This window comes from Eriocheir sinensis, unplaced genomic scaffold (genome assembly GCF_024679095.1).
Source record: "Eriocheir sinensis breed Jianghai 21 unplaced genomic scaffold, ASM2467909v1 Scaffold687, whole genome shotgun sequence".
In the NCBI taxonomy this organism is placed as follows: Eukaryota; Metazoa; Arthropoda; class Malacostraca; order Decapoda; family Varunidae; genus Eriocheir; species Eriocheir sinensis.
Genome location: NW_026112039.1, coordinates 176170 through 247469, shown reverse-complemented (window position 1 = coordinate 247469; position 71300 = coordinate 176170). Strand labels below are relative to the sequence as shown.

The 71300-nt window shown below is 43.7% G+C and overlaps 1 long non-coding RNA gene across 1 annotated transcript; it reads left to right on the top strand.

The window, feature by feature from the left end:
* Positions 1 to 18717: 18717 nt before the first annotated feature.
* Positions 18718 to 47270, top strand: LOC126993844 (uncharacterized). Its single transcript, XR_007748337.1, has 6 exons — positions 18718 to 18817; positions 22288 to 22442; positions 25944 to 26164; positions 28023 to 28557; positions 30789 to 30886; positions 39386 to 47270. It is a non-coding gene; the product is annotated as an uncharacterized LOC126993844 (long non-coding RNA).
* Positions 47271 to 71300: the final 24030 nt, after the last annotated feature.

Below are 71300 nucleotides of genomic sequence, written 5' to 3'. Positions count from 1 at the left end.
TTCTTTAAATGTTCTAAAAACTTTTTCAGTATCTGTACTATCTTTCACACTTTCCCATTTTTCACTTAAGGCCTCTGCCATTTCATGTTATACTCATCTTTTATTTCTTTTTTCCTGTAACTTTTCTATCTTCAGTATCTCCTTTTTTACTTCACCTTTCTTTTCAAACACCCACTTTTGCAAGATGGTCAGAGCCATCGAACATCCCGCTTACTACCTTCGCGTCACAGATATCCTTTCTCAGTCTTCCATCTACTGCCACATAATCAATCAATCCTTTCTGCTCATAATCATTCCCCCTCCTCCATGTGTATATGTGGATATAGGCAAAAGTAATAAAGCCCCACACATCAGAAGTTGTATTGCTTTGCCTAGGTTATGCAGATGATGTAGTATTAGTGGAAGGATTTTGCCTGATCCTAAATGACTTTGGTATGGAATGGAAACTTATCTTTAAACATAATAATGGAAATTCACACCAGCAGTAGGACAGCGGGTGCTGGGAAACAATATCTTAGAGGTAATAGAAACACATGGTTATTTAGTATTTGAGATAAGCAAGGAGGCCATAGGAGAAAGCACAAAGAAAACTGAATGAAGCCAAGGTAAGGAAAATGACGGGTGTTAACATCAGTGGTAGAGAAGGGATTTTAGCCAGTATGAATATGGAAGTTGCTTTTGGATGGGGAAAGTAGTAACCCCACAGCTATCTTGTATGGGTCAGCAAAACTAACACTTAAGATGTCGGGAGATTAGAAGTCATTCAAGACCAGTTGGCATGATAGTGTTCACATGCTCTCAGGAAATGGGGTGAAGCTTCTGAGAAAGGTTAACAAAGGGGAAGCTGAGTTTCAAAGAGAGGAAATGAGTGAACACCGGTGGGCCAAATTAATATAACTGGAAATTGAAGACAATCCCCTTTGGAAAAAGGAAATATACAGAGAGGGAAAGCATATGACGACACTGGAGCAGAGTGAAACAATGTGAATGGGAGACCTGTCAAAGATAGTTGAGAAAAGTGGCCTCTGTGAATGGAGAAGTACCTATGCCTATCTATAGTACAGCAGATAGGTGTAGAAGCTCGGGAAACATTAGAACATTTTATAATAGTACTAATGATTGTGTGCCTTGACCCACTGAGGCAAAGATATACCAGAGTAACCTGACTGAAAGTTGATATATATAAAAATAAATAAACAAGAAAGTCACTGAACACGAGTCTGAAATTATGGTAGCTATCTCACGTGAGGCTAATGCATTATGTGCTGTATGTTGGTCTCTGAATACAGTACAGTGACAAACAGCTTGAATATTGAAGAAACTTCAAACTACTGAGGAGTGTGAATTAACGCATCTTAGCACATTGCATTTTGGCGGTAGAGGGGTCAGGTTAGGTTGGTCATAGGCTAGGCATAGTTAGGTTTGGGCAGGTCTGGTTAGATTTAGTTTGTTTTTGACTTGTCTACTTTTATTATTTGGTAATTCCGTGTGATACGCTTCGCGCTACGCCTTTGTTGTCACCGGCGGCTGAGGAGACGACGTCAGGGCAGTAATATACACATTTTGCAAAACACATAAAAGAATAGTGGAGGTACACCGGAAACATGAAAAGATGCACCTTTATAACGATCATAGGCAATAAAGACCACAAGAGGAAGAAGAAGAAGGCTCGTTTATGTCGATCATTTACTCCACTGTTGTGTCTATTGTTTCCAAACAAGCTTTTGTGTACAGATAGATAACGTGTTGAATGCAATATAGCTATTTCATCTCTGCATAATATGCACTGTGGTAGCTATATACAATGCTTTTGCAAGTTGTCGTTTTGCTAGGCGATGCACTTCATACCGGTATTTTGCTCAAAAAATACTTAGCTTAGAGTCCGCTAAGGGGAATTCTAAGTAATACTTAAGGGCCTATGCTTAGCTAAAAGTTGTTAAGTGCAAGGCTTAGTATTATTCTTAGAATATTTGTGTATACGGCCCCAGGCACACAGAGGCACGACAGACTCGCACACCGCTCACGAACGGGGCATTCAGCTGAACCCCTGCCATCCCCGACACGCGTCTTGCTCACACTGGCCTCCCGCTCGACACCCTCAACTGTCCCTCAGCGCCTCTCGCTCGCAACTCCCCTCTGTCGCTCTCGTCCCAACACGTTGAGTTGCACCATGCTAAGCTAATATTGCATCATGCTACGATTTCATCGCATTACACATGCAATCACACACATACAGCATATTCCTAACAATATATATATATATATATATATATATATATATATATATATATATATATATATATATATATATATATATATATATATATATATATATATATATATATATATATATATATATATATATATATATATATATATATATATATATATATATTATTTCTGTTTTATTCGTTATATTTCAATTTTTATTTCTATTATTTTGTTTCGTTTATTTGTTTGATTTATTTTGTTATATGTTTTAACGTTTTTTGCTTTTTTAATCTTCATTTTAACATTTTCTAATTATTTTTTATTAATGTTTTTCTTGTTTTATTTATGTTTTATTTAATTATTAATTATTTTTTTCGTTTTATTTCTGTTTGATTTCGTTTGTGAGAGAAGAAGCGAAGGAAAAATGGAGAAAAAGTTGATTATTATTGCCATTTTCTCCTATTTCCAGACCATCGCCGGGGCTGTCACTACCCGTGGAAATACTTGAAAGCTTGAACTATCCATCGCCACCCTGGAAATGCCTGCAAATAGTCTGGAAATAGGAGAAACATGGCTTTGAAATGGGATGTTATTGTTGCCATCCCTCCTAATGCATTACCTATGGGTCAAGATGAAGGAGAAAAAAGCTTATTATTATTGGTATTTTCTCCTATTTCCAGACCATCGGCGGGGCTGTGACTACCCATGGAAATAGTTAAAGGCTTGAACTATCCATCGCCACCTAGGAAAGGGCTGTAAATAGTCTGATAATACAACTAAAATGAAAATTAAATCAAATCTAAAACCATCAGCTATGCTAAAATATATAAACAAACATTCAGCGTTGCAAGTTTGCCATTTTCCAGGTCGATGTTTTCGTACAATTTAGCGAGTATTAAAGTCGGCTAATGGGAGCGAGATTTTGTCGTGTATAAGAAATATATGCAATTTGGACTCCCACGTGCACATGTTCCTTGTTCGTTGATACGCGTGAGTAACGGGAAGCATACGCTGCTGGGCCCGGCATGGCAGTCACACTTAGCGGGTTCTTTAAAGTCTTTCCTTCTAACTCTTTCGTTCTTTCTTCGTTTCTTCCGACTTATCTATTCTTTACTTTTTCCATTCTTCATTCATTCATTCATTCATGCCCTCAGAGTAGCGGATATAAAAAATCAGGCTTGGCAACGCTGACCAACATCCAAGACCCAGGGGCCGTATGCACAAATATTCTAAGAATAATACTAAGCCTTGCACTTAACAGCTTTTAGCTAAGCATAGGCCCTTAAGTATTACTTAGAATTCCCCTTAGCGGACTCTAAGCTAAGTATTTTTTGAGCAAAATACCGGTATGAAGTGCATCGCCTAGCAAAACGACCACTTGCAAAAGCATTGTATATAGCTACCACAGTGCATATTATGCAGAGATGAAATAGCTATAATGAATTCAACACGTTATCTATCTGTACACAAAAGCTTGTTTGGAAACAATAGACACAACAGTGGAGTAAATGATCGACATAAACGAGCCTTCTTCTTCTTCCTCTTGTGGTCTTTATTGCCTATGATCGTTATAAAGGTGCATCTTTTCATGTTTCCGGTGTACCTCCACTATTCTTTTGTGTGTTTTGGTAAAATATGTATATTACTGCCCTGACGTCGTCTCCTCAGCCGCCGGTGACAACAAAGGCGTAGCGCGAAGCGTATCACACGGAATTACCAAATAATAAAAGTAAACAAGTCAAAACAAACTAAATCTAACCAGACCTGACCAAACCTAACTATGCCTAGCCTATGACCAACCTAACCTGACCCCTCTACCGCCAAAATGCAATGTGCTAAGATGCGTTAACTCACACTCTTTAATAGTTTGAAGTTTCTTCAATATTCAAGCTGTTTGTCACTGTACTGTATTCAGAGACCAACATACAACACATAATACATTAGCCTCACGTGAGATAGCTACCATAATTTCAGACTCGTGTGTTCAGTGACTTTCTTGTTTATTTATTTTGATATATATCAACTTTGTCAGGTTACTCTGGTATATCTTTATCTCAGTGGGTCAAGGCACACAATCACTAGTACTATTATAAAATGTTCTAATGTTTCCCGAGCTTCTTCACCTATCTGCTGTACTATAGATAGGCATAGGTACTTCTCCATTCACAGAGGCCACTTTTCTCAACTATCTTTGACAGGTCTCCCATTCACATTGTTTCACTCTGCTCCAGTGTCGTCATATGCTTTCCCTCTCTGTATATTTCCTTTCTCCAAAGGGGATTGTCTTGAATTTCCAGTGTTATATTAATTTAATTGGCCCACCGGTGTTCACTCATTTCCTCTCTTTGAAACTCAGCTTCCCCTTTGTTGACCTTTCTCAGAAGCTTCACCCCATTTCCTGAGAGCATGTTAACACTATCATGCCAACTGGTCTTGAATGACTTCTAATCTCCCGACATCTTCAGTGTTAGTCCTGCTGACCCATACAAGATAGCTGTGGGGTTACTACTTTCCCCATCCAAAAGCAACTTCCATATTCATACTGGCTAATTTCCCTTCTCTACCACTGATGTTAACACCCGTCATTTTCCTTACCTTGGCTTCATTCAGTTTTCTTTGTGCTTTCTCCTATGGCCTCCTTGCTTATCTCAAATGCTAAATAACCATGTGTTTCTATTACCTCTAAGATATTGTTTCCCAGCACCCGCTGTCCTACTGCTGGTGTGAATTTCCATTATTATGTTTAAAGATAAGTTTCCATTCCATACCAAAGTCATTTAGGATCAGGCAAAGTCCTTCCACTAATACTACATCATCTGCATAACCTAGGCAAAGCAATACAACTTCTGATGTGTGGGGCTTTATTACTTTTGCCTATATCCACATATACACATGGAGGAGGGGGAATGATTATGAGTAGAAAGGATTGATTGATTATGTGGCAGTAGATGGAAGACTGAGAAAGGATATCTGTGACGCGAAGGTAGTAAGCGGGATGTTCGATGGCTCTGACCATCTTGCAATAGTGGGTGTTTGAAAAGAAAGGTGAAGTAAAAAAGGAAATACCGAAGATAGAAAAGTTACAGGAAAAAGAAATAAAAGATGAGTATAACGTGAAATGGTAGATGCCTTAAGTGAAAAATGGGAAAGTGTGAAAGATAGTACAGACACTGAAAAAGTTTTTAGAACATTTAAAGAAGTAGTGTTAACTACAACAAAAAAGTGTTACGCATGAAAGTGGTGAGAGATGGAAAAAGAAAAGGAAATTCATGGTGGACAGAAGAGATAAGGAGGATAGTAAAAGAGAAAAGGGAACTTTTTTAAGAAAACTTAAGAAAGAAATGTGGTTGAGCAAGTAAAAAGGGAAAGGAAAAAGAAATATAGAGAATGCAAAATGAAATTAAAACAAGCAATAAAAGAAAGTAAGAAGAGAGTTGGTGAAGACTTTGGAAAAGACTAAGTGAAAAATATAAAGGGAACAGGAAATCATATTGGAAAGAAGTAAAAAACGAAAGAAAAGGATCACCCCAATAATATCTCCCCAAGGAAAATTAATGAAGTTATGGGTGAGAATGGAAAGATGTTCAAAGACGGGGAAGCTGTGAAAGAGACATGGAGAGAATATTTCAAAAACTTAATGAATTTTGATGATGGACGTCCAGCAGCTGTTACAGCAACAGTTTTGAGCGGAGGTAGAGGAGGAGTATATAAAGAAAGAAGTATAACATATGAAGAAGTAAATCAGGCATTAAAAAGATTAAAAAATGGAAAAGCAGCAGGAACTGATGGAATCAATCAAATATTTTCCTTCAGGATGGTAGGAGAAAAACTAATAGCAAAAGGAAAGAAACTATACACTGCCTTCATGGACTTAGAAAAAGCTTATGACAGATTCGATTGGATTGCATTGTGAGATGTTTTAAAGATTTATGGTGTGGGAGGAAAACTGTTTAGTGCAATAAAGTCTTTCTATGAGGATGCATCTGCATGTGTCAAAATTACTGGAGAAACAAGTGAACATTTTGAGATAAAGGTGGGATTAAGGCAGGGGCGTGTCATGTCACCATGGTTGTTCAATATTTATATGGATGGTGTCATGGGAGAAATAGAGGGCAAAGTTGGAGTAAAAATGTATGCTGAGGGAAGGCAGTGGGTGCTGAATTCAATCCTGTTTACTGATGACACAGTGCTCATTGCAGAAAATGAAAGTGACTTACAAAACTTGGTCAGTGATTTTCAGAGCGTCTGTAAAAGGAGAAAGCTGAAAGTAAATGTCAACAAAAGTAAAGTGATGGTTTGTGAGGGGAGTAGAAGTGAGGTTGTAGATTTTGTATGCCCATATAGAGTGGGAACTGAGTGTGAAAAAGAATGCAAAATAATTCTGAATGGTGAAGAAATAGAGGAGGTCAATGAGTTTAAGTACCTTGGATCAGTTATCAGTTGAAAATACAATAATAGTACCAACCCTCACATATGCAAGTGAAACATGGGCCAGGAATGAAAGTCAGAGGTCTAGAGTGCAGACAGTGGAAATGAGTTATTTGAGGAGTGCTTGTGGTGTGAGTAGAATGGATGGAATAAGTAATGAAAGTGTGTATGAGCGTTTTGGAATGTGTCACGGGGGTGAAGGGAATAAGTGACTTTAAAGTGGTTTGGCCACATGGAGCGAATGGAGGAGAGTAAGATGACCAGAAGGGTGTATGTTAGATTGAGGGAGGGAATGTTAGAGGACGACCTCCAGTGAAATGGAGAGATAGGGTGCAGGAGTACGTTAGGGAGAAGGATGAGAGATCCTTGAGAAACTTTGAGCAGGCAAGGAGGGAGTGTCCGGATAGAGAAAGATGGAAACTTCTGCCGTGGCCATCCCCTGGTGGGAGCTCCTAAGAGCAGGCGTCGATGAGATGATGATGATGAATGAATTGAGAGGAATCACAGCAGAAATGTTGAAGTGTGGAGATGAAGTTACTATATGAATGGTCAAGATATGTGAAGTGGCCTGGGAAGGGGGGGGGGAGGTCCCAGCAGACTTGACAAAAGCCATCATGGTCCCAGTTTACAAGGGGAAGGGCAGGAGAGGGGAGGTGGGAGTTGTAGGGGTATAAGTCTGCTGAGTGTAGGCTACCTGGAAAGGTATATGGAAAAGTCCTAATTGAGACTGCGCAAAGGCTTACAGAAGAGAAAATCAGTGAAGAACAAGGAGACTTCAGGAAGGGAAGAGGATGTGTGGATCAGATATTTTCCTTCAGGATGGTGTTTTATTAGAAAAAATATTAGCAAAAGGAAAAAATACTATGCTGCCTTCATGGATCTAGTTATTCTAAAGAAAGTTTATGACAGAGTCGATTGGCTGGCATTGTGGGACGTCTTAAAGATATATGGTGTGGGAGGAAAACTGCTTTATGCAATAAAGTCTTTCTATGAGGATGCATCTGCATGTGTCAAAATTACTGGAGAAACAAGTGAACATTTTGAGATGAAAGTGGGCTAAGGCAGGGGTGTGTCATGTCATCATGGTTGTTCAATATTTATATGGATGGTGTTATGAGAAATGAAGGGCAAAGTTGGGGAAATTGAAGTAAAAATGTATGCTGAGGGAGGGAAGGAAGTGGGTGATGAATTCAATCTTATTTGCTGATGACACAGTGCTCATTGCAGAAAATGAGAGTGACTTACAAAATTTGGTCAGTGTTTTTGATAGTGTCTGTAAAAGGAGAAAGCTGAAAGTAAATGTCAACAAAAGTAAAGTGATGGTTTGTGAGCGGAGTAGAAGGGAGGTTGTAGAGTTTGTATGCCCATATAGAGTGGGCATTGAATGTGAAAAAGAATGCCAAATAATTTTGAATGGTGAAGAAATGGAGGAGGTTAACGAGTTTAGGTACCTTGGATCAGTTATGTGTAAGCATGGTGGTACAGAAGGAGAGAAAAGAGAAAGGGCATTGCAAGGATTGATTGATTGGAGGAGAAGCTGCGGATCCATCTCTGGCATGCCATCTCATTGCTGGGGGCTGAATTTCTCCATGGCATGGACTGGACCTCTGCCGGACACTGCCATGGCACAAACCCGACTGATGGAGACAACTGATTTCTTCTTCCACATCATGTTTGGCCCTGAAATATGAGTACAAGTTCAAATAAACAACATAATATATATATATATATATATATATATATATATATATATATATATATATATATATATATATATATATATATATATATATATATATATATATATATATATATATATATATATATATATATATATTGGGATGTTTTTCTTGATTAGTGTTCTATACTAAAAGAGGTTAACCCGGAAGCTGCAGGGATCATGTTTCTTAAAGGTTCCTCCGAGCGAGAAAAATGAGAAAAAATCATCACTCACGCAAACCATTTCATAATATATATCAACACATTTGTGATCAGTTTATGCATCATCTATTTTTTGGGGTTTATATCATGACAAAAATGTGGCCCATCGCTGGTACACGGTAAAGCCACAAATTTGGCCTGTTGCTGCTACCAGGTTAAGCTGGACTATGAATGGACAGATGTTGTTTTAAGAGCATCTGAAATAAACTTATGGGACTGATATATGATAATTAAATCTGTGATATTTATTAAGATGTGTCCAGTGATTTATTTGGCAAAGAATAGCAAAACACAAGCTAAGAAAATAAAAGTACTGAACTGATTGACGTATCGACACAGGAAATGGCCGTCGGAGAAATAAGAATGGATTAGTAATTAATATACCCGAAGCAAGAACTAAAAGACATTGCATCGACATAAGTATGTGATAGAATAACAGGCATTATCTACATGAGTTATTTACTGCACAGTGCACACTATATGGGCTGGCAACATTGTCTTATTTTCTAGCAATTGAAGTTGCTTATATTGTGCATTATATTCTTGCATGGGAAAGATTGCTTGATGCTGGATGATAAAAACTAAATGATTAAACAATAATGTTATGTGGCGAATACCAGCTTGAGGTCACTCTAGGTCTAGGAAGACTTGCTGTTGTCAATGTCATCACGATCACTGCAAATAGATACATTACAATTAGAAATGCTTTGGTACCTGCCCTATATCTATATCTATACTTGTCCAGAAGTCAAAACTCTTGACTCATGGACCAATTTGCAATTTTTTTTGTTCAAAAAGATTTTATCATTGTTCATTGACTTTAATAGCTATTTGGGAGTAAGACTAAGAATAATCATAAAATTCACTTTTAGATCTTCATAAGAAAGGAAGCTGCAAATAACAAAAGCCATAATATACTGTGAACTAATTAATTTTAAATGTGAAAAAAAAGCCATGACCAAAACAAATTAAACAATACTACAATGCTAGCTAGCATGGGTATTAGTATCATTTTGCAACACCCAGGGATCCCTGGGAGGTATTTTACAGGAAGGATAGCTACCGTTCATTAAGTAGGATCAATGAGGTCAGGTGACGTTTATAATTTTTTGTTAGGTTAAAATAAGGCAACATCCTGAATAATAGTTAGTTTGGTAAAAAAATTACGTCCAAAATCAAAATGTTTGTTTAAAAAATAGTCAGTAACACAAATCGGAAATTTATCTGAGTTAGGAGAGGTGAACTTATATTAAGTTAGGTATGTCGGAGCAAGGTTTCTAAGCAAGTTGATTAAGGATTAAAGGAAAAAAGTCATAAGTGATGCAACTAATAGTGTGCAAGCTTGAGTACTAGAGCAAGTTCGGTTTAAGAGCTACCGGTACGTCAAATTGATTTGGTTTGGTTACTAAAAATAAGCAAAGGAAGGTAATTTTGTTAGGACACTTCTGACATTTGAGTTAGGTAAAAAATATCAACTTTTCTAAATAATTGTTGATTTGGTTAAAACTGGCTATCTTAAATAACAGATTAAGTTGAAATAACTATATGTCAATGATAAATTTACCCAGGTTAGGTTAATATGATTAGGTTTGGTTTATCGCCGCTGGGAGGTTAGTCAAGTAAAAATGAAATAACAGACACTAGTGACCCAAATAGGTATTGTTTAGGGTTTGGTAAGGTTGGTAGGAAACGTTTGTTGAAGTCAGTCACAAGATTAACAGGTGTGTTAGGTTAAGAGTTGAATATTGTAAAGGATAAGTCTGGCGAGGTAAAATATTGGCTCACCTGTGTTCGTTCCTTGGGCAGGAGTCTGTGGCTGCCGGTGTTGATCACAGGTAAGATACATGTGCACTAGGGTGACACTTATTTTAGTGTAAAATTTTTTTTTTAGAATTTCTACTGGGACGGGCGGCCGAATTGTGAGGTTTCGACCAAAAATGACGTGCATTAAATATTTTTTAAAAATATTGATATTTAGAGGTCGCTCAGTGAGGTGTAAAATTGTGATATTTTTTCTGATTTTTTTCCCCGTATATTTGTTAAATATGTTTCGTGTTCAGTTATCGTGTTTAAATATTAGGATATGGCGATTGTTCTATGTTCAGTACCAATTGTTCGAGCTTGAAGGTCATTCCTTTCTAGGTCCCCCTCATTCTGTGTAATGAGTATTAGCCGCTCAAAGGGCGGGGGTGTCATGGGCGTCAATCTCACACTCATTGTCGCCTAGTTTGGGTCTCGCAAGACCTGCTGACGGTAGGGAAGGACCTTCGGTGCGCCTCTACAACTTGTAACAGATACTGCTTTTGTCCTTCATCCTTGGTTAGGGCCAAGTTATATGTCTGCATCATAGCAACTCCGCGCTCCGCGAAGTCGTTGACAACTCGAAGGGCTCTGATGCGGCGTTGGGCATCCAAGTAGGCCGGATCCTTGTTCCAGGCAGCAGGGTCACTGGCGAGAAAGGTCATATCGATGCTCATGAGCTGCAACAGCTTCATTGATCCTGTTGTCACGAAGTCCGCGATAGTCTTATTGGTGAAGGTGGCTTCTCTGGTGTCAACTGTGGCTCGACGTGGAGGGTCCTCTGAACCTTCTTGCTCCTTGGAGGCCTTCACCATATCTCGTTTTGTCGCTAGGCTAACGTTGTCGTCGAAGAACGCCAGAGCTACCAACCGCTCACTTAAATACCACAGGTGGCGCCCCAATGTCGCAGATGTGGCTTTCGCCACATCCGTATCCGGGTAGGCCAGCAGGCTTTTCAGTAGGGCTAGGTCCTGAGCCGGAGCTGACGTTGGGCATGGAGCCTTGTACCAGGGGGCCACATAGGTGGAGACGCTGAACTCTACGAACCGCTTGATCCTTGAAAGCTCCGCTCGTGTTAGCTGGAATTTATCTTGGTCACGGAACAAGAACACCTTCACCGCATAAATGATTTTTGCCATCCATCGTGAACGATGTAGAGCACCAGGGCGGGTGATACGGATGCCTCGCTTCGGCTGGCCACCAAGGACGATGATTGAAAGTTCAAGTAACTCACGGTAATCGTCTCGTGGGTGCTGCCCGTCGAGGAGGCGCTGAAACTCCACCAACAGATCATCACGTCGCTCACGGAGGTTTTGTGACATTTTGTCCATCTCCATTGCCTTCGGTGTCGTCCTGTCCAAGTATTCCACTTTCCTTTGAACCTTTTGAAAGTTGAATTTCAGGACCGCTAGAGGGTCCAAAGCAAGTGAAGAACGCCTTCTCACAGATTAATTCGTAAATGTGGTGGCGACAGGCAAGGTGGAGGACATCACGCCTAGTCGTTGCTCTACAATGGAACATGCCCTGCTGACAAACCAGTGTTAGAAGCGGTGGTGTCAAGGAGAACAACCGATTCTCAACTCCCCAATCTTCGAGTGTTGTTATAATGGCGTGAGCAGCGGCCTGTCCGGTTCCATTGGGGAGACTAGGCGGCGAGGAGCTTTTCCACTCCGTCTCCGGAAACCAGTACTGGAAGACGGTCGACGGCTGGGCCTCCATCCGCTGTGGGGATGATCTTACCATCCCAATGAACAGTGAGCGGAACGGACGGCTTGAAGGATTTCTTGATCTCCGCAGCCGCTACAGCGCGGAATTTTCGCCGATCCCGTCGGAAGGACTCACGATTTATCACGAGTTGGTTGGGATCGTGTCCGAGGCTTCGAGCAGCAGCACTGATGAGGTGAACTGCGTCACGGTCGGAAGTCAAGGTCCGATCCAATGCGGCAGACAAGTGACTGTCCAGTACCTTCTTCGACGATCGCGGACGCTTAGACGGGGGCATCTGGGACGCAGATGGACCAGCGCCTTCATCAAATGGTCGTTTTGGGGAGCACGTTGAACTTGAGCTCGATGAAAGTTCGGCCGTTTCATCCACCTTCTCTTGCTCTTGAAGAGCCTTTGTCACACGGCGTTGCTCCTCTTCTTTTCGTTTCTTGCGTCGAGACTCTTGCTTTGCCAGGGACATGTCCCTTGAAATCATCGACCCTCGCCTTCCTTCCTCCCTCTGAGCCTTCAAAAACTCCCGATCTTCTTCCAGCGTGATCATCGACATCGCATTTGCGTGAGCAATGTCGAAAAGATTTTCGAGCGAGTCGACGAACTTTCGCTCATTCGCCTTTTGGGTCGCTGTTGCTCTGTTCTTGTTCTTTTTCAGTGCCACCCATTTCTCATACAAACGGATGATATTTTCTCTTGCTCGCTGCGGCTTCTGCATAGGAATTCGAGCGCGCTTCCAGAATTCTTCCACCACTGCCATAGTATCCACTGCTGCGTCGTTCTTGGTCTTTCTCTGTTGCAGATGGTGATATAGGAACACCTGCAGCACCTGCTTCTTTGACGGCAGCTTAGTTCCAGTGATGGAGTGCTCCAACGAGCCAAGTAAATAAACCTCGGTCTTAGATCTTGTAGATGCCATTGCCACGGTGAAAAGAAAACAGTAGGCTAAGGCAGTGGAGCGCACGCTGTGCAACAACCGTCCCGCAGTGACGCGTGTAGCTGACTGAACAACAGCTGCACAGCAGGGCACACTTGTCACTCAACACTGCCCCAAAACATACAAGAATTGAACGTGTACCGTACGCGACTTACTACGCGTTTTATACGAGTTATTATGTTCGTGCCAGGTTTGATGTTTGAATTAACAATTATTATAGAAGGTATATTATACAATATGCAATATTATCTGGAATACTATCATATTTGAATCTTGCATTAGATTCTCTCAACATCACACACTTTGAACGATATTTGCAAAAATAAGGATTTTGACACAATTATTCCAAATTTTGACCTCCTTGAGCGACCTCTTGATATTAATATTTTTAAAAAATATTTTACACACGTTGCTTCTGGTCGGAACCTCACAATTTGGCCGCCCGTCCCAGTAGAAAATCGAATATTCGAATTTAAGTGTCACCCTAATGTGCACCATGGTGATGACTGAACCTTCACAGACTACCTAAGGTGAGTGATAACAGACACTGGATGCCCTCCAGGCGATGGCTGGGGGCTGTATAACGCCAGCCACACACCGCGGCCCGCGGGGCTTCCAGCAAGGTTACTCCCAGGGCTCCTTGTGTGACAGCCTGTGGATGGTGGCAGGCGGTCACCAGCCATCGCTTGGAGGGTCTCCAGTGTCTGTTATCACTCAATCTCTGTCAGTCTGTGAAGGTTGCACCTGCATTTTACCTGTCAGCGAACACCACTTCAGTCGTGATGGCCATGTAGGTGTTTCCAAGGTCCGCCTCGCCGAACCACTCATCTCAGCACGGTCAGCACAGTCCACAGATATTTCAGGATGAGTTTCAAATCATTACACGCCTCCAATTCGTCTTGACGAGGCCGATATGTTCGGAGGTGATGCCTCTCCTCCCGCTGTAATCCACCATGTTGCAATACTTATGCCTTTTTAACGGTGTTATGGGAGCCCCTTCCCCGCCTTAAATTTTCCGCCCGCTAAGTGCTCCAGCTTCAGCGCTAAGCGGCCCAGCGCCATTTTAAGTAGAAAACTTAACGATTCTTTGCCGTTAAGTGCATTTAGCGATGCTAAGAACGTTTGTGTATACCGCCCCTGGCTGGGGAGAAATCCCGAGCCCCTTGTGACATCAAGATCAAGATCAGGCAGAACCAAATGTTGCACTGCCATCCATCCTGTACGGGGTAAATATAATAAATATCACAAAGACAGACATGAAAAAGTTGCAGAGGATAGAGAATGGGGTGTACAGGAAGATTTTGAGGGCACCAATGTATGCACAGGAAGCAACACTCAGGGGGGAAATATTAAGCTCCTGTGTTAAAAACAGGATAAGGGAGGGACAGTGGAAGTACCTAAAGTATGTTCTTGTGGAAGGAAACGATTTGGTGAGAAGGGTGGGAGAGGAGGTGATAGAGAAGAGACAGAGTAGGTGGGTGAAAGACTTGTTGAATGGACTGAGAGCAACAGAGGGACTGAGTGTGAGTGTGAGGAATGAGACAAATTAGAGTATTAGGCAGAGAATGAGAGAGGTGGATACAAGAGAGTGGAAGAGGCAAATGGATGAGAAAGCAAGCCTTAAGATATATAGAAAATGGAGACTGGAGTTGGGAGGACAAGAGGAGGTATACACCAACAACGAAGCCTCAGAAGTGCTATTCAGATGCGTGACAAACAACATGCAACTAAAAGACAGAAACAGACACCGGCAAGAGGAAACCAAGTGTGACATGTGTGAGGCTGAACACGAAGACCTGCAACACTTCCTGCTCTGGTGCCCGGCCTGTGCAGAGGAAAGAGTAAAGTGCGTGAGGCTGCAACAGCCTTGCGAGGAAGAATTTTAAGAGGACGACACCATTGGAAAATTTTTATTTGAAAATGAACACCGAACAAACGAAAACAACAGTACACAAGTTTTGGACAATAAGAGAAAAAAGAATGAAAGAAAAAGGAAAACTACTATTACTACTACCACCCTGCCCACGGTCTCCCATAGAGGCCCCCTCTCCTGTTCTATAGTCTCCTTGTCGCATAGTGTGTGTCCGCCTTTACACGCAGATGGTAATGTGGGAGTGTAGGAAAGAGAAAATAATTCTGGCATTTCATATACACGCAGGATATTGTCTGTGTGTTCTGATTTTTCTTTTTCTTTCTCAGCATCTGCCCCGTTACAAAGGCAAGGAACCCCAAGTCACCTGTGACGTCAATATCAGGTTCAAGGCCGCCTTTAACTATCTTGAATCCAGCATCCTCATCATTGCAGGTATTTTACGCTATATCCGAGTATTGATACAGTGCTCCAGCCTACAGCAGCTGCGTACGAGACTTCACAGACAATGGCAGCCCTTAAGTAAGCCGCTTAAGGTGTTGAGGAGGGAAAAAAGTGTTTGTTTACCTCTCGGCCGCCGGGGCGGTGTCACGTTCCGCCGCATCCTCCTATTATTACTGGTGACAGGTGAGTCATAGGCACTGTGGCAGGTGTTGGGGGCTGTGTGAGTGTTGGGGCAGGTGTTGGGGGCTGTGTGAGTGTTGGGGCAGGTGTTGGGGCAGGTGTTGGTGGCTGTGAGAGTGTTGGGGCAGGTGTTGGGTGTACAGGTGTGTGGTGAGAGTCAAGGCGGGGCGTGTGTTCTACTAGGGAGTTGTTTCTTTAATGTTTTAGGTGGCTGGTTATATAAAGCCCGGCCAGCAATACAGGTTGTTTGGCATGTGATGTGTTGTGTGTTTGGGGTAAATAATTTATAAGCTATACAATGCCAGTTCCATTTCAAGCATGCTTGGTGGCAAAACATGAGACACACATGTATGGGTTTCCCTCACACACCTGACAAAAAGTGGTCACCTTTTATGCTATCTTTGAAGCCACCTTGCTGCCTTCATTACTGATATCATTTCTGTCCTGGAGGTTGAATCAGATGAATCATCCAAACTTGCATCATCATCGGGGTCATTGTCATTCTCTGCAGATGACGCTGAGTGGCCGTAGAACATCCATCTATCCATATTTTATACTCTGGAATATGTGAAGGGTGAAGGGTAGTCAGCCGCGCTGCACAAAACGTGTTAAACTAATCTAACTTAACAACCTACCTAACGCCCCCCCCCCGTGTTTTCATGTTTTGCATTGTTATATCAAAATTTCTTCTAATAACTGAAAGTCATTCTTTACTTCATTGCATTCAGGGACAAAAAAAGCATCCATAATGTTTTTAACACAGCAAGAGGTGGCTGACCCTTTTTCAACAACAGCCAATATTTCCTTTATTGCCGCTCCTTAGTGTTAGTGTAATTTTTCTGCTAATATGGCACTAAAGGCAGCCCTCTCGTAAAATAGGATGATGACCGTCGCTTCCTCTTCTGCCATGGTCAGCAATGGTGTATCACATATTTATTGTACACAATTGAACTTAACAAATTTGACAAATCAGAATCTAATATAATCTAACCTGACCCTCCGCTGCCAAAATACGATGAGCTAGGCTGCGGTCATTAACTTTATACATCATTATTTTGGTATTCAATTTTCCAAAAGTCATTAGTTAGTAGTTACTGCGCTGCATTGAGAGTAATGATACAACACATAATGTCAGAGTTAACCTCATGTGGGATGGAGCCTGATATGGAAATAAGGGCAGCCATCTCGCATGAGGCTAATTCTTGCATTATTTTATGTGTTGTACGGTATTATATTACTCTAGTGCAGTGCAGTAATTAATCCTTTCACGCACCATGATGCCATTCCCGTCAAAATGGAATCGTCTACATCTGAGCTTTTGACTCGAAACGCGTCAAAAAACTTTTTAAAAAATCGCCAAAAATAAAGTATCGTTCAAAATTGCGTCAAAATTTTTTGAATCAAAGATCCAAGCTAGACCTATAAAATAAACTAATGGTCAACTCTCTCGTGCCGTTGGATTTGATGTGATAATTGCCCGTGGCTGAGTTGCCTCTCAGCAGGCAGCCTGTGAGCGCAGACTGTTGCCCCTTTAAATTGTCTCTGGAGCCTGGTAAGCCTGGATTACAGTTTGGTGAAATTTATTCTTACTTCCGATGTAAAGTGATCATGCCGTGATACGATATTTTGTTTTATTTTCGTAGGGACAAGTAACTGTTACTAGTAGAAAATCTGGCTAAGAAACTATCAAGTAAAGAGAATTTGAGACACACTTGTACAGAGCATGATGATGATTATGATGGTGATGGTGGAAACAGTGAAAAAAAACTCCAGCAGAGAGTGTCAGGGAGAGACTTAGTGTTATTTATCATGATTATTATTGCGTCTGGCGAAGTTGTTCCAGACAGCAAATAAGTGCGGTGCGCTAATAGTTATGTTTGTTATTATTATCAAAACTCCATTCCAGACAAAATTGACTTCTATTTTGACCGCCTTGACCTGCCCGTTGTGTTGTGTTTGCTGCCCTTGAGCTGTTTCTTCTACTGGAGAGAACAGAAGAGATAGAAAAATAAAGTTTTCCTCCATTTTCTCAAGAATTACTGGTCGTACGAAAATTCCAATAATAGCACTGGAATCCTCATAAAAATAATTCTCTTTTATTGGCATGTAAATCATAAAAAGTCGTGTCAAGAAGTTTTGAGCTACGAGGTGATGAACATAAGCATTTATTATTTTTCTTTAATCAATTTTTTTTTTCGAAGTTGGTAAACTTTGCTATTTATTTGCATTTCTTGATATTTTTTCCTTCATAAGGCAGAATAATCTCTTCCAAAATGAACGATGTATAATAATGCCAGGAAAAAAAGAATACCCGTGGCTGAAATTGACAACATGAATTTTTTTTTCGCCGCACAGTCAGGCCATTCCGCAAAGCCCCCTGGGGAGCCCCAGACGGATGTCGCAGTGGAAAGAGAAACTTATTAATCTTTTGGTGCGTGAAAGGGTTAATACCTTACAGAAAACTAAAGAAACTGCAAAATATTGATGTATAACAGTATAAAGTATAAGAGTGCGGCCTAGCACATGGCAACAGGGGGCTAGGTTATATTAGGTCATAGTTATGTTAGATATGCTTTAGTTAGGTTGGGTCAAGTTAGGTTATATTATGTAGGTGTTTTTTTTTATTATTTTAGGTATTCTGATCCATTTCATAAATCTCAGTAATAATGATGATGATAATGATATTGATAATAATAATAATAATAATAATAATAATAATAATAATAATAATAATAATCTAATTAGACCTAACGCCACATAACAGGAGCATTCCTCCACTTGACTCCTGTTCAGCCATTTCCATGGATAATAGTTGGAAAAGAAGCTGAAGAGTACGCTTTGTCCGAGCAAAAAGTGTGAAGCTCTGATGTGTTGTTGAAATAAGAGAAGCCAAGTATGTAAATCTAGTAAGGTATCACGGTGGGGCCAAGGAGAGAAGGATGGGGTATTACTCTGGGTGTGTCATTCAGTGCAATGCTTGTCCCCAGGTGTGCAGTGTAGGGGAGCGTGAGCACCTGCCAGGCCGCTCACAGTGATAGAGCCCTCAAGTAGACTAAGAAGCTGTGTTGCCGAGGACCACGTCTGGCTCCAGCAGCTCAGATGAGGAGGCGTCACGGTTCGGGGAGGCGTGTGACCCCACCCTGTGGAGGACGGCCGCGCAGGGAGCCGCCAAGAATGAAATCTGCAGAGCAGGCATCTGATGAGAAGCCCCAGCCAAGGCGACCAGAGGCAGGCCTTCATGCTGCTGGAGAAGATGCGCACAACCCTTGCCGGGGCGCAGGGCAAGGCAGGTAAGCAAGCAGCATTCTTAAGCACTCTGACCTCTCCTTTGGCCACTTTTTACTAGGGATGTGCCGATGTATTGGTATCGGTGGTATCGGCACATTTTATGAGTATTGGTATCGGCACATTATATGAGTATTGGTATCGGCTGATTTTCTGCTGATACCAATACCTGAAGTAGTTTTGTACGTCGCATGTCACTCGTTGCAAATATAATTTTGTTCAATAGAAATTGGATTTTCTAAATTACTGAAAAAATATTAGAAAAATGTAATTATCTAGGATCATGATACTACATAGTTTGGAATTTTCCGTGATTTAATTTTCATCACTTTAAACGATATGATTCATATTACTTTCAATACAAGTACAGTACCCTCTCGAGTTTCGCGCTATCCGAGTTTCGCGATCCTCTAGTTTAGCGCTTAGTCCTAAATTCTTACCATCACGTGTTTCGCGCATTACTGCCACGAGTTTCGCGTTGCTCTGAAATGTACGGGTCACGTCTACCTACCGTCGGCGTCATGTGTGCTGCCTTAAAAGGCGGTGTCCAACCATTGGGGCCATGGGCAACCGTGGTTGCCTGTATGCCCAACCGGGAGCAAGTTGTTGGTTGTCCTTACGAATGGAAAACGGTTGTGAGTACGAGCGTGGGTACGTGGGTACCTCACGGCTGCATGTAAACAAACAGACGACGGCAGTGGCTGAGGAGCAGTGGAAGATGGCCCACCAAGAGACTCGTAAATTGGACTGGCAGAGCTGCTTTGCCTACTACTTGATTAACAAGATGAGAGACCACCCCGTGCTGGGGAACCACAGTCCAGAAAACTTTTTCTCCAGTCTGTGAAAATTGTAGATCTCTCGGTGCTGTTTCCTCTTTTTCTTCTTCTTTTGACCTGTAATGCATGGCAGTGACGGTGAAAAGTAATAGTGAAAAGTAGCAAAAGGGCATAGAACAGAAAAATCAGCGAGAGAAAAGGACAGAAAAACACCTAAGCTCAGGGTGAAGTGTATAAGTGCGCACTGTTAAGTAACTTAGGGCCGCTTTCACAGTCACTGTTTGTTTTGATCGTTACCAATGGCGGCGATCGCCGCTCACCGTTGCCAGATTGTTGTACTCAAGCATAGTATTTATTGGTTTCTGACGCCTAACTATTGCCAGGAAACATCAGGTTCTAACTCTTTTAACGATAACTATAAATGAGTTTCGTTATTGGAGCCCAGAAAACAGTTTAGGGGTAAGATGTCGGGAAATATAATCGGCTGAGTACGACAATCTGGTAATGTTGTGACGTCGCTTAGTATTTCACGTGAAACTGGGCGGCCGATGGGGTAGTGGCGGCTGCACACGAGGCGAGAGATGTTGAAAGTGTTTGGTTAGTGCGGTGCTGGGCTAACCCCGCAGCCACCACCACCCGTTGACCAGTTTCACGCAGAAATACTATAGCGGCGATCGCCGCCATTGGTAACGACCAAAGCAAACAAAATGACTGTGAAAGCGGCCCTAAGTGCATGTTGTGAAGTATAAAAGTGTGGAGAAGGAGGACCTAGGAAGCGATACAAAGCGTTACAGGTCAAAGAAGAAGAAGAACGTCCACTACACTGGCCGGTGTTGCGAAATATCTCCCCGATGAAATTAGTCATTCTGCTGTCCACCACACATGTGGGAATACACAGCATTAAAAGTATTAATTTGCCTGGTTTTGTTCTAGTCTGTCTGCTTGTGATCTTTGTGAGCGGTGAGGGAAATATGGAAACAGTAAGCAAGTTGAGCCTCTCTGCGAGCTATTTTGCGGCGGCGGCAGCGGTTTACATTCAATAGGCATTGAAAAGTCAGTCATGATATGAGTGATTTAATGATTTTTAACATATAGAGTTAGCAGATTATTTCATAACACAGAAAACTACCAGAAAAATATAGGTTTGTCCAATTGTCCCACGGGTGACCGCGAGCGACCACCCTTACTTTAGCAGACGACACCACGTGGATCACAAGCGTGTATTCAGAATTTCAGAACTGCCAGCCAATTGTGAGACAGCCGCCTTCAACTGCGGCTTAAAACAACCTGTTCTCACTTCCAATTTTCTGCCTATCACCAAGGTACGTATTTTGAGATAACAAGGGAGTAAAGTCGAAAAAATTTTGATAACAAGGGAGTAAAAAAAAAAAAAAGTCTTTAGTTTCCACAGGTCGTAACCAATGAGCGCTCTTACATGGATTTCAATACCTCGAGTTTCGCGATCCTCGAGCTTAGCGCCATACCTTCGGAATGAAGCAAGCGCGAAACTCGAGAGGGTACTGTATATAATACTTAGCATACAGTGTAGCCTTTGGCACCGCGGACGCGTACAATACAGGTTTAGTAGCTTCGGCGCGAGATTGGCGGAGCCCCTCCACTCGCCTCATTTGCCTCAATTGCCTGCCTCAGTCGGTCAGACAGTCGCTCCGCAGCGGAGCACGCTGCCAGGGTCTGGGGATCTCTTCACAGTCTTCTGCCTAAATGTGTGGCAATTAATAAAGCTAACCTAGTTGAGTCAAGTAGACCTCATGAGGCGCCTCCTCTCTCGCCCCTTGTCGAAACTCATGGGGGTGTGTGTTAACACTTCCCTTCTATGGTGGAGCAACGAGTAGTGGGTCTTTTTTTCTTAACATTTGATATTGCCCTTTAGCGGCTGGAGTTGTTGTATAAAAATTTAATCAGTGCACAGGTATCGGTATCGGTCAAATATTGGGGTATCAGTATCGGTCAAAATTTTGGTGTCGGTACATCCCTATAGTCCAACCAAATTGTTGGTCCGTTTGGGCGGAGGCTCCCGCGGGTCCATTTCTCCCCTCCGCTCTGCCACACAGTCCCAACACCTGTCCCTTCCTCTCCTATGTTACCTTTACCTTACATGTGAGAGCAAGGGACAGGTGTTGGCACTGTGTGGCAGAAAGAGGAAGAAAGGACCCGCAGAACCATAAATGAACTCCAATTTGGTTGGACTATAGTCTGTACTTCTCTCTTTTATAGGAACAGCGATTAGTGGGCTTTTTATACACTTTCTTTTTGTTGCCCTTGATCTCCTTCCTTTATTGTAAAAACAAACAAAAAAATTACTCTCTCTCTCTCTCTCTCTCTCTCTCTCTCTCTCTCTCTCTCTCTCTCTCTCTCTCTCTCTCTCTCTCTCTCTCTCTCTCTCTCTCTCTCTCTCTCTCTCTCTCTCTCTCTCTCTCTCTCTCTTCCCCACTTTCTTTCCCTTCTATTTTTCTCTCTCTCTCCTTACTTCCTTCTCTCCCTCCCATCTTTTCCCTCCCTCTCTCCTTACTTCTCTCTCTCCCTCCCCACCTCTCTCCCTCCCTCCCCACCTCTCTCCCTCCTCCTCCTCCCTCTCCTCCTGCCTGTACCCTTCACACAGCCAACAGTCAGGCCAGTCCACTCCCCCAGCAGTCTCGTAGTGAGCAACTCCCCCTCACACACTGCCCTCCTCTCCTCAGGGTGTGTGGGGCTGAGGCACAAGGATGGCCATGGCCCCGGCATACAGGGCAGGCCATCGTCAGGCAGGGCAGAGGCCAGCACAGCGAGGGCGGCCACGGCTGCCCCATCCACACTCCCCCTTCCTGGCCAAGCAGCTCACCTCAAGACTGGACGGGTGAGTGCTGTGTAGTGGAAGTAGTAGTAGTAGTAGTAGTAGTAGTAGTAGTAATAGTAAATTGATTTCTTTTGGCCACTCCTCAACTTTTTTATAGGAGCAGTGATTGGTAGGCTTTTTTTTCATTATTGTTTTCTTTCTTTTGCCCCTAAGCTGTTTCCTTTATTGTAAAAAAAAAAGTAGTAGTAGTAGATGGGATGGCTGAGAGAGAGGGAGAGGAAGGGAAGTAGATTTGGACAAGCTATGGGATGGAAGTGATAACATTGCTGGAGTGATGTCGCTCTACAATAAGATTTAGAATATGTCATGATGCCTTACCTTCAATACAACCCTCTGTACTTCACCACTAGAGTTCAGTCCAGCACAAGATGCCCGTGTTCCATCACTAAGGCTGTGTGTGTGTGTGTGTGTGTGTGTGTGTGTGTGTGTGTGTGTGTGTGTGTGTGTGTGTGTGTGTGTAGTAGAGGCATGCTAGCTTCTGAGGACTTCCTAGACCACAACGAAATCATAACTTTAGTGGTGAGGTGCACAGAGTTTTGGTGGCTTGGCTTGTTGTTCTGGAGGCAGTGGATTGTGACATGCTGTAGAGTTGTTATTTAAAACCCAACCCCTTCCTCTGTCATCCCCTTTCCTGCTCCTGCTGCCCCCCACACTCCCTACCCAACCTCCACTCTTTGATACTACTTTCTACTACTATAGTCAATCCAGGAGGAACTGGGAGATGGGGGGTGAGAGGTGCGGGTCAGCCACGCCCCGCACCTTGCCACACACTCTCAACACTTCTCGCTTCCTCTCATATGTCAGCTATTTACTACCTTTAAATGAATTTAATTAAATAATTGGATAATCCAGTAAGGTCATATAGCGTTGAGATTGTTTCGTTTTTAAGATAGTAACAAATATTTTGTATAAATACCACGACACTTGACAGGGTTGTATTCCAACGTTATCATTCTACACATCCAGGGCCCAGGTCACTTCTCTCAAGGTCATGGAAGGGTCAGATGGTGGGCCCATGGGTGGCCCGCTCCCGCCTCTGCCTCTCCCCTCCCTCCCTCTCCCTGCCTTTCCACGTCCTTGGCTGCACAGCCGCAAGAAAGAACTCATTTACAATGTAAACAAGTACTTTTTAGACGAAAAAACAACAGAGGATTTATCATACCACTCACAAGAGTAACTGCAAGAACAGCAAGAGCCACTAATGTTAGTGAAAGAACTATTGAAAGAGTCTGCGCCAAACTGGATCATGAGTGCATGACAAACAGCTCACCAAGACAGCCTGTATTCTCGTCCCCGAAGAAGAGAGAGAGAGAGAGAGAGAGAGAGAGAGAGAGAGAGAGAGAGAGAGAGAGAGAGAGAGAGAGAGAGAGAGAGAGGAGGAGGAGGAAATGAAGGGAGGGTAATGGTGGTCCACTTAACACCTTGACTCTAATCCCACAATTGGAGACAAGAGATGTGGCAGCGTGGTACGGGAGGAGAGATCCCCGCAGAAACACCCCAATCCACCAGTTCCTCGTGGATTCACTATACTACTACTACTACTACTACTGCCCAAGCTCTCTCTCTCACACTCCCTGCCCAGTTCCCTCTCTCCCTCCCCTCTTCCCTCTCTCCCTGCCCAGTTCCCTCTCTCCCTCCCCACTTCCCTCTCTCTCCTCCTTCCTCCCTCTCTTACTCCAGACTACACTCCCTCCCTCCCTCCCTACTTTCCATTTTATCTCCCCACTTCTTTCTTTCCTTCCCCATCTCCCTCTCTCCCTCCCCACTTCCCTCTCTCTCCCTCCCTTCCTCTCTCCCTCCCCACTTTCTTCTCTCTCCCTCCCCACTTCCCTCTCTCTCCCCACTTTCTTTTCTCTCCCTCCTCTCTCCCCTCTCCCTCTCCACTTCCCTCTCTCCCTCTCCGCTGGATTATGTTTATCCATTAACTTTTTCCTCAACAGTGACTCATTGATGATTACCAGAAAGTTAAAGGTGTAAATGCTCACTTATTCTGCCGTGAGAAACACTCACAAAAGAAAAGAATGATGTCGCCGGGCTCAGGTGTTCTCTGCTCTGTGGTTTTAAATGGTGTACATACCTAGTTGTATTTACTTAGTTGTGATATACATGATACACATGGGGTCCTGTCTCCAAATCTCAGTTTATCAAGTTTAGCTTAACCCGTCCGCTTTGATGGTCATGGATTTAGCCTTCACTGGTAGCCTGGTAACATATAGTCCCACGTCTTTCTCTGCCTCTGTGGGGGATAGTGGAGTGTTCCTCATGTGGTATTGGTGTGCTGGATATCCCTTCACTGGTAGCCTGGTAACATATAGTCCCAGGTCTTTCTCTGCCTCTGTGGTGGATAGTGGAGTGTTTCTCATGTGGTATTGGTGTGCTGGATATCCCTTCACTGGTAGCCTGGTAATATATAGTCTCAGGTCTTTCTCTGCCTCTGTGGTGGATAGTGGAGTGTTTCTCATGTGGTATTGGTGTGCTGGATATCCCTTCACTGGTAGCCTGGTAACATATAGTCCCAGGTCTTTCTCTGCCTCTGTGGTGGATAGTGGAGTGTTTCCCATGTGGTATTGGTGTGCTGGATATCCCCTCCCAAGGTGCAGGACTTTACATTTTCTTCATATTGAATTGTAGCAGTCACTTTTTGTCCCATTCCCGTAGCTTGGTGATGTCTTCTGGTAGGAAATCCATAGTCAAGGGGTATATTACTCATGACAAATCAGTCAAAATTTTTCAGACACCAGTTAAATGCTATTGGTGAGACACACTACTTTTTTTCAGTTACATTTGCTCTCATGAGTGGTCAAACCTACAAACAGTGATGTGTTCTGTTGAAGGATTACAGATTTTTTTTATGACTGAAGTGGCAGTGGTGCTTGCAGAAACACAAGACTTAACAAACACCCATAAATGTAACCCGTCCGCTGAGATTGGCACGGATTTTGCCTTAACAAACACCCACAAATGTAACCCGTCCACTGAGATTGGCACGGATTTTGCCTTAACAAACACCCACAAATGTAACCCATCCACTGAGATTGGCACGGATTTTGCCTTAACAAACACCCACAAATGTAACCCATCCACTGAGATTGGCACGGATCTCGCCTTAACAAACACCCACAAATGTAACCCGTCCGCTGAGATTGGCACAGATGTCGCCTTCACTGGTAGCCTGGTAACATATACTCCCAAGACTTTCTTTGCCTCTGTAGTGGATAGTGGAGTGTCTCCCATGTGGTATATTGGTGTGCTGGATATCCCCTCCCAAGGTGCAGGACTTTACATTTTTCTTCATTGCATTGTAGCAGCCATTTTGCTCCCCTCCTGTAGCTTGGTGATGTCTTCTTGTAGGAATTCGCAGTCAAGGAGTTAAGGATAAATTGGAGCAGAGGAGACATGTAGACAGGGCAGTATGAGCACCACTATTCCTGCACAGTGTAGCTTGATCAGCAGAACAAGGCCAGTCAGTACAGTGTTGATTTCAGTCCACCTTTTCAACAGGAGTGTGGAGTACCAGGGTGACCAGGAGCACAGACTGACCAAGGATGGCAGTGGTGAGGGTGGTGGTGGTGGTGGTGGCCAGCCCCTCCATCATCCCCTCCGACTCCTGACTAACCTGCCGCTCGCCCCTCAAGGCATCACTGACCCCACACACGCAGCAGCCAGAAGGAGCAGGCCGGACAGAATCCCCGAGACTCTCCTACTTTGACGGCTGTGATGCGGTGAGAGTCCTGGGTTGTGTCTGTGGGTGTTTCCATGGGTAGTGTTATGAGCCCAGTTATAGCTTTGGCTTTGGTAGAGGTTGTTGTGGGTACTTCCATGGGTAGTGTTATGAGCCCAGTAATAATTTGACAAGGCTTTGGTAGAGGTTGTTGTGTTTGTACTTCCATGGGTAGTGTTATGAGCCTTGTGATAGACTGACAAGACTATCATAGAGGTTGTTGTGGGTACTTTCATGGGTAGTGTTATGAGCCTAGTGATAGTTTGACAAGGCTTCTTCTGTACCATGAACATGAAAAACACCCACAAGAATCAGGTACAGGAGGCCGTGCCCCTAACACATGATGCCTCCCAAAGGAACTGGCGGTGGCTGAGTGCTTAGCGTGGACGATGCGGGTTCGAATCCGCTTCTACCACCTGGGATTTTCCAGTCACCGCCGAGTGGCCCAAGACTACCCACATGTTGTCCTGAAGACCACCCATCAACCCGGACTCTAGAAGAACTGTCCAAGTGAGTCAAGTATGAGCTCCGGGGGGCAGCATGAGCCAAGAACAGATGGCGCCACTATAAACACTTGCCTGCACCACGCCCCCTAAAAAAAGCCCACCGGTGCTATAGGTCAGGACGTAAAAAAAGGGAAAAATGGGATGTGTGCTAAATCAAAATGAACAACTGTCAAGGTAGAGGAGATGAGGAGCAGAAAACCCACTCCTAAGAATTAAATTGTGATGTGAAAATGAACGGCTGTCGAGATGGAGAGAACAGAAAAGCCTCCTTGTTGGTTAGTCAGTCAGTGGCTGGAGCACGCCAGCACCAAAGCCGCAGAGTAGGAGAGTGTGACCACCCTCATCACAGGCTGTTACCTAAAGAGCAATGCAAGATTTAAGTTCAACATTATAAGGAGGTTTTTAACATGAAATGCACAAAATGGAGGCTACAGTACAGGGGAGAGAGTGAGGGTCAGGGAAGAAGGGACAGAGGGAGGGAGGACGGGAAGAATTTGTGTGGGGGGGGAGGGAGAGTGAAGCCCAGTCTCAAGACCATCTAATTGTACAGCTGTTGGGGAATCGCTGTGTTCCAATCTGGCAGACCAGTTTTAACCCCTTGACTATGAACTTCCTACCAGAAGACCTCACCAAGCTACAGGAATGGAACAAAAAGTGGCTGCTACAATTCAGTGAAGAAAAATGTAAAGTCCTGCACCTTGGGAAGGGATATCAAGCACACCAATACCACATGGGAAACACCCCACTATCCACCACAGAACTATATTTTATCAGGCTACCACTGAAGGGATATCCAGCACACCAATACCACATGGGAAACACCCCACTATCCACCACAGAGCCAGAGAAAGACCTGGGACTATATGTTACCAGGCTACCAGGGAAGGCCAAATCCGTGTCAATCGCAGCGGACGGGTTAAGGACAGCATCTTGCACCCAGAGCCACAGAATAAGAGAGCACATACCAAAGGAATTGATGCTAAATGGATATCATGGTAAATCAAGGTTATTTTAATGTTATTTCAATGGTATTTACTGGGTGTGAACTGTTGGGAGGGAAGAGAAGCACTGATTACTAGATATACATTTACTGACATGCAGAAACAAGGAAAATTGAGCATATGGTGCTATGGACAAAGAAATGTGGGAATGTTGAAGCAAGGGATTGATGAGGACAAGAACTTGACCCTTAGTGCATGCTGCTCACCCCTCCCTGGCCCGATGCCCCCCTGGCCCAGCCCCCTGGCCTCAACCTGCCCTGGCCCCTCCCCACACTGGCCCTGCCCCAAACTGGCCTCGCCCACAATTTTACTCACCCACACTTCTGCTCCTAACTGTTTCCATGTTCTCCAGTGACCAAGTGGTGTGTTGGTGCCTACCTCTGGCTGGCCGGCTGTTATGATAGAATTATGAAGAGCAAGCAGACAGCGCTGAAAGAACGGGGAATTCTTCTTCTTCCACAAACAACTGCCAATGAGAGAGTGAAGCGATGAATAACAGGGCACTGAATAACAGGTAGCCACGCCCTGTAGATTTTGTGTGACATTTATAAGAAGAACATAAGAGCATAAGAACATAGGGAGACTGCAAGAGGCTGAATGGCCTACACAGGGCAGCTCCAGATTCCCCCCCACTGCCACCTGTCATCCTCGTCCATGTAGCTATCAAGTCTACTCATAAAACAAGCTGTCATCCCTGCACTCACTAGTATGTGATTGCTGAGTCTATTCCATTCCCCCATCACCCTATTACTAAGCCAAGGCCTGCCTAGTTCCCTCCTAATTCTATACTTTTCTAATTTAAATCCATTACTGTGTGTTCTATCCTGGTGGCAGTGTGGGTTGCCTGCTGCCAGCACGTCATCTGGGAGACACACTCGGGTGGCAGTGTAAGCAGCAAGCCTTCCATTTAGTGAGCCTGTGTTACAAAATCAGCTTAACCTTTAGACGGCTACAGGAACAAAGAAGATGCCATAAAAATTGCATTGGTGTGAAGATCAAACCCCAGGATCACATTAGACTTTCTGTTCAGTATTCAGCCAGTCAGTTTTGTGAGGCAGAAATAAAACAACACTTCAAGATTGCGATTGAATCTATATATAAACAATAGTTAAAACACCCCTTATGTGGTATAACTATACTTGTGCTGCGGTCCTAAGGTCGGCAGTGACTATATATAGACCATTCATTTTGGGGAGCTTTTCTTCTAATACTGCCGCCATCTGAGTTAATCTGCATGATAAACCCACGGATCATTTTTTATAGTACAAACATTCCTATCATTTCTAAAAACAACTTCCAGTGCAGTAAACAATATCTTTTGCCTCTACAGTCATGCCTTGGTTTATGAGTCTAATTCGTTCTGGAATTTTGCTCGCAAATCAAAACACTTGTAAGCCAAAACAAATTTCCCATTGAAACTAATGTGAATCCCATTAAGGTGTCCCATATCCCAAAAAATATTAACATAAAAATCATTTTACATGTTATTTTACACAGAATGAAGATAATTTTACAAACAACTTGCAATGATAATCAATATTTTTTTTATAATATAGTATAATAATATAGCATAATATCTAAATAATACAGTGCTGAAAACACAAAGATCGCACACTGGAGCACAAACGTACGCGGACAGGAGCGCGGTGCTACCCTTGAGAGTGTGCAAAGTGGACTAAGGTGGTGTCACACTGGGCGTTTTCCTCCAGCCCTTGGAGCAAGAAGGAACTGTGGTTGCCTGTACGGTCAACCGGGAGTGAGTTGTTGGTTTGGGTAAATACTCCTGTCCTCCCGTCTCTGAAGCCATGATCGTACCCACAACGGCTTCTTCCTTCCAATAAACTATAGCAACAAGCTTATAGTTTGAGTGGCAGCAGCACAAGCCACAACAGCTCTTACTTTTGCAAACGGTGCCGTGTAGAGTGGACCGAGAGGAGGAGGACCTAAGAAGCGATACAAAGTGTTACAGGTCCAAAGAAGAAGATGTGAATACAGGGCGACTGGTTTGTTTACGTTGTGGATATGGGCAGCCGATCTTGGTCGTGTGTGACGCACGTCACCTGGTAATCAAGAGTTATCCCCCTTCCTTGAGACTGTTTTCCATCCCCCCTGTGATCCACCAGAGCGCTCTTTCTTGTCCATATAACTAGATGAACCAACACAATTTCTCATTTTGTCACTCATCAAGGACATACGCATTGGTTTAGTCAAAGTTATGAGATCTCCAGTTCATTAGGAACTTTTCTCTAGCTACTTTGCGTCACTGCACGAGACGGAATTTTTCAAGACGTCCTTTTCTCAACAAAATACCGACCGATGGCATCGCTTCACTTTCTTGTTTCTACTGATGACGATGATGTTTTCATACCTACAGTGATGCTTTCAAATGGTCTGTGGTGCAGCAGTAACACAACAGTGACCTCGTGAACTCTGTATGCACCCCCACCTGGCAGGGTTCCCCGTAAGAATCTCAGGAAATGGTCATCGCCTTTGGCCTAAGGAGGTGCGGCGCGGTGTGTTTACCTGTGTCGCCAGCCTCGCCGCGGCTTGTGCCACACCCCCGATTCTTGCCAAGAATTGGGGGACTTCTTGAAAATCTGACACACGAGAACAAGAAACGCAAGGATTTCTCAGGATTTGGGAAAGTCTTGATCGCCAGATAACGGCTTAAAGTTGTAGTTGCCTGTTGCGCCTACCACCAACACGGCTGGAGGAAAAAGGCCAAGTGTGATACCAGCTTGAGACCCTATTCCCATTGTTTTCCGCTCTGAGCGCTCTTGTCTTGCTGCGAACAACGGGAACCCACGCTCACGTCTCGACATGTACGAACAGGATGCTCGCACGCCAAGTCACCGCTCGTAAACCAAGACATTTTTGTGATTTTCTTTTGCTCATAAATCAAAACGCTCATAAAGTAAGGCACTCGTAAACCAAGGTGTGACTGTGTTTGGTAGTTCCTCGCTCCTCTTGTCATTATTATCTTAGAGATGAATCATATTTGCCGGCGCTGAAGGTGTCCTTTCTTTCTTAAAATAAGACTTGAAAAATTAGCATGCTGTGCACCATTACAAGCTTGTCATGCTGGTGGTGAGGCTGACCCTGATTGTGCACCCCACAGGAGAGGCTGAAGGCGCAGTGCAGGGGTGTGGTGGTGCCCTCAGAGTGGATTCTGTCCGGGCAGGCGGTGCACCCCAGGCCACACCCCAAGAACGTCAGGTGAGTAGCAGGGACACACACACACACACACACACACACACACACACACACACACACACACACACACATTGTTAAGTGGGAGTGACAATCTAACCATGATGGGGTTTTCAATTGCAAAGAGGCATGTTGGGAGGAGTGGACATCAGAGGAAGGTGAAACTCTATGAAACTCTTTATTATACCTGCATGGGGAAATAGCTGCTGAGGATAGGCAATGGACAACACTTATGCAATGGATCAAGGAGAACACAAACACACACACACACACACACACACACACACACACACACACACACAGACACATACACACACACACACACAGACACAGACACACACAGACACACACACACACACACACACTCCTCCTCCTCCTCCTAAGACAAACAAGCAAAAATCTTCAGTTTCCTCCCAAGTGGATGTACCGTCAGGTGTGATCCAACAGGACGAATTGGGTGTGGCAATGAAGAAAATACTATACGTTATTGAGCATCAAGATGTTGGATTTCTCAAATTTGACATCTCTAGGAAAGTGACTATATCAGATGCATTGCAGACAGAAATTTTAATGAGAGGCTCAAGTTTTTTCCAGTATATGTCCGGGGCTTTTGCAGTTAAAAACAAGCGGTCAATGACTACAGCATGGTTCAAAAACACCTTGTTAACGACTTTTAAGCGTCATTTTTAACGTGGTTAATGTAACGTGTTATGTTTAAGTTTAAGGTGCGAACTGCTGTCTCACGTCAGGTCCGGTGTACCGTTGCCTGCGTTCTCCAGTTGACTGAAGTGGTTGAGACAACACAATAGCCTTTTAGTTAAGTTATGTGTGGCCGAGCGGTAGCCGTTATAAGTTCACTTTAGTTCTCTCTCTCAGGTTAATACAAATACCAAATATATATAACTATATTAACAGTTGTACTACATAAGGTTTACAGTTTACGTGAGCGAGACGCACGAAATCAGAGACAGCCACACCGCTGCAGGGCGCGGGGCGGCAGAGCACCGCTCGCCTGCCCGTCACCCGTCTTCTCTCCCTTCTCCGCGTTGTTCGCCCGTTTTATTTGCTTGTAGTTCGTCCGGAAGGGTGTGGGTTCCGGTTGATGACTGTTGATGAAAGTCATCATTTGCTGATCCTAGTGTCAGTTCACCACAGCTTCCCACGGCCAAAAGCACGACGTGTTGTTAGACATCCTGTTGTGCGACACCGACCGAGTGTCGCCACACGTACAGTCATACATACACATGTACATTATAATATACATATTACATCGCTCGGTTCTCTAAAAGTCGCGACCTCGCGACTCACCCGACCTTAAAAGCAGTGTACCTACCCATGTTACAGTCGCACAATGTGTACTAGTTAAACGAGGTCCTGTTATTGCATTAAAAAAATATATATACAAGTCAGAGCCCGCCTAACGATACAGCATCGGGAAATGCCAATGATAATTAAAAATAATCATGGAAGTAACAAGAAATGGGCAAAGTACATACAGGGCGAGGTAAACTTGGATAGACTCGTGGACTTGGAAGCTCAGTAGTATTCCGAGAAAACAAAATAATAGCTCGAAAATTATTTACATGATACATCCTAGAAAAATTAAATTGACTAAACTGTCATTAGGACACATGGTAATGGAGCTGCTTGTAATAGTAAAAAGAAAAAGGAACAATCCTTGAAGAAGATCTGCTACACAGAGCCTTCGAGTCACACCTGGACACAAAACTGTCGCAGAGAAACACTCATCCGTTGCGTGACAATTAATTGCCAGTGTCGTTACCCTCGGCACGCCTTCGAGACGGGTGGGGTTTGCAACAATAGATAAGGTTGTGTGAAAAGAGGTAATGTTATCCGTAGAGTCTCCTAATAGTTACAATGTGATAACAAGGACAAGTCTGGAGAACCTTAGAAGCATCGGCAGTCAGCACCACTAACTCCTAATACTCCGTTTTACAGGTCTACAGTACTATAAAAGAAAATCCTGTCACTAAGTTGTGAAATCACTGTTGTAACAAATCTCACTGAAATATACAATTCCAGCATAATTGATTAAAGTAATTCCAGCATTAATAAACATCAAATGACAAAGACAAATTTCCACCTATCCCTCGATCGTAACGAACGTGGATGACTGACATCTGTGACGCCAAAAATAATTCCCGTAACGGGTAACAGTGGTATGTCAAGTAAGGGTAAGTAAGACTTGTCTGCTTACTTCCAAAGCTTACAGATATTCACATGCTGGTTACGATAAAAGTTAGGGACAGCATCTGCTCAAGTTAAGTCTGTCAGTGCAGAGAAAAAGTATGTTTTAAGCAGAAGCACATGAGGTTCAAGGTTAAATTGTGCATATCCCTATGTTAGTCTACACCCTCGGTTATTACGGGTCCAATTAAATTAAGAAGACTGACTGCCTTGCATCAACTCAGCAATAAAAGAAAATAGTGGGTTAGAGTGAAAAGTATTACTCAAGCACTCCCCTCTCGCATGAAAAAGATGCAGGCAAAAGCATAGGAACCAAACATAAATTAGTAGATGCGAGGATGCAGGTTATAGTCGTGTGGTGGAAAGATACACAAAGCAGCGTCAGGCTGAACCTCAAGCCGGCGCTAGTCTTTGGAGACGATCACTCTGCACCATTCTGTGCAAAAAAAAAATCGTAAAGCTCAAATTTCCAACCACCAATTTATCTGACTATTTCTGCCTAAACCACGGGTAAAAGAACACACCAAGGAATTTTTGATTACCGCTGGTGACACCCAAAAAGGTTTAGGTCAGAGGGTCGCGAAGGCCCCCCTCCCCGACGAACGTGTCGACGGGAAACGAAGCTTCAAAAAGGACCCAAAATTACTTTAAATGCCATAAAAGTTGGCTGATAAAACCGTGTAGGTTGCCAGTGGGGCTGTAGTCAAGGGATACTGCACTCTTTCGAAGAGGAACTTTAAGGACAATCATGTACATAAGGAACTCTAGTAATAATCTAGCATTAGCTACAGAAATGGTTTCTCCATCTGTCTAGTTTTCCTGTTTAAAACACGAGATCAAATCAGTAGATAGCCTATAGGCGTCCACTTGCCTATTAAAAAGGCCACTCATTTGCACAGTGTCCACAGCAAAATATACACCCTTTATGAGGCCGTGTTGCCCATCTTCCCCAAATGTTTAAAGAAAAAGTGACCGAAACGCATCATAATCCTTCCGTCCAGTGAACGCGCTCCTGTTTATGAGGGCCGGCGTTCCCGTTCCCGGGATTGACCTTCGAGCGGCTGAGAGATATTTTATCTCCCGGATTTGACACGAATGAAATGTCCATGACAATCTCACTTTGAAACAAGAAGTCCCTGGCAGAACAATCTGCCTCCCTTGCTACCCTGCGAAAGGCCTAACTGCTGTTGCTGTTAGCGGGTGATTAGGGGCAGAAGCCATTGTGGGATTAGTAAGGTAAGTAAAGACCTCTTGGTTGCACATGCAGCGTAGGAGGAGCAAGCACCCTTTGAAGACTGCTACACTCCTTACATGAGAACAGTTACCGTTATCCTTGACGGCACTGTTCTTTCTCTCAACCCACCCCTCATAGTCCTCGGGTCAGGTTTCTCTGCCATTAAAAGAGTTACTAGTAAAATGAGGAGTAAAATGGTAAAAGAGAAAAAAATATTGCTGCAAAAATAAGTAAAGTAATAATCATTCACCGCTAAGTATATGCTCACTCCTCCCCGATGCTTTTAAAATGCATAATAAAAGAGGAAAAAGAATAATGAGTGAGGCTTAGCAAGACAAAACGTCTCCACTGTGCAATAAAACACACAAAAGAAAGGAGAAAAGAAAATGAATGATTATACATAAAATGCGTAACAATGTTACTCAAGAAAAATATTAAACAACCACACGCCAGAAAAATCAACAGCTGAAAAATCTAATAGATTAGATGCGGCCCCACACGCCTAAACACGTGAACATAATAATAGTAATGCACCTGAAATAATGTTGCAAGTGCTGTAATTACTGAAACCGTATCAATGAGTGTCAGCTATAATGTGTTAAAAACCTCGAAGACAGCAGCTCGATGCCCCACTACTCAGCACGCTCGCGTCCTTCGCCTCGCCGGTGGCAAGGGCAGGGCTGCAGGGGTGGCAGGGTCTGCCGTCCCCCGTCTGGCAGCGGTGGTGGGAGGGGCGGCGGGCAGACAATATACGCCCACCAGTCACCCTCAAAGGTCCGAGTTGCCTGGCGAAGATAAGTGCGCACCTACGACGAGTTGTGTCGCAGGAAGAAACAAATGCCTGGACACCTCCAAGGAAACTTGGTTGTGTGGAGGTGCGAGGCGGGGCGCGCGGGCTGTGTGGAGGTGCGGGGCGGGGCGGGGTGTGCTCTCGGGTGCGGCTGTGTGCTGACTCGACTCACTGGGGCAGGAAAAGCCGCGCGCTGAGGTCAGCGTTTGCTGGCTGTGTCCGATACCGTTCACTGCCCCCACACACTGTCACTGAAGCTAAGTTTGAGAGAGAGATATAACAATTCGGAGTAGTTCGTAACCACGCTGCACATCATTTATGTTAACGACTTTTAAGCGTCATTTTTAACGTGGTTAATGTAACGTGTTATGTTTAAGTTTAAGGCGCGAACTGCTGTCTCACGTCAGGTCCGGTGTACCGTTGCCTGCGTTCTCCAGTTGACTGAAGTGGTTGAGACAACACAATAGCCTTTTAGTTATGTGTGGCCGAGCGGTAGCCGTTATAAGTTCACTTTAGTTCACTTTAGTTCTCTCTCTCAGGTTAATACAAATACCAAATATATATAACTATATTAACAGTTGTACTACATAAGGTTTACAGTTTACGTGAGCGAGACGCACGAAATCAGAGACAGCCACACCGCTGCAGGGCGCGGGGCGGCAGAGCACCGCTCGCCTGCCCGTCACCCGTCTTCTCTCCCTTCTCCGCGTTGTTCGCTCGTTTTATTTGCTTGTAGTTCGTCCGGAAGGGTGTGGGTTCCGGTTGATGACTGTTGATGAAAGTCATCATTTGCTGATCCTAGTGTCAGTTCATCACAGCTTCCCACGGCCAAAAGCACGACGTGTTGTTAGACATCCTGTTGTGCGACACCGACCGGGTGTCGCCACACGTACAGTCATACATACACATGTACATTATAATATACACATTACATCCTTGGCAAAGGAAAAGGAGAAGTGCTTTGGTCTTGGTTAGTCTATTTAGCTGTCAAAAGTGCAGTGTTTTGCTTCTCATGCCTACTGTTTCCGACGACAGAGACTGCCAGCCACTGTTCTTCACTAGAGCTAGAGGGAGGTTTTAGCAGCTGGAAAAAGCCAGAAAAAATCATTGCACATGAAAATAGTCAGAGACATTGTGATTCTTTCACAAGATGGAAGGAAATGGAAAGGCGCCTTGTTGAAAAGGAAGGACTAATTGACAAACAGCTTCAAGGGCACATTGCCACAGAGAAGGAATAGTGGCGACAAACCCTCAAGATAATTCTGCACTGTATTAGATATCTGTCCAAACAAAATTTAGCACTGAGAGGTCACAGAAAGAATATAACCTGCACTGAAACAGATGAAAATAGTATTGGAAATTTCAGAGGCCTTTTAAAACTAATTGCAGAGTTTGATCCTGTCATGAAAAACCATCTGGACTATGTCTGTCAAAATCCAAGGTCCCCTTCATATTTGTCTGCTGAAGTCCACAATGAATTCATCCAGATTATTGCATCTACTGCTGGGAGCACTTTACTGAGTGACATCCGAAGAGCTGAGTACTACGGTATAATGCTTGATTCAACTCCAGATGCTGCACACAGGGAACAAATGTCAGAGATCATAAGATATGCAGAGATAAACTATGAAGAAAAAACAGTTTGTGTGAAAGAAAGTTTCCTTGGACTTATTCAAGTACACCAAAAGGATGCAGCAAGTACTGTAAATGTAACAATGCAGCAGCTGGAGAAAGTTCACTTGCCTTTTGAAGACTCTCGTTCTCAGTGTCATGACTATGCTGCTGTCATGTCTGGACACAAATAAGGAGTACAACAAAGACTTGTTACAGTGAACCCTAAAGCAATATATGTGAACTGTGACAACCACTCATTAAATTTGGCTGGGGTTCATTCCGCTAGTCATGAGGTGGTGATGGTCACATTTTCTGGAACTGTGCAGGCAGTGTATGTTTTCTTTTCAAGGTCGACCTATCGATGGGAGACACTGAAGAAGAATTTGCCTATATCTGTGAAAGCTGAATCTGAAATACGCTGATGCAGCTGATGCAGTTCGACCCATACATGAAAATGCGAGGGATTTGGTCCAACTTTTAGAGACAATCGGAAGTGATTTGAAGGAGACAACAAATACCAGAAGTGAAGCAACACAGCTGTTGAGCAGAATTTTGGCATCTGATTTCTTTGCTGCACTAAGTTTCTGGAACATTTTACTTACCAAGATTGACAGAGTCCAGAAGCGACTGCAGGATCCAAAAATGAATTTCCATGAGGCAGCACAAGATATCCAGGCGTTGCAAGTTTATTTCCTTGCTAATCGCGGGGAAATCTGCCAGACATCTATCAAAAAAGCAAAGGAGCTCTGTCATGCTTGGGATGTAAGAATTGACAGACGACGTAGAGTGAAGAAAAAATTGCCTGGTGAAACTGGTGGTGATGCAGACCTCTCAGCAGAAAATGAGATGCAACGGCTGCTAAAAGGTACTATTGACAGAATGCATAATGAAATGGGCGAACGGTTCATCAGATTGCGTAACTTGGATTCAAAGTTTGGCTTTCTTTTGGATATTAAGGAGTTGCTATCTACAACCAATGAAGCATACGTCACAGAAAGGTGCATTGATGTGGCAAGTTTCTATGACACTGACTTAGATGGCTTGGAACTGTTCAGTGAAATTGTAGATTGCAGAATGCTGCTTAAGACACGAGATGATGTTCTGATCACTAACACACAGGAATTACTTTGTCATTGTACAATATGGGGATGAAAGTGTTCTCCCAAACCTTCGGGTTGGCCTTAGATACTGCTGACCATTGCAGTATTAATTGCTAGTTGTGAGCGATCATTTAGTAAATTGAAACTTATCTTGTCGTACCTTGGACCATCTATGGGGCAAGAAAGGTTGTCGGCCTTAACTCTACTAAGTGTAGAGCAAGGGATCGCAGACAAAATAAACTTTGATGACATGATGGATAAATTTTCAGCTGTAAAAGCTAGAAAGATGAATACATTGTATCGTGCATCAATACTTGATATCCTTCAATTCATTGTCAACCCTTTTCTTTGGTTTGGTTTTCTATTATCAATATCTGTCTAATTACCTTTACCCTCTAATAGCTTTATACCGTTTTATTTCCTTGCATATTGTTGACCCTAAGCATCCAGCACTTTAATCTTTTTGTGTTCATTAGTTTGCCACATGCTAAAACATTCTCTAAAGAAAAGTAAGGTTTATAATTAGTGAACTAACTCATCTTTGTTCTTATCAGATTTCTTTCCAGGCATTATAACTATTCAGTCTTTACCACAAAATCCATTTTTTTCTAATATTAACTTCTATACTGGCAACAATTTGTACATTTTCATGATTTTCTTAGCCCGTTTTTACTAAAGTTTATCTCCTATTTTAGTCATATCTGTTTAATTTACCATTTTCTTTGGTTATTAAGAGTTACTGGCTGCTGTGATGCCTTACTATAGTCTACATCTTATTTATCTTATCAACATTTTGGAATTTATTTATGAGGGCTAATAATTAATTAATTATATCTATTATTAATAAAATAAACTATTTTAGTTTGCGAATTCGGTTTGTGTTTTATCATTCCAGAATATTATTATGCAAATTAGAATGCTTTGTTTTCAACACAGTATATCTGAAATAATAAAGGCCAACATTTCCTGCCAAGATTAGTACACTCAAATGAAAAGAGCCCTTCACCCCTTTGGGGGCGCCATAATAGACTTTGCCCCCGGGCGCCAACAACCCCACGACGCCACTGACAGAGCCACAGGGATAGGAGACTTTGGCCACCTCCATTCCCCCCCATTCCTTCCCTCCCTCCCAAGAGAATATAAAGGAAAGGGAGTAAGGGGAAAGTAAGGAAGAAAGGGAAGGGAGGAAGGGGACGAGAGAGAGAGAGGTGGGTTAAGGGAAGGAAGAGGAAGGGGAAGAGAGAGAAGGGAAATGAAGGGAAGGAAGGAAAAGGAGAGAGAGAGAGAGAGAGAGAGAGAGAGAGAGAGAGAGAGAGAGAGAGAGAGAGAAGAGAGAAGGGAAGGGAAGGGGAGGAAGGAAAAGGAAGGAAAAGAGAGAGACGTGGATGAAAAGTGATGGAAAGGGAAGCGAAGGAAAAGGAAGAGTAGAAAATAAAGGAGGAAGGAAGAGGAAGGGAAAACAGAGATAAGAGGGGACAAGAAGTGTTGGAAAGGGAAGAGGGGGAGCCATACATCCTTTCCCTCACCAAACCACATTCTCACACCTCGGCACTTTCCAGGTATTTGGAGGAGTACAAGTTGAAGGAACGGTGCGCCGACGGAACCATTGTAGCCGTGGCGTGCGCCCTGCCAGACAACACCAACACCAACACCACTGCAGGGAAAAAGAAGAAAAAGAAATGTGTGGTGTGTGTGTCTCAGGCTGGGAAGGAAGACGCCACATTATCACACCAGGAGGAATCGCTCAATAGCCTTCAGAACGATGGTGTCAGTGAGGGCTCAAGGACAAAGAGGCGAGGTGTGGTGTGTGTGTGTCTCAGGCTGGGAAGGTAGACAGTGTATTATCACACCAGGAGGAATCACCCACTGGCCTTCAGAACGGTGGTGTCAGTGAGGGTTCAAGGACAAAGAGAAGGAGAGGTGAGGTGTGTGTGTCTCAGGCTGGGGAGGAAGAGGAAGGAACTGTACAGGAGAAGCAGGAGGAGGCACTTAATGGCCTCACGAATGGTGGTTCTGGCTCAAGTACCGACGTGAGGAAGCAGAGGAAGCAAACTCGAAGGAGAGGAAAGAAGAAGAAGTTGAAGGGAGGCGATGAAGTGGCTGTACCTTAGAGGAAGAACAGGGATGAATAGAACATGAAAAAACACTAGTTACCCCTCACAATGGCAGCGTTGACTCAAGTACTGACGTGAGGAAACAGGAAGCAAACCCAAAGGAGAGGGAAGAAGTTGAAGGGAGGCGATGAAGTGGCCGTAACTTAGAGGAAGAACAGGGACAGATAGAACATGAAAAAACACTAGTTACCCCTCACAATGGCAGCGTTGACTCAGGTACTGACATGAGGAAGCAAACCGGAAGGAGAAGGAAGAAAAAGTTGAAGGAAGGCAATGAAGTGGCCGTACCTTTGAGGAAGAACGTGGATGGATACAACATAAAAAAAAAAAACACTAGTTACCCCTCACAGTGGCAGTGTTGGCTCAAGTATTGACGTGAGGAAACAAACCCGAAGGAGAGGGAAGAAGAAGAAGTTGAAGGGAGGCGATGAAGTGGCGGTACCTTAGAGGAAGAACAGGGACAGATAGAACATGAAGGAAGAAGAAAACACTAGTTACCCCTCACAGTGACAGCACTAGTGAAAGGAAGAGAAAGAAGGTGGAACAGGGAGTTATGTGGCTTGTGTGTGTTGAACTTAAGAAGGCACACACTGCAGGGTTTGAACAGGAAGAAATGCTTGCCTCACAATGACAGCACTAGTGAAAGGAAGAGAAAGAAGACAAAACAGAGGGAGTGTAGTGTGGCTTGTGTGTGTTGAACTTAAGAAGGGACACACTGCAGGGTTTGAACAGGAAGAAACGCTTACCTCACAATGACAGCACTAGTGAAAGGAAGAGAAAGAAGACAAAACAGAGGGAGTGTAGTGTGGCTTGTGTGTGTTGAGCTTAGAAGGAAGACACTGCAGGTTTGAACAAAGAAAAACACTTACTGACGATGGCTGAGTGGTCGGTGCCTGGATGCCATGACCCCAAGGACCCAGGCTCAATTCCCTCCGCAAGACACTGACAATTCTTAACCATCGGCGAGTGGTGGAATATTACCCACATGCTGCCCAGGTCTTCAATCAACCTTGACTTCAGCGACTTAGGTCAAGAGGAGCACCGGGGGGCAGCATGGGCCAAGCAGAGTCATACATCACAGCAGCCACTATAAATTAAATTTGCCTGTGCCACGAACGGACTGGGGTCTTCCAAGTGGTCCCTCGAGAGAGTCTACTGGTGCTATAGGCAGAGGAGAAGGAAGAGGAAAAATGAAAAGAGGAAGAATTCTGTGGCACTGGTGAAGGAGCAGGAGGAGGAAGAGGATAAAAATGGTGAAGGAGCAGAAGGAGGAAGAGGATAAAAATGGTGAAGGAGCAGAAGGAGGAAGAGGATAAAAATGAAAGATAAAGAAATCTGCAGCTACAATGGAAGAGAGAAAACACAGAAAAAGAGACACATGAAGAGACTGAAGGAAAGGGAATGGACAGTTACGACAAGAAGAAGCACTTAATAGTCCTTATAATGGTGGCACTGCTGAAGGAGAAGAAGAAGGAAGAGGAAGAAAGGAAAGAGAAGGAAATATGTACCTTGTGATTTTGGGCTGTGAAGAAGCTGGAGGAAGGCAAGGTAATGGCAGGACCTTGAGGGAAGAGAACAGACAGTCAATTACAACAAGAAGAAGCACTTACTAATCTATAGAATGGTGGCACTGCTGAAGGAGAAGAAGGAAGAGGAAAAATAAAAGAGAGAAATCTGTGCCTTGTGATTTTGGGCCGTGAAGAAGCTGAAGGAAGGCAAAGTAATGGAGGGAAGAGAACAAACAGTCAATTACAACAAGAAGAAGCACTTTACTAATCTACAGAATGGTGGCACTGCTGAAGGAGAACACAAAAGAACACAAAGGAAGAACAAACAACAGCAGACCTGCTGGTCCTTACGAGGCTGTTTGTGACAAGCTACACTAACCATCTAATCAAAGGTGGAAGATGAAGGACAGCAAAGGCGAAGGCTCCTCCCCACCCCCCATCCCTCCAGCCAAAGCTGGCAGGAAAGGAAAAAGAAACATGCAGCATGGAAAAACTGCATGGAAATTATGTAGGAAAGAGGAAAGAACTACCATTACTGCTATCACAAACCGGGCGATAAAAGCGGACAAGGACAAGAGGATAGAAGGAAGAAGAGGAAAAAGGAAAGAGAAAGAAATCTGTGCCTTGTGAATTTTATGCTGTGACAGTTACAATAGGAATTACACTTACTCTCCTTCACAGTGCTGGCATGTGCTCAAATTATGACACACAAAGGAAACAGTCGCCTTCACCATTACTCTTTCCTTCCTCTCCACTCTTACAAACACTTCTCCCTCTCCCTCCCTCCCAGCCAAACACTGTCATGGAGCCATCTGGTCCCATAAAGCACTAGTGGAAACAATCGCCTTCACCATTACTTTTGCCTGTCTCTCCACTCTTACAAACACTTCTCCCTCCCAGCCAAACACTGTCATGGAGCCATCTGGTCCCATAAAGCACTAGTGGAAACAGTCGCCTTCACCATTACTTTTCCTTCCTCTCCACTCTTACAAACACCTCTTCCTCTCCCTCCCTCCCAGCCAAACACTGTCATGGAGCCATCTGGTCCCATAAAGCACTAGTGGAAACAGTCGCCTTCACCATTACTTTTTCCTGTCTCTCCACTCTTACAAACACTTCTCCCTCCCAGCCAAACACTGTCATGGAGCCATCTGGTCCCATAAAGCACTAGTATTTTTAGAATGGCAAAAACATGTATAATGAGCTCACAGCGAAACAGTGCGCGCGACCTTTTGTATACTTGGACTTTTGTCGCGGCAGAAAACAAACATGATATACAGAGAGAAAGGAGCTGCCTCGTACAGGCCTACCGGCCTCTTGCAGACTCCTGCGTTCTTATGTTCAAACAGACAACATGGAAGGAAGGCGATGAAAGGCGGTCACTTCAACTTGACAGGGGTGGAAGGAAGTGTGAGAGGTGAAGAAGGAAGGAGAAAGAGAACATCCCATCACACTGCCCCTCACAACACTGGTGCTAAGAAAAGACAAAGAAGAAAAGTAAAATAAGAAAGAAAGGTGTAGCTTGTGGCTCTCAGGAATGTTAATTAGGCTGTGACACTTGCAATAGAGAAAACACTTTAGTGGTGGCGTGGACTCAAGTTCTGACTCACACGAAGAACAGCTGAAACAAATGTGAAATAAAGTGTGTGTGTGTGTGTGTGTGTGTGTGTGTGTGTGTGTGTGTGTGTGTGTGTGTGTGTACCTATTTGCAGTATACAGGGCCTCAGCTCAAGCATGGTCAGTCCTGTCTCCCAATCTATATTTGTCTAGCTTTTTCTTCATTTTCTGGTCACTGCCCGCCTCAACAAGGTCTTTGCTTCGTCCATTCCATGTATCCACACTCCTGTATGGAAAACTGCATGTCTTTCAAACAAGTCCCCTTTCTCAATTTCTTGCTGTGTCCTCTTAGTTGCCTCCTCCCTTCCATCGCGATTAAGTCATTTATATCCAACACTTCCATGCCACTCGTATTCTCATAAAAATTACATCTCATCCCTTCTCCATCTTCATACAAGACTAACCATCATATTTTTGTAACATTTCGGCGCCCAGGCACACAGATTCAACAAGGCTTTCGTATGAGTTGTAGGAGGCATTTCCAGGGATAGTTTCATGGCCCTGGTGGTAGTTTGACCCTTCTTCTGTAACAGGAACTTGAAATGCCACCCTTTAGAGCCCGACTGATCTCCTTTTATGCCTTTGGAAATAGTTGATGTGAGGGGCGGAAGTGTTTGAGAATACCAACCCTCTTAGTATCTCCATCTCTCCAGTGCTTTCATCTCCTTTATGACAATCTTCTCTCACTTAAAAACTAATTCTCATCCTTCTCCAGTTTCCTATAAGACTTAGTGTAGCTCTTTGATCTCATTGTAATGAACTCCATCTCTTTGATCCTTTCCTCTCTTCCTTCTCATGTTCTTTTGGGTTCTCTTTAGAGGGAGAATTAAAGGTTGGAAACTGGACTCTGAACTCAGACCCTCAGAGCTCAGCATTCACCACTTCCAGCCGTTGTGTAATATAGTGGTATTTGTAGTAGTAGTAGTAATAGTAGTATCAGGTCCTCTGCATGCTTCTAATATATTCCACATTTCTTCTGTTCTCTTATTTTTACAACATATTTCTCTCTCCTCTGTGCCGGCTCCATTCAAACAAGACTTTCTGTATCTCCATATTTATTCAGTTAACTTACATTGTGTTTACATTAATGCAAGAGAGAGAGAGATTATTTATGTGTTGGGGGGTCTTGTGTCTGTGGGCTTTGTAAACATACTGTGGGGTGACATCCTGTGGGGCCTGTGGCTGAGAGAGAGAGAGAGAGAGAGAGAGAGAGAGAGAGAGAGAGAGAGAGAGAGAGAGAGAGAGATTTATGTCTCAGCATTGCACTGTCACTATCAGGCTGCTCCTAACGTGCCACTCACTGGAGGTCACTGATCAGGTGTGTGCAGCCAGGCTTGGGCGCCAGATTTGACCCAATGTGGACAAATTTCCCACGTCCACACATGAGGTCAATCTGCCGCCCATGCATGGCTGCAGACACCCACCCTAATCAGTGCGCTGCTAACACGTCCGCTGCGATTGGCACAGATCTGGTTTTCACTAGTAGCCTGATAACATATACTCCCAGGTCTTTCTCTGCCTCTGTGGTGGATAGTGGAGTGTTTCCCATGTGGCTTCCCATGTGGCATTGGTATGCTGGATATCCCCTCCCAAGGTGCAGTACTTTACATTTTTCTTCATTGGATTGTAGCAGCCACTTTTTGTTCCATTCCTGTTGCTTGGTGAGGTTTTCTTATAGGAAATCCGCAGTCAAGGGGTTAACGGTGACAGCATCGTCTTAGTGCCAGCCAGACAGTGACAGTTCCCAGGGCACCCAAACAGTGACATAAACTGCTGTGGGAAGCTTTAAAATTGGTGCATCAGGAATGAGAGCATTTCAAGCTTGGAACACATATCCCTTACATCAAATCAAAATATATTAGTATTTCCATGAGAGAGAGAGAGAGAGAGAGAGAGAGAGAGAGAGAGAGATTCCTTTTCCCAACTCAGACTTTGGTGAAGAGATTAAATTTGTATTAGTATTAAGTAAATAAATAAATGATATAAAAAAATGGCTTGAGTCTAGGCCCCTGAGAGAGAGATTGTGTTGTGCTTGCCACTCATCTTTTTCTTGTATATTTGAGTCCGTGAAGCATTAGTGACGTGGCAATAACAATTTAAAATCTCAAAGTGTGTACCTCACAGTGCTGGGGATGGACCCGGCCCTTGCAATAAAAGTTGGGGCAGCACATCAACTGAGTCCCTTATGAGCAGCTCCTCCTCCTCCTACTTATAGTCGTCCTATATAATATGGAAGCAGAAGGAAGTGTAAATGAAAGTAAAGGAGTGTATTGAACAAGTGCATTAGTCTCACCATCAGTCATCATTCCCTCAATGTCCACACTGCTAGGCTGGGACGTCAGGTGTAGTGCCGCAGAATTGGCCCCTGGCACGATGGTTGAGTTCGCTTGCTGCCCTGGCTTGTACTCTGAAGGCCTGGGTTCCCTCAGTGCACGTACGAGACTAGTGAAACATTATTATTATTGTTATTAGTATTATCATGGAAATACACAAGAATGACAAAACTAATGCATCTGTTCAATATACACCCATGCCTTAATATACTTTCTCTTGCATGCAAATTATAGGGGAAGGAGATGGGAAGATTTAGAAGAGGAAAAATAGGAGGAGGAGGAACTAAGGAAAAATATTATAGATGAGGATTTGTAGGAGTGGAACAAAGGAAAAAAACATAGAAAATAAGAAAGAGGAGGAGGAGGAGGAACAGAAAAGGAGGTGTAGTGAAAACTGTGAAAAGAGAAATATAAGAAAGACGTAAGTTTAGAAGAGGAGGAGGAGGAGGAGGAACAGAGGAAGAAAATTATAGCTAGAGGAGGATCCGTAAGAGGAGAAATGACGGACGAAAATAAATGATGGAAATAGAGAAAACAAGGAAGAGGAGGAGAAGGAGGAGGAAGAGAGAAGTATAATAAAGACATAAGTATAGAAGAGGAGGAGGAGGAGGAGGAGGAAAAGTAGGAGAAGAAACGAAGGATAAAATTAAGGAAGGAAATAGAGAAAACAAGGAGGAGGAGGAGGAAGAGAAGTATAAGAAAGACAAGATTACAAGAGGAGAAGAGGAGGAGGAGGAGGAGGAGGAGGAGCAGGAAAAGTAGGAGAAGAAACGAAGGATAAAATTAAGGAAGGAAATAGAGAAAACAAGGAGGAAGAGGAGGAAGAGAAGTATAAGAAAGACATAAGATTACAAGAGGAGAAGAGGAGGAGGAGGAGGAGGAGGAGGAGGAGGAGAAACGAAGGAAGAAAACTAACGATGGAGATATAGAAAAAAAAGGAAGAGGAGGAGGAAAAACGGAGAAAAGGAAAAATATATAAAAAAACTGAGAAGAAGAAATAATAAGCAGGAGAATAAAGGAAGAAAGGGCAGAAAGGGGGAGAGAGGAAGGAAGAGGAGAAATAGAAAGGAAAAAGACAAAATTATATAAAACGAATCCTTGGAGAGGAAGAGGAGAGGTCAAAGAAGGATGAGGAGGAGAAGGAGCAAAGGAAGAAAAGTAAGAAAGGAAAGAGGAAGGAGGAGGAGGAGGAGGAGGAAAAAGTAGAAAGGAAAGAGAGATAAATGAGATAAAAATGAATCCTATAGGAAGAGGAGAGGGAGGGGAAGCGATAAAGAAGGAGGAGGAGGAGGAGAAGGATAAAGAATGACATATATCAGAAAGGAAGAAAAATAAAGGAAAGAAGAAATAAATGACAAAATAATATAGGAAGAAAAGAAGAAGTAGAAGAAAAAGACAAAGAAGAAGAGGAGAAGAAAATATATAATAGGAAGGAGGAAAACGCAAAGAGAAGGAGAGAGAAGATATAGTAAAAGAGGAGGAGGAGGAGGAGGAAGAGGAGGAAGCTCTTGCTACTATAAATCTTGCAAACTACTACTATTATTACTACTATTACTGCTACTACTACTACTACTACTACTACTACTACTACTACTATTATTACTACCACTACTGCTACTATTACTACCACTACCACATGCATTTCACTAGAGTAAGGTCTGTGGTGGTGCTGTGGTGGTTCTGCTGCTGGTATCTCATTCCCTCCCTTATTCTTGTTGTGGTTCTGTTGTCTCATTCGACCATCCTTGCTGTGGTTCCAATGCACATTCATTCATTCTATTCCCGTCACTGCCTGTTGCTTGCCGCCCGCCTCGCCTGTGAATGGAAGAATGTGTGAACCATCTGTATGTCATGGGAAGAATGTGTGAACCATCTGTATGTTACGGGAAGAATGTGTGAACCATCTGTATGTCATGGGAAGAATGTGTGAAACATCTGTATGTTACGGGAAGAATGTGTGAACCATCTGTATGTTACGGGAAGAATGTGTGAACCATCTGTATGTCATGGGAAGAATGTGTGAACCATCTGTATGTTACGGGAAGAATGTGTGAACCATCTGTATGTCATGGGAAGAATGTGTGAACCATCTGTATGTTACGGGAAGAATGTGTGAACCATCTGTATGCTACGGGAAGAATGTGTGAACCATCTGTATGTTACGGGGAGAATGTGTGAACCATCTGTATGTTACGGGAGGGAAGAATGTGTGAACCATCTGTATGTTACGGGAAGAATGTGTGAACCATCTGTATGTTACGGGGAGAATGTGTGAACCATCTGTATGTTACGGGAAGAATGTGTGAACCATCTGTATGTTACGGGAAGAATGTGTGAACCATCTGTATGTTACAGGAAGAATGTGTGAACCATCTGTATGTTACAGGAAGTATGTGTGTACCTTCTGTATGTTACAGGGAGAATGTGTGAACCATCTGTATGTTACAGGAAGAATGTGTGAACCATCTGTATGTTACAGGAAGAATGTGTGAACCATCTGTATGTTACAGGAAGAATGTGTGAACCATCTGTATGTTACAGGAGAATGTGTGAACCATCTGTATGTTACAGGAAGAATGTGTGAACCATCTGTATGTTACAGGAAGAATGTGTGAACCATCTGTATGTTACAGGAAGAATGTGTGAACCATCTGTATGCTACAGGAAGAATGTGTGAACCATCTGTATGTTACAGGAAGAATGTGTGAACCATCTGTATGTTACAGGGAGAATGTGTGAACCATCTGTATGTTACAGGAAGAATGTGTGAACCATCTGTATGTTACAGGAAGAATGTGTGAACCATCTGTATGTTACAGGAAGAATGTGTGAACCATCTGTATGTTACAGGAAGAATGTGTGAACCATCTGTATGTTACAGGAAGAATGTGTGAACCATCTGTATGTTACAGGAAGAATGTGAACCATCTGTATGTTACAGGGAGAATGTGTGAACCATCTGTATGTCGCGGGAGGGAAGAATGTGTGAACCATCTGTATGTTACAGGAGAATGTGTGAACCATCTGTATGTTACAGGAGAATGTGTGAACCATCTGTATGTTACAGGGAGAATGTGTGAACCATCTGTATGTTACGGGAAGAATGTGTGAACCATCTGTATGTTACAGGAAGAATGTGTGAACCATCTGTATGTTACAGGAAGAATGTGTGAACCATCTGTATGTTACAGGGAGAATGTGTGAACCATCTGTATGTTACAGGAAGAATGTGTGAACCATCTGTATGTTACAGGAAGAATGTGTGAACCATCTGTATGTTACAGGAAGAATGTGTGAACCATCTGTATGTTACAGGAAGAATGTGAACCATCTGTATGTTACAGGAGGGAAGAATGTGTGAACCATCTGTATGTTACAGGGAGAATGTGTGAACCATCTGTATGTTACAGGAAGAATGTGTGAACCATCTGTATGTTACAGGAAGAATGTGTGAACCATCTGTATGTTACAGGAAGAATGTGTGAACCATCTGTATGTTACAGGGAGAATGTGTGAACCATCTGTATGTTACAGGAAGAATGTGTGAACCATCTGTATGTTACAGGAAGAATGTGTGAACCATCTGTATGTTACAGGGAGAATGTGTGAACCATCTGTATGTTACAGGAAGAATGTGTGAACCATCTGTATGTTACAGGGAGAATGTGTGAACCATCTGTATGTTACAGGAATGTGTGAACCATCTGTATGTTACAGGAAGAATGTGTGAACCATCTGTATGTTACAGGAAGAATGTGTGAACCATCTGTATGTTACAGGAAGAATGTGTGAACCATCTGTATGTTACAGGAAGAATGTGTGAACCATCTGTATGTTACAGGAAGAATGTGTGAACCATCTGTATGTTACAGGGAGAATGTGTGAACCATCTGTATGTTACAGGAAGAATGTGTGAACCATCTGTATGTCAGGAGGGAAGAATGTGTGAACCATCTGTATGTTACAGGGAGAATGTGTGAACCATCTGTATGTTACAGGAAGAATGTGTGAACCATCTGTATGTTACAGGAAGAATGTGTGAACCATCTGTATGTTACAGGAAGAATGTGTGAACCATCTGTATGTTACAGGAAGAATGTGTGAACCATCTGTATGTTACAGGGAGAATGTGAACCATCTGTATGTTACAGGAAGAATGTGTGAACCATCTGTATGTTACAGGAGAATGTGTGAACCATCTGTATGTTACAGGAAGAATGTGTGAACCATCTGTATGTCGCGGGAGGGAAGAGTGTGAAAATCGGTGTCATTGCTTAAAAAAATAAATGAAAACTGTCACGATTTCTTACCATAATTAAGAATGAGAGAGGCCAATGAGGAAGGTGAATGAGATACGGAAGAAAGAATGAGAAAAATGAGACCAAGGAGGAAGTAGTAGTCTTTTTTTTTTTTTTTTTTTTTTACGGAAAGGGAAAATCGCATGGGTAAAAAAAAAAATAAAAACACTTCGTACATTTTGGATGGCTAGGCGTCTGGAAGGGGAGAGGGAAGGGAATTTTTAAAAGGAGAGGGAGATGATGTTACTTTAGAAAGGCAGCCAGGAATGCTGCCTTACCCTGTCTACCCGGCCTACTAAGCAATCACGAGTGTGGAGTCGGATATAAAAAATTTCGACTCCGACTCCAGAAAATGTTAAGGTTACGACTCCGACTCCACACCTCTCTATGCAAAACACATAGGCGGAGGGACGCAGTGTCTTTAATATTAATTACCCATCACGTTTGAACACAGCCTGGCGCGAGACAAGCCCACCACGGGCTTAGTAAGTTATCACAAGAAACAGAAAGCGATTTAAAAAAAAAGTGCAACTCACGTACGTACGTACCTGATACCACTCGACCCTCAGAGTGGTGTCAACGGTACATTTTTTTCCCTGCGCACAAATCTTAATGTAAAATACAAATGATGTCTGCAAACGAACCCAATCAATTCAAACCAATAATCTATAACAGATTTATTACTTTAACTCTAGTAGCTAGTTTTGTATAAATAAAAAAAAAAGCAAATTCCATGAAGAGCTCCGCTGAGACACCCTCTGAAAAATATAACTTGAAACAAACACATTATTTCGGCAAAACATTTGGTTAATAAACACTCACCACTCCAACGAGGCCAAGGTGTGTGTGTGTGTGTGTGTGTGTGTGTGTGTGTGTGTGTGTGTGTGTGTGTGTGTGTGTGTGTGTTTCACCACGGCCTGATCACGATATGGGCTCGTCGTCGCCAACAATTATATATATTAAGTAGCCTCCCGACCCGGGAAGCTGATTATAGCAATCACTGGGTACTGCTTATAGTTCACACACCACACTCCCTTGATCCTCCTTGCTCATGGGGGGACAGTAACCGCTCCTCGCCCCTTTGCATGCCGGCAGCGAAGCCTGGCAGCACAGAGCTTTAACCATTGAGCTACCGAAGCGGTGTGTGTGTGTGTGTGTGTGTGTGTGTGTGTGTGTGTGTGTTTACCTATTGTTGTAAAAATATCAATACAACACGGTGTGTGTGTGTGTGTGTGTGTGTGTGTGTGTGTGTGTGTTTTACAGTAAATGAGGCAACTCTAATCAATCAATCGCCTCGCCCACCCTCCGACGCCACCCCCGGGGTCCCTCCGGACAAGTCTCCATGCCGGCCCTTCCATCCCAAGTAGGCTGCCTCATGGCAGGATCCGTCGACCTGCTCAAGCCACGAACTCTGTGGGCGTCCCCTGGGTCTCCTCCACTCGGGATGGTCAGAAACAACCTGGTAGTCCAGGATCCAGGCTACATATCCGTAAAAAAATGGTTGTGCACGCAGTTTTACTGCAGAAATAGGTTCTACAGTAGCTAATGAATGATATTAAATTGGGTAGACATTTCACTCTTTGGACATTTTCATTCTGGGGGCCATTTAAAAAAAAAAGTGAAATTGTCATAATATTCTCCTTTGTTGTTTACTTGCAACAATAAACTATCAATCAATCAATCAATCATAACTGAACCAAATAACTCCAAAATACTCATCTTTACAATAACTCTTTTGATGCAATCAGACATTTTTGGGTAAGAGAAATATTTTAGGTTACTGTGAAAACATACAAAGTTGAACGTTCAAATTAAAATCTCAAATTTAGATTTTAGGAGTCTGTACGATGTTGTGAGATTGCATTTCCTGCCTAATATGTATGTACTCTATGACATTTCTAGCTCAGATGATGGCTAACGTAACGCCTTTTCTTTGTAGATCTTCATATAATGGAATCCAAAGAAGATTCAATTCCAGCTGTTCATCTGAACGTCAGCGAACGCCGTCCGCGCCACAAGGCCAGATGCATCGTGTGTCACAAGAAAAAATGTACAAAGCTTTCCTCAACTGACGGTGAACATAAACGGTTACGTGAGGCGGCATTTTAAGAAAAGATGATGTGTTTAATCGGCTGAAGTTAATCCCAGAAACTGAGAAGTTATATTCTCATCACTATTCAAAATTAACAAGTCCCAACTGTTACTCAGGGTCGGCTTCTGGGCAGCGTGCCACGTGCCCGTATAGTTGGAGCGCTGAAAATCACCGATCATATGGGTAATATGCCTTCATTCAGTCTCATGGAGTAATCGCCGGTTTAGCACAGTCGTTCCCGTGACATATCATGATTTTGCCATAGGGCCCTAGGCAGTCTATTTTCAAAGGCATCCCTTCATCTCTCCAAGTCACTATTCAGTGTCCATGTCTCACAGCCATAGAGTAAGAGAGGGAGCACAAGGGACTTGAAGATCTGGATCTTTGTCCTTCTGCACAGGCATCGACAATGCCATATACTCGTGCTCAGCGAGTCCATAACACCGTGGGCCAGACCAATCCGCCGAAAAACTTCCTGGCGAGACTCACCGTTGTTATGAACTACGCTACCAAGGTATGTGAAATCTTTCGAGATCTCAACGTCCTCGCCACACGCATGAACAGACTGTACTGTGTCATCCAGCAAGCCTCCAAACACCTGTACCTTGGTCTAGTCCAAGTTCCAAGGTCTTCGCCTCCTCGTGCAGTGCCTCGAGAGCCATCACCAAAACCTCCAGCGACACCGCCAGGATTACTGCATCATCGGCAAAAACAAGGTCGGTGACCCTGGTATTGCCAATGGATGCTCCACAATGACTCTGGTCCACAACTCTGCCTAGTATGGTAGTACCCAGTCCATACAAGTGTTGAAAAGCGATGGGGCAAGGACACAGCCCTGCCTCACTCCCGCATTCACGGAAAAGAAGCTGGACAACAGCACTTTGTCCCATAATACAGGCTAGTCAGCGAACCAATAGTTCTTGCAGGAATCCCACGGAGTAGCATAAGATCCCAGAGTGTCTCGCGATGCACTGAGTCAAACGCCTTCTTGAGATCGACATTGGCTACAATCATCCCCTGTCGTATGTCACGTCGGTGCTCCACCAGTACACGAAGCGCTAGGATACCGTTAGTTGTCGACTTACCAGGCGTGAAACCAGGTCTCTGCAGCTTCAGCAGCTGACTGAAAATCTGCATCAGCAATAGGCGGGCGAGCACCTTGCCTGGCACACTGAGCAGTGTAATACCACGGTTGATGTTGCAGTTGTTACAGAACAACGAAGTCTCGCCAGGAAGTCTTACGGCGGATTAGCCTGGTCCACAGTGTTATGGAATCGCTCAACACGAGTATATGGCGTTGTTGATACCTGTGCAGAAGGACAGAGATCCAGATCTTCAAGTCCATTGTGCTCCCTGTCTTACTCTATGGCTGTGAGACATGGACACTAAATGGGGACTTGGGAGGTGGATTGATGCCTTTGGTAATAAGTCTCTACGCAGAATCATGGGATATCGCTGGAATGACTTTGTCAAACCGGCGACTACTCCGTGAGACTGATTCGCGGCTATTACCTGCATAGTTCGTCAACGCCAGCTCCGGCTATACGGGCACGTGGCACGCGACCCATAAACCGACCTTGCTCATCGGGCTGTCTCTGTAAAGCCCCGTTCACACTGTGCCGACCCTTGGCCACGACAACACAGCGACTTCTGCATTTGGCAAGTCAACTCCCACACTCCAAGAATTTTTTGGCGTCTTGGTGTCGGCTACCATGGTTGCCGACTGTTTGGGACATTCGGCAACTTGTTGGCAGAATGTCTGCGACATGCTGCCAACTAATCTCAAGACGAGTCTCAACGGTCATTTTTTAAAATGGCGCCATGTCTACAACAACCACGAATCTGCCGGCTGATTGGCCGACAGGCGCAGAAAGTCTTGACGACAGTCTTCCGGATTGTCTGTCAACTGGTTGGCCGACAAGCTGGTCGACAGTTGCCAATAGTCCAGGAGCCAAGGGGTGTTTGCATCCATTTATGTCCACAAATTACCCACCTGATTTTGATAGTGGACCACCTTGGACACATTTTAGCGAGGGTGTTTGTTCTGAAACCCGGCAGTAATGGAGATATTCACTAGTTTGTTAGAAATGCTCTGATGCAAAATCGCTCCAAAAGTTAGGGGTACGGGAAATTAAAATTAACACAACATTGCACACAATTAACCTATGGTTTTGTGTTGGTGCTTAAATTGAAGCTAGTTTAGTTATCTACAACATGAAAACAAGTTCAAGGTCATCAGATGAAAGTTAAGGTCACCAGAGGTCAAAGTGTGACTTAATTTTACTTATGCTTGAAATTAAGACTTTCTTTCATTTGAAGGCCAACAAAAAAACTCATGATGATATAACTGTTTATTTGAATGCACATCTGAATACCATACAATATTAGGTAATTTTAGAAAAAGAATTGAAGTCTCTAACACAAATAGTAGTCCTTTGAGGTTGAGTTGAAAATAGCGAAAATCGGCAACTTTTGCCAATTACATACATGCAAAAGACAGACATACGGCAATGCACAGGAACATCATTTAACTTAACAGATATGATAAGAAGGGTACAAAAATCATTTTCCATCAACCTTTTCACCAACATTTTAGAAGAATATCAGTTGCATGCATGAAACCTATTTACTAGTGAAACGATTCTATGATACCGGATTTCTACAGCCTGTGTTGTTTGACTGGCAGCTGCAGTAGGGGCAACATGTAATTTGATTTTGTCTGCAAGGACAGCGCTGGGTAGCACAGGCAGAACATTTGCATGGGAGTGGAAAATCATTTGGAAGCAATAACTGCATTCTCTCGGGCAGCAGAGCACAGTAATCCTGATAGAAGCCAAACTCGCACGGGTTTAGTTCTGCATTGTCAAGGCAGTGTAACTGCAAGTATGTCCCATAGAATGCTCGAAGTATGTGTCCTTTAACTGAGCGACTAGTTGGAGGAAGGTCTAATATGGTCTTCTTGCTGTGATGGTAGAGATGATGCCTCAGCTGGTCCATTGATTTACATGGTGTTCCAGATTTGAAGACGTTCACAAGATACTCTTCAACTGCCGCAAAGTCAATATTGGTTGGATCCTTCCCAAATTCACAGAGATATTGAGCAGGCTTTGCTTTCAAACCAGAAGATTTAGTTCCAAATTTGCTTGATGAATCACAACCAGTAAGGTGATGGAGTGGTAGTATGACTTTGCGGATCTCAGGGTCCATCTTCTCTGCCAAGGTATGCAGTGGTATGTGTCTGGTTGCATTTCCCACACCTGCTCTTATCCACAGTTCCTTGAGGCCATAACCTCTCAAGAGGTTGTAGATAACTAAACTAGCTTCAATTTAAGCACCAACACAAAACCATAGGTTAATTGTGTGCAATGTTGTGTTAATTTTAATTTCCCGTACCCCTAACTTTTGGAGCGATTTTGCATCAGAGCATTTCTAACAAACTAGTGAATATCTCCATTACTGCCGGGTTTCAGAACAAACACCCTCGCTAAAAATGTGTCCAAGGTGATCCACTATCAAAATCAGGTGGGTAATTTTGTGGACATAAAATGGATGCAAACACCCCTTGGCTCCAGGACTACAAGGAGTTGGCCGACGATCTTCATGACGGTCTTCGCGACTGTCTTGGCGACTGTCTTGGCGGCAGCCTTGCCGTTCCTCAAAATACGGAGTCGCTCTGTATACGAGACTGAAATATATCGTTCCGTTTTGAAGCAATACGGAACGGCATTTGTTCCGTACGGTATTTTATCATCTGAATGGTCAAGCAGATAAAATTCAGTATCTTAAAATTATAGTGAGCGCATTTTTCGGTTAATCACAAAATCAGTCCGTTAAATTTGTCAAAGGTTCGTCCTAAAATACGTGTAAAATACGCGACGTAACGTCCCTCCCCCCTCCCTCTTGCCTCCACCAGCAGCGTGCTGCGGCTGTCACTCATTGCATGCTCGAGAAATTTTAGGGATGCCACCCGTTCCTTTAAATATGGATCCATTCCGTATTGGAGTGAAATGTTGCATTCCACATTTTTCTGACCTCAGGGTGGCAACCCTAGTTGTGTCATTCAACACAAGAGAGAGGCAGCGCGGTGCGTGAGTGCTGTGCGGCTCCCAAGTTTGTGCCAGCAAAATGTAACCATGCCCATAAGTTGTTATTGTGCTTGTGATTACAAAATAAAATATAAATTTCTTGATGGCGGCAGTGTTAGCCAATATTTCTGAACCGACAGTCGTCACGAACGTCCTTCATCAGGCGAAGACTGTCGTCACGACAGTCCCTCATCATTCTTAAGTAGTCGGCACAGACGACTGTGCCGACAGGAAACTGTAAAAAATTGAAAAATGGCCCCGACAGTCGTCACGACTGTCTAAAAACAAGCCAAGATTGTTGACGACAGTCTTGCCGACTGCCCCCGACCTCCCTCAGACCTCAACCGGAAGTGACGGTTGGTCCAGACTCTTGCCGACTCTTATTGTGAAAGTTTAGCATGGAATACTTTTTTGCGCTACCCCTCACGACTCCAGACTCCCGTCACGACGTCTACGCAGCATTCAGCAACAGTCTCAAGACTTCTTTCAAGACATGGCCGACCCTTTCACATCAACACCCAAGACCTCGTGTACCCTAGAGTCGTGGGTTGTCTTGGCAGAGTCGCACAGTGTGAACAGGGCTTAAGGGACAATACTGAGTGGAGGAGGCGAAGGGACGCCCTCTGAGTTCATGGCTTGAGCTAGTCAACAGATCCTGCCAGGAGGTACTCAGGATGGGAAAGGGGCCTACATGGACACTTGCCCGGAGGGACCCCCGGACATGGCGTCGTAAGGTGGGCGAGGCTACGCGGCCCCCGGCGTATGCCCCCAGTGGTTGAAAAGAGGCAGCTCAAAGGTAAAATGGATTAAAAAAAAAAAAACTTCCGTTGGCGCTGCTCCTGTGAAAAGTTTAAATAGTAATCGGAAGTGTTAAAATCGGAAAGGTGTTTTGATACTCCCCTTTTGAAAGCGTTCAAGTCGTAGGCAGGAGGAAACATTAGGAAAGGCTGTTCTAGAGTTTACAAATGAAAGGGATGAAATAATGAAGATGCTGGTTGACTCTTGCATGAGAGATTTGGATATCATAAGGATATTCAGTCAATGAATGGGGGCGTGCTAAATGCCCGTATAGCCGGTGACGGACAATGAGGGTTATCTGGTCCTCCTCTTTCTTTCTCTCAAACATCCTCCTCATTTTCCTCCTCCTTGTCTCCCCACGATATATATGTTTTACCCACAAAGCATCGCGTCGCAGTCTTCCAACATAAAGCTCGTTCCACGGTCCAACATTACGCCCCCCCTCCCTAATTTATCGCCTGAACCATCCCCTCTCTCTCTCTCTCTCTCTCTCTCTCTCTCTCTCTCTCTCTCTCTCTCTCTCTCTCTCTCTCTCTCTCTCTCTCTCTCTCTCTCTCTCTCTCTCTCTCTCTCTCTCTCTCTCTCTCTCTCTCTCTCGTGACCACAGGTAAACCCCCCAAATATGTGGGTGTTAGCCCTCTTTGGTGCCTTCTGAGAGAGAGAGAGAGAATTACATAGATTTACATAGAAAATCAGACCACACAGACCCCATGGTCCAAACTAGGTGGTCCCCATGGTCCAGACTAGGTGGTCTGTCCTTAAACCTGAGTGAATCTACACTAATCATATGGCTCCAAAACGCTGCTTTTCTACTTTAGTTAATATTAAGTTCAAGGAAGTGACGGTCGAGCTTGTTTTTAAAGGAGTCAATCGTGTTACACTGGACCACTGACGGTGGGAGCTTATTCCATTCTCGCACTACAACGTTGGTGAAGAAAAATTTGGTGCAGTCTGAATTTACTTGTCTACATTTGAGTTTTGTGCCATTGTTCCTCGTTCGCAAAGTGTCATCGATCATAAACAATTTTGTTCTGTCTACATTCGTGGAACCATTAAGTATTTTAAAACATTCGATCAGTTTTCCTCGGAGGCGACGTTTCTCAAGAGAGAACATGTTAAGGGTGGAAAGCCTTTCTTCGTAGGATTTATTGCGCAAGGAAGGGATCATTTTTGTTGCCCGACGCTGAACACCTTCTAATTTAGTAATGTCCTTTGCATGGCGGGGAGACCAAAACTGTACCGCATATTCCAAGTGGGGTCTGACTAAACTAGTGTAGAGCGGAAGTATTACATCTTTATTCCTGAATAAAAAGTTTCTTTTAATGAGGCCCAACATTCTGTTCGCTTTATTTGCTGCATCGATGCATTGATGTGAGAATTTGAGGTTTGGTGCGATTTTGACCCCCAGGTCCTTAACGCATTTTTTTATTTTTTTATTTTTTTTATTTTTTTTTACGTCGTTGCCTGTTGCGCCGGTAGGCATCTTCCTGGTGGGGCCTGATGGTCGGCCCAAGGCTTCTTCCAGGTGGGGCCTGATGGTCGGCCCAGCCCGTTCTGGCGCAGGTGAGTGTTTATAGTGGCGCCATCTTGCATTGGCTCATGCTACCCCCCTCGGAACTCGTTCTTGATTCGCTTGGACGGCTTCCTCTAGAGTCCAGGTTGATGGGTGGTCTTCAGGACAGCATGTGGGTAGTTTTAAGCCACTCGGCGGTGACTGAAAAATCCAAGTGGTAGCGTGGGGATTCGAACCCGCGTCGTCCATCACGCGGTGAATGTGGGCCCAGTACGCTACCATATCGGCCACCGCCTACCGTTTGTGAGTTTAACCCCGCGCATTTCGTATTCGAACTTCTTATTTCTTGTTCCAACTTGAAGGACCTGGCACTTGTCAACGTTAAAGGGCATCTCCCATCTATCCGACCAAGCTGAAATTTTGTGCAAATCCTCTTGGAGGCTTTGCCTGTCTTCGTCAGTGAGAATCGAGAAACCAATCTTTGTGTCGTCTGCAAATTTACTAATGCGATTATTGAGTCCAACATCCACATCGTTGATGTAAATAATGAAGAGCACTGGGCCAAGAACCGAGCCCTGAGGGACGACACTAGTGACCGGCGCCCACTCTGAGTTAAATCCGTCAATCACAACTCTGTTGTCTGTTGCTCAACCAATTCGCGATCCACTGGTTTACTTGACCGTCAATGCCTATTTGCTTTAATTTATAAAGTAATTTATGATGTGGGACTTTATCAAACGCTCTCTGGAAATCAAGATAGACTACGTCCAATGATTTGGTTACGTCATAAACGGAGAAGAGGTTGTTATAAAAGGTCAATAGGTTTGATAGGCAGGATCTTTTGTTACGGAAGCCATGTTGTGAATCCCAAATTAATGAGTGGCTTTCGAGGTAACTCACCATTTGTCTCTAATTATGCTCTCAAGTAGCTTACCTACAATTGAAGTTAGACCAATGGGTCGGTATTTTTTGTCTCCTTTCTTAAAAATCGGTGTCACGTTAGCCTTTCTTCAATCAGAAGGGACGACGCCTTGTCGCAAGGACATATTGAAAACGGCTGTGAGGGAAGAGCGTATTTCGCTCTTTGTTTCTTTAAGCAGTATAGGATATACTTTGTCGGGTCCGTGACTTTTATTAGTTTTAAGGGATTGGAGAGCTTTAAGGACTTCATCGGTAGTTAGTACAAAGTTAGGCAATGCATGCACGAGATTTACATTAGTACTGGTGTTGGTGGTAGTGGGTGGAAGACTGTTAGTATTAAACACCGAGGAAAAGTAATTGTTTAAGAGATTTGCAATGTGTTGGCTGTCAGTCACAAAGTGCACCGTCGCTGTTTGTTAAAGGTCCAGTTCCACTTCTGATCGCTTTCCTATTGTTCATATAACTGAAGAAAGATTTCGGATTATTTTTACAGTTGGCTGCCATTTTTTGCCCGACATACTAATCTTTTACTCGTCGCCTGGCTTCATGATAAAGTCTAATGTTTTTGGGCGTGGTTTGTTCTTACTTTAGCCTGTAAAGCAGTTTTCTCTCCTTAACCGAGTGTTTAATTTCACTATTAAACCAAGGTGGGCTTTTATTGGTGTTACTTCGCTTCTCGCACAATGGGACAAATGTGTTCTGCTGAGTGAGTAAATGATCTGTAAAGTTTAGCAAGGCTTCCTCTACGTTGCCGTCATCATATTTCTGTTAGTTTTTGTCTGATTTCTACGAAGTTAGCTCTTTTGAAATTGGGCACCTTTACTTTATTTTCAGTCACTGATGTTTGAGCTCTAATGTCGACGCGCACTAACTTATGATCGCAAGAGCCGAGGTGTTCTCCTACCGTGACATTACTGACTAGGTTATCTTGGGTCGTTATAACAAGGTCGAGTATATTATTTTGTCGAGTTGGCTCAGAAACCATTAGGCTTAGATAATTTTCTTCTAGAAATTCGATCATTCTATGTGACTCGCCTTCTGTACCTGACAGTGTTGCCCAGTCGATATTGGGAGGTCAAAGTCTCTTAATATCAGTGAGTCGTTGTTATTAAGTGACTGCCTTAAAACGCTGTACATTTCAAGGTCGTCATCGAGTGATTGCCCGGGAGGCCTGTAGGTGACAGATATATTTGAATTGACTTTTGCAATGTTTACTCGCACGCACAAATGTTCAACGTTACTGTTTCTTGGTGTTCTGTCAGTGGGTTGCAAATACCTTTTGACATAAAGGGCGACGCCACCGCCTCTACGGTTTACACAATCTTTGTTGAAGAGTCTGTAGCCATCTATGTTGTATTCGGAACTTAAATCAATATTTGTGGTGTCGATAAATGTTTCGGTTATAGCAATTATGTCAAAATTTTCTGTTAGAGCAAGACATCTCAGCTCATCAAATTTGGTTCTTAGGCTACGCGCATTGAAACGAAGGATTTTTAAGTTATCTAGAGGCTTGGTAATAGAGGTGGTGGTACTTGCGGGATCACGGTTACGGGTTTGTTGCGATGCACGGCGTCTATTTACACGGGCGGGGTGGAGGGACGTGGCTGAGAGTCGTTTTTTGATCGAGAGAGAGAGAGAGAGAGAGAGAGAGAGAGAGAGAGAGAGAATCAGAAAAAAAAACAATAATTTGACGTTAGAATCAGGTGGTTTTTTTTTTTTTTTCTTTCCCTACTTCCCTTTTCCCTTCTACTTACTTCCTTAATCTTTCTTTTTATTGCCGTGTCAAATGAAAACAAACACATCGAAAATAGACAACGGCAACAGAGGAAAGTAATACTGAAAACAAGCAAAAAAGAAAGTCAATAATAATCACAATCAATCAATAATCAATGTCTGAAAGCATCAGTTTGCCGGCATAACACACTCAACAGCCATCCACCATCAACTCGTCACTGAAGTCCATATATTATTAAAAGTATCGGGCGCCCATTACGACCATTCCCAAGGCCACGGAGAAAGTTGGAAAGTTTCGTTTAGTCGGCGCAACATCTGTGGCCATATGCCGGAGAGAGACAGAAGGGGAAGGAATTATAGGAGAAGGGAACAGTTGGAAAGTTTTGTTTAGTCGGCGCAACATCTGTGGCCATATGCCGGAGAGAGATAGAAGGGGAAGGAATTATAGGAGAAGGGAACAGTTGGAAAGTTTCGTTTAGTCGGCGCAACATCTGTGGCCATATGCCGGAGAGAGACAGAAGGGGAAGGAATTATAGGAGAAGGGAACGGACCCCAGGAGACGGGACACAACCCCCGATTAACACCTGGTACCCATTCACTGCTGGGTGGACAGGGGCGTAGTGTATCGGAAAAGCCGCCCAAATTATTCCACTACGCCCGGGAACCGAACCCAGGCTCTCTCGGTTGTGAGCCGAGTGTGCTAACCACTGCACCACGAAGCCCCCTGCCACGAAGAAGATTAACCAAGTTTTCAGGGGTGATTTTTCCCGTTCAAGATGCAGAAGTCGTGTAAAACTATCACATCACAAAACAATCCATGAATATCCCAGCGACTTCTACGAGAGGCTATTCAAACAGGCGAACTGCGGTGCCGAGACGCTGAACAATAAGAACATGTTTGCCGGCCTCCCATTACGACCATTCCCAAGGCCACGGAGAAGATTAACGAGGTTTTCAGGGTGATTTTTCCCGTTCATGATGAGTTGGGTAAAACTAAGGTATCATTAAATCTTCATTATTCTCCTCCTCCTCCTCCTCTTCCTCCTATTTTACTTTATTTTAAATCCCAGACGACCATTTATGTTATATCTCCTTTTAATCTCATTTCCTCCTCCTTCTCCAGGTAACAGCTTGTAACCTGAGGCGGTGGGCGTGGCAATGATACAAATACCTCCTGTGGGCGACGGTTCTCTCTCTCTCTCTCTCTCTCTCTCTCTCTCTCTCTCTACGGTTCCATTTTAGCGACCTACTATGTCTGTATAGTTTATTCTCCCTTCCTCCTCCTCCTCCTCTCTCTCCTCTTCCCCCTGCTTCATCTCTTCGTCATACTGTTTCTCTTCCTCTCCTCATCTCTTGTCACACCTTTCTTTCAATCTCTAAAAATTACATATACAATAAAATAAATATTAGCTAGTCGGTTCAGTACAAAGAAACGCTCAAGTATAATATTTCATTCTGCCACATTCACAGCAGCAGGCTAATAAAGCTAATACGTGTAAGGTGCAATAACAAGCACAATTATAGTAACGATAGTAAAAATAATGCAACACGTGGTAACAGCATCATGAACGAAACAGTAACAATAGTTGTAGGTTTTTGCATCAAAAGAAGCAACTCAAATGCAATAATAAACGAAAACAAAAAAGCCCGCTAAACACTGCTAACAACAGTACGGTACTGTAATAATAAAATCATTGAGGTCACTATTACTATCTACTATCATTATACTGTCTACTACTATTTACATTACACTACCTCTGTCCCTCTGTTTCTATAATCTATATTTTTTCGTCCTCCTTCTCCTCCTTTCACGTCACTTTCACTGTTTCCTTTCGGCGTCTCAGGTGTCTGGGGGCTGCAGGACAGGCGGCTCATGGTGTCCGCACTCCTCAATCTGTACCTGATTAATCTCTTACAATACTGACAATTTCACTCCTACATTTTACTATTATAATCATTTTACTCGTTACGCTAAAAAAGAAACTTAAGTGAGCCGCGAAAGCAGACGAGAGGCAGTGATTGGATCCAACTCCCTATGAACCGGATTCGAACACAGAGGCGAGGCTTCGGGGCACATGAACCAACAAAGAAGTCAGAACTTTTCGGAGCTTCAAACAGGATCATTAGTGCCCAGTGTGTTAGGATCCGCCTGTGGCTGACCTGGCAACACGCTGTGCCAGTAGGGTGTGTTTGTGTGTGTGTGTGTGTGTGTGTGTGTGTGTGTAAAGCAGTAGCAGTGGCAGTTTTAATAATTAAGATGAACCATAATGGGCCCTTTCCATACCCCCCTCTCCCCTCCTCCCACCCCCATCTTTCTCCTCTTCCTTGATACCTTGATAAGCTAAATAAAATAACATACAGTAAAATCAACAACAACAACAATAACAAGATAACGAGCACTTTATTCCACCGTCTCCCCTTCCCTCCCCTCTCCTCATTTCCCGTCCACTCACTTTCCTCCTCTTTTCCTTCATTTTCTTAGCCGCCTCCTCCTCATTACTCTAAAGACATGGAACGAAAACAAAATGAACACAAATAAAAGAGCAGCTACTATTACCACTACCATTACTACGGTAACATACCTAACAAAAATAACAAAAACAATAACCGCAGCAATAATCATGCCATATAATTATACTCTTCACTCTTAACCTCTCATCATCATCATCCTTACCTACCACTCGCGACCCTTTAACCCTCCCCCCTTCCCCTCATCACCTGCTCCTACCTACCGCTCGCAGCCCTTTACCCCTCCCCCCCCTTCCCCCCCCCTCATCACCTGCTCCTTACCTACCACTCGCACCCCTTTACCCCTCCCCCCCCTTCCCCCCCTCATCACCTGCTCCTTACCTACCACTCGCACCCCTTTACCCCTCCCCCCCTTCCCCCCCTCATCACCTGCTCCTTACCTACCACTCGCACCCCTTTACCCCTCTCCCACCCTTCCCCCCCTCATCACCTGCTCCTTACCTACCACTGCACCCCTTTACCCCTCCCCCCTTCCCCTCATCACCTGCTCCTACCTACCACTGCACCCCTTACCCCTCCCCCTTCCCCCCTCATCACCTGCTCCTTACCTACCACTCGCACCCCTTTACCCCTCCCCCCCATTCCCCCCCTCATCACCTGCTCCTTACCTACCACTCGCAGCCCTTTACCCCTCCCCCCCCTTCCCCCTCATCACCTGCTCCTACCTACCACTGCACCCCTTTACCCCTCCCCCCTTCCCCCCTCATCACCTGCTCACCCACCACTGCACCCCTTTACCCCTCCCCCTTCCCCCTCATCACCTGCTCCTTACCTACCACTGCACCCCTTTACCCTCTCCCCCTTCCCCCCTCATCACCTGCTCCTCACCTACCACTGTATCCCCTTTACCCCTCCTCCTCCCCCCTCATCACCTGCTCCTTACCTACCACTGCACCCCTTCTTCCTTCCCCTACCTTTCTTCCTCCACCACCTCCCCTCACCCCACACAACCCTAACAAACACTCCACACTCACCCCACCCTCGGCGTCCTGCTGTCCCGCCACGCCTGCTGCTCACCCTTGGTAGAAGAAAACAGGTAGTCTCGATCCCCCACCCCACCTCTCTCTGCGCATTCTAAGTGACGTCACTGCCTTGACAAGAACGAGAGATGGAGAGAGAGAGAGAGAGAGAGAGAGAGAGAGAGAGAGAGAGAGAGAGAGAGAGAGAGAGAGAGAGAGAGAGAGAGAGAGAGAGAGAGAGAGAGAGAGAATTTAAAGGTATCCTGATGTAATGTAGTCCGTTGCATGTCTAAGTAGGTTCTGATCCTGGAATGCATTTCCAGTACTGTTTTAGTGCCCTCTGCATTAATATTCACTGGTGTGTTAGGACAATTCACTCATATAATAATAAGAATGACTATAGGGCATGTGCATTCACATATAATCCTGGGTTCCCATTCCTCTTTAAAGTATTTGTTCACCGATAATAAGTCTTGGGTATAGACCATGGTGCCCAGTGCAGCTAAGCTCAATGAACTCCTTCCCTCTACAGCTTGGCAGCTTCCGTTGTGCTACGTAGGTAATGAGGGTACAGCCTTATGATTTATCTATGTACAGTATATACCTGATTAAATTATACACAATACTAAACTGTTGAATTAGCTTAGGATCTGATAAAGAACTAAGCCAAAAACTGTATTATTTGTAACTTCATCTTTTGGGAGACTGAAAAAAGCAGTGTCGTCCCTTTGGGATGCAGGGATCTGCACCCACGAACAATGCGACACGAAGGCATACTAAACAAGAGTTTCCCATATCACAGAAAGCGGACCGCTCAGACAGACATCCTCTAGCCGGTGGCTGGGTCAACACTGAAGTCCCCGCAACAATCATAACTTTTCCACGTCTAGATTGTGACGCCACGGTCTGTCTGCGCAGTCCACACCAATTTTGGTCCTGCGCCCCCCCCACGTGAGAATACCTGGCTTGCCTCCCTTTACCTTGGCCCCACCCTCGCCCTCAGTGCTTCACGTCCCCGCCTGGCGCCACGCTCAGCACCCCCACGCCGTGTAACCCTTGACACAACATCGCACACAGGAGGGAGGGAGTCTACCCTTGCTGAGAGCCTGAGACCCCGACGCGGAGTAACACGTGACCGCGTAACGCCCCACCCAGCTGATTACTTTCCCTCGGCGCAGAGTGTCTTGTCCATGTATGTAGTTCTGCGTGTACCAGTACTGTAGTCTTTCCTTGTATCAAGTCACTTTAGGCGTGACTGTGTCAAACAACGGTTCTGCGATTTCTGCCTTTAGCACTTGCTCTCCCTCCCTTACTCCTCATCTCTCACTCGCGCTCCCTCCGTCCCCCACTCAGTCATTTTTTCCTTCGTAAATTATCATGTTTTGACGTAATCCCTGCACCACCCATGAGATAATTCTGTGTCTGGGTTCCTTGGCCTGACCGGCGTGGTGTCCTCGTCACCGTGACATCGTCGCGCCAGCCACGATGCCACAACCTATAGGAATGTGTGCAAACTCGCTGTTTTGGCCACAAAAGACGAATCCTTCATAGAATTACATGATTGCAGCATATAATCAAATGTAAACAGTAGTTATAACTCATTTTAGAATCAGTTAATAGCTTACAATATGAGGGAGAGAGAGAGGGTGGCGGCGACGATGAGGCACATCGCTAATCCCGCCGGCCACGCCTAATATGACTTGATGAAATGGAAAGAATGGAGGAAAGAGAGAGGAGGAGGAAAGAGAGAGGAAGGAGGAGTTGGCGAAGGAATGAATGGATTAAGAGCGGGAGTTTTTGTCTTTCAATTCTACTTTCTTTAATTTCTTCTCTCATTTCCTCTTTTCTTTAATAATATCTTTGCATTACTTTCATTCAATTCTTCGCCACATATCTCTTTTCTGTCTTTAATCTTAATTTCCTCTCAATTTCTTCTCCTGTTTGTCGTAGCCTGTCACTCATTCTAGTCTTTAATTTTCCTCATTTCTTTCGTTCACTTTTTCTTGTTTTCATTTCTTCTCGTCTTTCATATTCTCAATCTCTCATATCTTCCCAGTTCTATCATTTCCTCTTGTCTCATTTTTTTCGTTTGATATTTTATTTCTTCTGATCATCCATTTTTTCTCCCATTTCTTCTCTTCTTATATTTTTTCCATTTATTTCTCCAGCTTCTTCTCGTTTCACGTCTTCCCAGTTCTTTCTTCAGGATCATCACATCATTTCCCTTCCCACACACTATGAATATCTCTTGCCTCTTCTAAACGTTTGGTGGCATGGTCTCCCTTCACACACATTTGGCCTCATATCCTCTCCGTATCTTCTTCCCGTCTTCTTAACACTATTTTCCAACTAATACTTCGCCTCATCCTTTCCTTTCTTCTTCCCGTCCTCATAAAACTATCACCAGAATCTGCGCCTCATCCTCTCCTATTTTTCCAGTCGTTTTTTACACTCAACTAAAAATTCACCTCATCCTTTCCTTTTCTTCTTCCCGTCTCTTTATATCTCATTCTCCACACGCGTTGACGAGTGTTTGAATGGGAAACAAAACTAAACACGACGGAGAGTGGGGATTTGTGTTGAGGGCCGGAAAAAAAGTGAGGATAGGAGAAGGAACGGGAGGAGGAGGAAAAGGAGGAAGAGAAAGATGAGGCAGAGGAAGATGAGGAAGAGGAAGAGGAGGAGGAGGTGAGAAGAATATTTTTGGAAGGAACATGAGTTACCTGACAGTATAGAAGCTAGGAGGAGGAAGAAGAGGAGGAGGAGGAGGAGGAGGAGGAGGTGAGAAGAATATTTTTGGAAGGAACATGAGTTACCTGACAGTATAGAAGCTATGAGGAGGAGGAGATGAGAGAGAGAGAGAGAGAGAGAGAGAGAGAGAGAGAGAGAGAGAGAGAGAGAGAGAGAGAGAGAGAGAGAGAGAGAGAGAGAGAGAGAGAGAGAGAGAGAGAGAGAGAGAGAATGTTTATGCCAAATGTTTCAAAGCAGTGTTGACTCCAGGCTCCTCCTCCTCCTCCTCCTCCTCCTCCTCCTCCTCCTCCTCCTCTTCCTCCTCCTCCTCCTCCTCCTCCTCTTCCTTCTCCTTCTCCTCCTCCTCCTTGACTCTATTCTTCCTTGCTTCTCACTCTCTCTTATCTCACGCCTTTGTATTTTTCATCCTCCTCTTCGTCTCTTTAATTCTCACACTTTTTCTTTACACTTCCAAATATTTATCTTTTGTTGTTATCTTTTACTCATTTTTTTCCTTTTCTTCTTTTTCTTCTTCCTCTTTTTCTTTTTCTTTTTCTCTTTGAATATCCATGTTTTCCTTTTTCTTTACCTCTTCCAAAAACCTCTATCTCACCTACGCACACCTCCTCTTCCTCTTCCTCCTCTTCTCCTTCCTCCTCTCTTCTCTTATTACCCTTTCTCCTTTCCTTTCATCACACCCTTTCATCAGGCATCTCCTCTTCCTCCTCTTCTTACTACAGAGCATAATCTTCATCCTCCTCCTTCCTCTCCTTCTCCTCCTCTTTTGCTTCCCGGTTTAACATTCCTCTGTAACCATAATCTTCTTCCTCCTCATTATCCTCTTCCACTTCCTTCTCTTACAGCACCTCGACATCATCCTTCCCATCCTCCTCCTCCTCCACCTCTTACTTTCAATACGACGCCTCGGGCTCGTCGTTTTTGTTCTTTTCTTTCCACTTCTGGTTTTGCATTATTTCCATTTTTCTTTCACTTTACTTCCTCCACCTCCTCCTCCTCCTCCTCCTCATCATCATCAACATCCATGTTTCCATTTTTTCTTCTCTTTTCTCCTGCTAGTTCACTTTTTCTTGACCTGCTCCTCTTCTTCCTTTTGTTTTCTTTTTTTCCTCTTTTTTTTTTTCTTCTTCTTCTTCTTCCTAGTCTTCCTCCTCTTCCTTCTCATTTCCTAACCTCATTTTCAAGTCTTCCTTCTCTTCTTACTCTACCTCGCTACCTTGGTATTGCTTTTCCTCCTCCTCCTCCTCATTCTGGCTTTCGAATTCCCTCGTGTGTTCTGGGCAGCAAATCTTCGTGAGAGAGCATTTGTGTCTTCCTAGGGCGTGCTATTCGGTGTGAGAGAGAGAGAGAGAGAGAGAGAGAGAGAGAGAGAGAGAGAGAGAGAGAGAGAGAGAGAGAGAGAGAGAGAGAGAGAGAGAGAGATTTACATGGATTTACATGAAAATCAGACCACAGACCCCATGGTCAGACTTGGTGGTCTGTCCTTAAACCTAAGTGATTTACATTAATCAGAAGACTCCAAAACGTTGCATTTCTACTCTAGTTGATATTAAGTTGAAGGAAGTGACGGTCGAGCTTATTTTTGAAGGAGTCAATCGTGTTACACTGGACCACTGATGATGGAGCTTATTCCATTCTCCTTTTCTAACATTGGTGAAGAAAAATTTGGTGCAGTCTGAATTTACTTGACTACATCTGAGTTTTACGCCATTTTTCATCGAGCTCAAAGTGTCATCGATCATAAACAATGTTGATCTGTCTACATTATTGAAACCATTAAGTATTTTAAAAAATTCGATCAGTTTTCCTCAGGCGACGTTTCTCAGAGAGAACATGTTAAGGGTAGAAAGCCTTTCTTCGTAGGATTTGTTGCGCAAGGAAGGGATAATTTTCGTTGCCCGACGCTGAACACCTTCTAATTTAGCAATATCCTTTGCATGGTGGGGAGACCAAAACTGTACCGCATATTCAAGTGGGGTCTGACTAAACTGTTGTAGAGGCGGGAGTATTACATCTTTATTCTTAAATAAAAGTTTCTTTTAATGAAGCCCAACATTCTGTTCGCTTTATTTGCTGCATCGATGCATTGCTGTGAGAATTTGAGGTTTGACGCGATTTTGACTAAGTCCTTGACGCATTGAACGCTTTGAGTTTAACGCCGCGCATTTCGTAATCAAACTTCTTATTCCTCGTTCCAACTTGAAGGACCTGGCACTTGTCTACGTTAAAGGCATCTCCATCTATCCGACCAAGCTGAAATTTTGTGCAAATCCTCTTGGAAGCTTTGCCTGTCTTCGTCAGTGAGAACCGAGTTACCAATCTTTGTGTCGTCTGCAAATTTACTAATGCGGTTGTGGAGTCCAACATCCACGTCGTTGATGTAAATAATGAAGAGCACTGGGCCAAGAACCGAGCCCTGAGGACGCCACTGTTGACCAGCGCCCTCTGGGGTAAATCCGTCAATCACTACTCGTTGTTTTCTGTTGCTCAACCAATTCGCGATCCATTGGTTTACCTGACCGTCAATACCTATTTGCTTTAATTTGTAAAGTAATTTATGATGCGGGACTTTATCAAACCTTTCTGGAAATCAGATAGACTACGTCCAGTGATTTGGTTACGTCATAAACAGTGAAGAGGTCGTTATAAAAGGTTAATAGATTTGACAGGCAGGATCTTTTGTTTGGAAGCCATGTTGTAGTCCCCAATTAATGTGGCTTTCAAGGTAACTCACAATTTGTCTCTAATTATGCCCTCAAGTAGCTTACAACCGAAAGTTAGACTAATGGGCCTGTAATTACCTGGTACTTTTGTCTCCTTTCTTAAAATCAATTGTCACGTTAGCCTTTTCCAATCTGAAGGGACAATGCCTTGTCGCAAGGACATAATGAATACAGTTGTGAGGAGGAGAGAATATTTCGCTCTTTGTTTCTTTCAGCAGAGTTGGATATACTTTATCAGGTCAGGACTTTATTTTTTTAAGTGATTTGAGGGCTTTAAGGACTTCATCGGGTTTTATTTCAAAGTTAGACAATGCAGAGAGAGAGAGAGAGAATATCGAATCGAATCAGATCGAAACTTTATTTCCATTTATACAATGGTTATTCTTTACTGGCTTAAAACTATTGAACACGGTATATGGGTACGATCAAATTTACAGATAATCCTTAAATATAACTAGAATATAATTGCTGCTAAAAATAAAGTGTGGACTAATTAATATCTAGGACATCATGCAAAACATTATATGATAAAATGTAATAAGAGTAATCAGTATAATTAGTTTCCTGTGCTATCTTGAGAGGTGTTTCTTCAGATTGACCTTAAGGTATGCATTGCAAACTGCGACAATTCTCTACTTTGTGGGTAGGTTATTCCATAGTTTTGGCCATCTTACTTTGATAGATCTGTACCCGATGTCAGTATTTGTTTTGTTACATAGAGGAGATTTTGTTGTCTTGTGTTTGTGTCAACTATTTGTCCTACTTGTGGAGAGGAGAATAGCCATTCAGGAAAATGATTCTTTAGTGCTTTGAATACTATGATGCACTGTTCAAAAATGCACTTCTGCTCAATATTTGGCAATTGAAGTTCCTTTAGAGTGGGCTAACATGATCAAACTTGGCTCCCTCAGTAACCACTTTTGCAGCAAAATTCTGTAGCTTCTGAACCCTATTCAGCTGTGTGATATTTGTGGTGCCCCAAACAGTTATCCATAGTTAAGGTGACTTAAAGCAAGTGTCTGAACCACTATTAGCCTGGCTTCTCTGCTGAGCAAGTCTTGAAAACGATTGATGTACATAAGCATGCCAGATACTTTTTTACCAATTTCTGTCACGTGCATATCAAACAACATGTTACTGTCGAAATGTAGCCCCAAGTTTTTGACATTTTGGCAAGGTTTAACTAAGGCACCCCTACTTTAGTGTGGTGTTATCCGATATTCGTGATATCAGAGCTCTTGTGCCTAGAAATATTCATTGAGTCTTTTTGGAGTTCAGCAAGAGACCGTTCCTGTTAAAATAATTTTAATTTTTTTCTAACGTCTATTCTGTACTAAGAATTAATTCAGGTAGATTTTCAGTATTTCCAGTATGAATGAATTGTGTGTCGTCAGCATATTGTATAATAAAACATTCTTTAATTTCTTATGACAGGTCATTTACGTAAACGTTAAATAGCAAAGGGCCGAGAATAGATCCTTGTGGGACTCCAAAAGATACTT